This window comes from Cannabis sativa, chromosome 2, assembly GCF_029168945.1.
Source record: "Cannabis sativa cultivar Pink pepper isolate KNU-18-1 chromosome 2, ASM2916894v1, whole genome shotgun sequence".
In the NCBI taxonomy this organism is placed as follows: Eukaryota; Viridiplantae; Streptophyta; class Magnoliopsida; order Rosales; family Cannabaceae; genus Cannabis; species Cannabis sativa.
In genome coordinates, this window is record NC_083602.1 from 6498201 (window position 1) to 6570289 (window position 72089).

Here is a 72089-nt window from a genome sequence, read left to right on the forward strand (position 1 = left end):
AGAAAACCTTACATAGGGTGCAGCAGAATAATATGTCTCCTTCCGCTCAGATCTCTAACCCTTGTATCCTGTTTGTCGTAGAGTATTACCAAGATCTGAGCCCGAATGTCCTTCTCTTCAATTTGGATTTTTCACAATCTTCCCCACTATGATTGAGATACCACTTGTTGTGTGTGGGCACTCACTCTATCACTCAAGGTTCGAAAATTTGAAGAAGAAAAGATAGGGGAATGGTGGTTCGGCTATAGAAGGATAGTAGATGGCTCAATTTTTCTGAAGGAAAAAATTTCATCTCTCTTTAAGTGTGAGTCATCACTATCTATTTATAGGTAATTACTAGGTTTAGGTTAAGAATTATTAGGCATTAAAATAATGAAAATATTAAGTGAAAAAAAACTAATTAAGTGGCCGGCCATAGGTTAATGGGCACCACTTGGCGATTTTACCATTTTGTCATTTTTCCATCTTATTTTCTCAAAAACGCTAATTTTTTAATTCTAACCATTTAAATGCCAAAACTAATTATTTAATAATTAAAATTAATTATCAAATAAAATTGTCATTTAATATATTTATTAATTAGACATACATAATAAAGTCTTCCAATTAATAAATAAAACCTAGAATCTCTTTTCTTCCACAATTTAGCCCTTACTTAGTGAAAATTCACAAACTAGACATAGTCTAATTTTAGAATTATAATTATCTGAGTCTTACAAGCAGTATGGTCTCAATTAGTATGGGGACCATGGGCCTATACAACTAAGCTTCCAATAAGCTGAACTAGAATTTACCAAGTAAATTCCCTAACTTATTAATTCCTTGTTACATCAACTCATAGAACTTGTAGTTGCACTCTCAGTCATATAGAACGCTCTATATGTTTCACCATATAGATACACTATCAACATTTAACCATCGTTTTAATCTCAATAATCAAAGATCCTCTATAGATGATTTACACCGATTAGGAATAAATTTACCGTTTCACTCCTCAATGTATTTTATCCTTAAAACACTTAGTTTCCTGTAAATGATATTTCATTGAATATAATCACTGAAACAAGAGCTCTTCCATTTACCTCTATTAAGCCAAGCTCGAAGGAAATCATCGTTTCACTTCTAAGTACCTATAGAAAATATAGATTCCATATCTATGTTTAGCGCTCCCACTCAATCATGCTACCATGTTCCCAAAATGTACGTATCACCCTGACCAGAAAGTAGGTTTAACTAACAAATTAAAGAACATGAACAACACTCCTGAGATTGAACTTAAGCATATCAAGATTAAGATCTTTTGATCTAAGATTAACTAGTGATATTGACTTAGAAAGATACAACGGTGAGATTATAATATCTTAACCAAGATCAATATCGGTCCAGTCCAATGTATACTCTATACATTCGAAACTAGTATACTTTGCCAATGTTCTGGAAAGAACATAACACTTATGCAAAGTGTAAGTTCACTACATCGCTGATTATCACATCAGTATAAATCCAATGCACTGATGAAACAGGGACTTTGTCTTTCGAAGCATAATCACAATCACATTCCACTGTGTTGATATCACTGTAATTGTAAATGACTATATGTTCTGGACTTAACAGATTTTGTACATACATCAAACCATAAACATGAAAACTACATGTAAACATAAATAACTTCTAATATTTTATTGATAACAAATCAGATTAGATTGAAATGAGTTTTATTTAGGGCATAAAATCCTAACATCATTCCTACTGATTTCCTCTCAAATCGTTTTTTTCAAAAACTAGAAGGAAAGAACAGAGTTAACGAAAAAAAAAAAGTGTTAACGGGGTTAAAATCAATAATTGCCGTCAGCCAAAATTAATATATAAAATATTTACTGTTCCTTCCCCGTACCGTACTGTATTACTATAAAGAGAAGTTTTTATCCTTTTGGGAGCTTCAGTCACATAATATAATCACATATACATACATGTATATAAATATATATTGGTGTAGAGAGGTCATAACTTCATAAGTGGTTCTCATTATCTGGTTTTCTCATCTTTTTTGGGTTGAAAATGGCGAAGTTGTTAGCCTTTGTAGTGATGTTTAGTCTCTGCTTTCTTCCACTCATTCATGGAGGAAGAAAGATTCCAACAAGAACCCAAGATGGGTTTGAGGAATGGGGTTATGTTGAAGTCAGACCCAGTAAGCCATTCTTCCAAAGTTGATCACTTTTTTCAAATTTTCATCATTTTTCTTTTCTGGGTAAGAATAAAGATGGATTTTTTATTTTGAGAAGTGAGTATAGTTTGTTAATTTCTCAGAAGCCCACATGTTCTGGTGGCTTTACAAGAGTCCTTATAGAGTTGAAGATCCCTCTAAGCCTTGGCCTATTGTACTCTGGCTTCAAGGAGGACCTGTAAGTTTAATAACTCTTATAAAGAAAAAGTTAGAATAATTTGTGTGTACGTTTGTGTAGAGTGGTATAATTGTAATAATATTATAATATTATAACTAATTATCATGTAAAAATAAGTATTGTTTAGATAGTTACACTTGTCAAAATTAGGAACATAGTGAGTATGATTGTGTTGTGTTTGTAAGTATTATAATATTCATGGCCCTTTTAGAAAATATATATGTATGTGTGTATGATTGTGTTATGTTTGTATACATGTTTGTGTATTAAATGCTTCATTTATAATATCTTTCTCTAAGCCATATCAGTTACTTTCTCGAGAAAAGAGTTTCATTGGATGCTTTAGTTTTGAATACCCATATTAGAAGTGATATGAATCTGTTTCTTTGTTTTTCTTGAGAAAACAAAAGGGAGCTTCAGGAGTTGGAATTGGGAATTTTGAAGAGGTTGGACCATTAGACACAGGCTTGAAGCCAAGGAATTTAACTTGGTTACAAAAAGCAGATCTCTTGTTTGTTGTAAGTGGGGAATTATTGGTTTTAATCTAATCAATCTACTATGGAAAACTAGTATTAAAATGTGAATTTTGATTCTTATGATTTTTCTTCTGTGTTGTGAAATTTAGGACAATCCAGTTGGAACAGGATACAGTTTTGTGGAGGACACAAAGTTGTTTGTAAAAAGTGATTTAGAAGCAGCAGATGATCTGACCACATTGTTGGAGAAGCTCTTTAATGGAGATGAGAAACTTCAAAAGAGTCCTCTTTTCATTGTTGCTCAGTCTTATGGAGGAAAATTTGCTGTTACTCTTGCTTTATCAGCTCTAAAAGCTATTGAAGCTGGGAAATTGAAACTTAAACTTGGAGGTAAAATTCAATTCACATAACCAATCTTCACCAAGAATTAATATATATATATATATATTTATGTTGGGCTTCAAATTCAATATGCAGGAGTTGCATTAGGAGACACTTGGATATCTCCTGAAGATTTTGTGGTAAAGCTTTTATCTGAATTTTCAATTTCTTTTTTATTCTACAACTATGGAAATATTTTATCAAGTCCTTTCAATGTTGTGATCTGTTAAAAATACAGTTTTCATGGGGTCCTCTTCTCAAAGATGTCTCAAGACTTGATGACAATGGATTGAAGCAATCACAAAGGTTCTTTTTCATTTTGCTTCTTCTGTTTTCTCTTGTACATAAATTTTGAATTTTGGAAAGTTAAATTGTCTGAAATCTAACAAAAACCCCATTTCACAAAACAGTTTGGCTGAGAAGATTAGGCAACAAATTCAGCAGGGTCAGTATGAGGAAGCAACTGATTCATGGGGTGAACTTGAAGAGGTTATATACGCCAACAGCAATGGAGTGGTACTGAAATTTGCTTAGATTTTCTTTCCCATACTATGTTTAAGTAGTTGAATTGAGAATATAAATGTGAATCATTTTGTATGAGCATTATATGACATGGCCTTAATTGTTTTCTTGTGATCATTTTCAGGACTTTTATAACTTCCTATTGGATTCAGAAATGGACTCAGTCTCATCATCAACAACAGTACTTAAATTGCCAAAAGAGAGTGTAACAAAGAGACACTCAAGATATCTTAGTGTATTCAGATCTACACCTACACCTGGTGGTGATGATGATCTTGATGATTTGATGAATGGTGCCATTAAAAAGAAGCTTAAGATTATCCCAGAAAATGTAACGTGAGTATTTTACAATACATTCATATTTTATGATATAGAAGAAGAGTACAAAAAATTTGAGATAAGAAAATTGTGATTGGTTCATAGGTGGGGAGGCCAAGCTAAAGGCGTGTTTTTTGCTATGCAAGGAGATTTTATGAGACCAAGGATTGATGAGGTAATTAAGCAATGAAATCATCTTAAGAATAATAATATATATTTATATATTTATTGGTGGAGAAAAGAAAGATTGATTTTTTTGCTTTTGTTTTTGTTTCTTTCATACAGGTTGATCAACTCCTTGCTAAAGGGGTCAATGTGACTATATACAGTGGGCAAGTAAGTCATTTTCTTACTCATCTATAGAAATTGGGTTAGATCCCATTTGGAATTTTTTGCTTACTTGACAAATTGATGCATGATGATTTGGATGATATGAAATAGTAATGTACTCAATGAGATAAAGTCACTCGATTGGAGCTGGTACAAGTTTAGATGTACTAATATGACATTTTCTTATGAGATAATTTTGGTTGGTGTTTATAGCTTGATCTCATTTGTGCAACCAAGGGAACTGAAGCTTGGGTTAAGAAGCTCAAGTAATTTCTCTTTCTCTCTCTCTCTCTCTCTATATATATATATATATAATTATTATAGTTGGTGTTAGTGGTTTTCTTGCTTAATTAATATATTGAACATATTTTAGGTGGGAAGGACTCCAAACATTTTTGAGCAAGGATAGAACTCCTCTGTATTGTGGGAAAGGAGGCCCAACCAAAGGGTTCACGTCTTCACACCAAAACTTCCACTTCTATTGGATTCTTGGAGCAGGACACGATGTAAGTAAACTTTCCATATCACATTTACATTACCACTCAACTCAATGAACATTTTCTTTGTTTTTTTATTATTTTCCCATCCACTATTTATATTGTATCGAAATTCATTCTAGGAAAAAAAAACATGTTTTAGTTTACTACTCACTCACCTAACGTTTCTCTAAGGTATATATATAAATATATATATATATATATATATTATCATTTTTGTACGGTTGTGAATCCCAAAATAGGTTAGAAGGATAAGTTTTATAGTGAGTGAGTGGCTGAAAACCCTACTCCTCTTTACAATAAATTATTAATAAGATGAATACAACAAAACTTGCCCATGTCGGTACATGTTTTCCACATTTATATTAAGATAAGAGTATTGATATATATATATATATATATATTGTTACATGTAAAATAGTAGATAGTTTAATTGATCACCTGCTATCTTAAAATGTAATTTCCTACAACAAACATATTTTATATAGGACCACTACATAGTACATAACAACTAGGCTCTATAAGCAAGCAAACAAACAAGCAAGTAAACACAGTTAGTAGAACCTTGAGAAAAAAGAAAAAAAAAACACAGTTAGTAGTAACAATAAAGTACTATTTCAGGGTAGAGTTTAAAATTGTGAAAAAAAATTATGTCACCTTTTTCAATTATTGTTCCTCTTCAAGACAATTTTGGCACATATGTTTATGAACAATGGTCATTGACCAAGCATGCTAATGAAGATGATAATATTTATCTGTGTGTAAGAGCCACGCACACTCAATCTTTATAGGAGTGGAGTGGCCTATGGGCTATTGGGTATAGCCCACAACACTCATTCATGGCTATTGCATGCATTGGTATAATAACAAGTATCAGTGACAATTACATGTGAGAGAGAGAGAGATAATGAGGTGATGAGATCTGCCTATCCAAGTTCATATCTCATTGTCAGCCATTAATTATGAAAGTACTCAGTGTCCAAAATTACTTAATGTCAGTATCTTAACCTCTGCAATTCATGTTGTGTCATAAGGATAAATATTGAATATGAATCATGGGCATGGAGATCTTAACTTGTAAAAAATTTCTTCCTTATTGTGAAAAAATTGAGAATGTTATGATGGGGTGTGAGCCTTCATCATCTTGGTTTGAATTCAATTGATTTTGTTTTGTCTTTACAGGTACCTGCTGATCAACCATGTGTAGCTTTAGACATGTTAGGTCATATTACAAACTCTCCAAGGTAGATGCCATGGATAATGTAATCAAAATAAATGGGAGATTTCATCAAAAATAAATATATTAACAATTGGGACATTTGAAAGATAAGAATTTATTATTATTATTATTGTTGTTGTTGTTGTTGTTGTTGTTGTTTTTCCTCATTGATGAAATATAGTTGAAAGAAGGAAGCAAATCATTTTCTATTTTCCACTACTATCAATTTGTTATAACCTATTTTTTATTTTATTTTTTTAAATAAAATATCATAACAAATATGATTAGGCACATGGCAAGATAATAAAATATCAAAGTCAAAAGTTCTAAGGCTTAAGGCAAATAGGTAGCTCACCACCAAATTTTTAGAGCATCCAAAGATAAAACAAAGGTTTGTAAGAGAATGAGCAATAGAGTCATTTGCCTTATTACAATGAAAAATGAAAATAAAAAAAAAATTACACACATGAAAAATATCTTGAACCACGATTCTAAATTCAAATTGTTTATGATTTTTGCTCTGAATGCTTTGACAAACTCTGAGACAATTAGAGTTGATACAGTTCTTAAGAAGCTGAATCGAATACAAAGAAGCATGCCTTGAAGGATAGAAAAACCTTCAGCCAAATGCGGGGCAATGGAGGCCTTTAAAGGCATGGTCGAAGAATATCTTACTAGCCTCGACTGATCATACACGACAGTACCTAATACAAATAAATTCAGATTAGCATCAACAAATAAATTCACCTTATCATTAGCTAGCGAAGTCTCGTTAATAGTAGTACTCGACATAGTGGGGGAACTTCTAATATGGTCACTCTGAGAAGGTTGTTGAGCATCTTGATACCGCCACAGATAGTTCAACGCCCAAAAACTCACCAAGACATCATTAAGGAGTTTATTGGCATGCATAAACTAATTTTGTTTATACCAAATCCTTTAGCAAAGGACCAAAAATTCCTCCACCTCTTTCTTTCAAAGAATATCCATGAACCCAATAGGCACTTCATAGAAAGATGAAGCACCTCCCATCCGATCCAAACCTTTTTAAAGCCACTCATACTGAATTTTCTTAAGTCAACAACACGCTCAAAAATTATTGTTTCATTGTTTTGGCAACAAATAGGACAAACCAAAGGAGAGGAGAGCCCATGTCTTGACAAATTTTAAAAAATTAAGGGTTGCTTTCCAAATAAAATTTTTTACCTTAGAAGGGAGAGAGAAAGCCCACATAAATTTCCACCAAGAAAATTAGCATGAGGAAGAAGAAGCTTGGCCTAAACCCAAATCTTTTACCACACTCTAATAACCACTTTGAACATTGTAATGTCTAGACTTCGTAGAGTGCCAAATAAGACAATCCGGGAGCTCAGAGAAAGAAGAGTGAATAGATAACACCACCCTAGCTTCTGTCGAATCAAACAATTCCTCAATGAGAGGAACATTCCACAACCCCATGTCATTCTTCATATCACTAACCCGATTGTACTCGAAAAGAATAAGCACGACCAACATAATCTTTAGGAATTCTTGCATTCTCTTTAATACTAATAATATCACCACTTCCCACAAGCCATCTTGCTCAAACTTTTTAGAAATCACGATCCTATAACAGACTCTTCCAAAGAAAGGACACTCATTTAGAAAGCTTTACATCCACAACAATACTATTAAAATAATAAAATTCTTTCATAACCTTAGTAGCTAATGAACCAGAAAAATTATCATTACAACTAATCAGTATTTCATAATTATGCATTACTTAAGTGACCCAAAAATATGTTGGACACCACAACACGTGAAAAACGTAATTACTTTATTATTGTAAAAGTAATTACACCAAGATTTGAATACTTTTTACTAGATCACAATACACCAAACACTCACACTCTTTTTTATTTTATCACTAGACACCTTTACTACACACTTGTGTATAACTCACACTTTTGGGACACTTTGTCTTTAAACACTTATTAAGAACTCACACAATTTAGACTCTTTTACTCACACTTTGAACTCTCTTGCTCAAACTTGCATCTTACGCACACACCTCACTTATGTTTATAGGCTACAAAAGATGTATCAAAGGATTTCTAGATTTTTCTAATTTACTAACTAATTAATTACTTCTTACTATTTTCTAAACAACTCTAGAATTATCTAATCTTAGTTCTAGTGATTCTAAGTTTTCTCTAAAACTTTCTAGAGTGTTCTTGATTTCTCTTACAAATTTCTTAGAACATTGTAAAATATTCTAACATATTCTAGATTTGATAATGATTTTTAACACTCCCCCTCATTATCAAATATTTTTCAAGCTTCTTCTCGTTTGATAAGATTTAGTTGATCTCTGAATTTTGAAAATTTAATCGTACTTAAACTTTTAGTGAATATATCAGCAACTTGATCATCTGTGCCGATTTGTCGCATCTCTATTTTTTCTTGAAGTACTTTCTCTCTGAGAAAATGGTAATGCACCTCCACATGCTTTGTTCGAGCATGAAATACTGGATTCTCTGCTAGACGGATAGCAGACTGATTATCACAATAAAGTGGCACTGCAAAATCTGTGAATTGGTGTAAATCCTTCATTAGTTGCATCAACCACGTACTTTCTTGAGCCGCCATTGCTGCTGCTCTATACTCTGCTTCTGTGGTTGACAAAGACACTATTCGTTGCCTTTTGCTACACCAAGACACTACTCCAGATCCAATCTTGAATACATACCCAGTAGTTGATCGTCGGGTATCATGATCTCCAGCATAATCAGCATCGCAGTAGCCGATGATCTTAACCTCATCCCCTTTCTTATAGAAGAGACCATAGTTAATGCTATCTTTGACATACCTCAGTATTCGTCGTACTACTTCCAAATGTGGCTTCTTTGGTTGCTGCATATATCGACTTACTACTCCAACTGCATAAGAAATATCTGGTCGAGTCAATGTAAGGTAGTAACGGTGTAAGAGAATTGTAACATTAGGTATTTTTGCCACCAAAAATAAACATTAAGGATTTAAGTGTATAAAATTGGAAACATTAGGTATTTATGCCGCAATTTACCCTTTTCGTAAATATCTTCAATATTGTCCAGATCAGGACGAGACTTGGTATTGGCCATTTATTTAGGTCTATGAATACAATGACACAATCAGATTTGAGAAACTTTATGATTTGGTGTATGGTGATGACCATATGTCTACAGAGCAAAAATCATATATGTTCTTAGTAGAAGGCTAAGAGCTTAGAATACTCTTTAAGGGGGGAGTACTTGGTGTCAGCTCTCCATCACCCCCTGGCACCTTGGTGCTAAGTGAGCCACTACTTGTAATGCCCTGTTTCACAAGAACGCCACATGTGTGTGTTTTTTACAAAATTAATCTTTTATTAATTATATAAATATACAAAAAAAATTATATAAATATACAAAAAGTGTGTCTAACTAAAAATTTATTGTCAAAACAAACGCACAACTTTTATAAAAGGTATTTGTTAATATTTATGGGGACACCCTGCTACTAAAATATTTACATTCAGAACCAAAAGTATTTTTATAAAATAAGTTTATACTCCAAAAAACATTCAAAATGGGATATCATGTCCGCTGGGCCGTGGCACCGCGGCTGATATGTACACTGCTGGAGAGACCTCAAACTCATGGCTGCTCAACCTCGCCCTTTCTTTCCCTGCACCATTTAGCACCCGTAAGTCACAGAGACTCAGCAAGAAAAGTGATTAAATCCATAAACAGTATAAAATCTAATTAATCACACCATAACAGAATGTACGCAAATATAACACATCACACACTAACATGCTCATACACTTTTATATTGTTAATCACACAATATCGGTGCTTCATAAAGCACCCTTACCACTCGTTATTCACGAGCTACGTATGTCACTATCGTTGCCCGATATAGTGAACGATAAGTAAGAAACCTATCAGCAGTTTCAAGAGTAATTACTCATAACGGTAATGACCATTTCCAATCCTCGATCGTAATCAAGGCACAACAAACACATATCGTGATCTTAATCATAATTGAGACTATAACATTCATACTTGTTTAATCATAAACGGTGCGTAGCACTTTTCTTACCTCAATCCAGATTTCAGGCGTGCGGGCTGTGAGTAGAAACAGAGCTGGACAATCCCAGATCCTATGTCACGATAATAAAATTCGATAAATACCTTAAATTGAAATTCTAAAAACTAACCCTAATTCCCCAACCGAGCAAAACCTAACCTCCAACAAGCCCCAAAATAATCCACACAACAAATAAGAACCTAAATCAGATACTAGATACCATCCCAAGCAAAAATTGAGCCTAAAGAAAAACCCAAGAATTTTTCCTGCAGGAAAACCGATCGACCGGTTCTGCTGCACCAGAACCAACCGGTCGACCGATTCTGGCAGACCAAATATTTAAGGGGTTTCTCCCTAAAACTCGAACCAACACCCTTCTAAACTTGGTACACAACTCCAAAATAGTTTATAAGCGTACAAAAAAGGTATTAAATTCAACAATTTACCATAGTTCACTAATTTCTATCAATTACTATGTTAAAACCTAAATTGAACCCTAAAATGTCAAAATTTCCTACTACAAACCTAGCTACCACTAAAATTGTGACAGTCACTAGTCTCGTGATCCGTAAGGGGAAATACCGGGTAAGCTGTGCAATCCCACACCGCCTGGGGAAGGTCAAGTGGGATGATTCTGAGACTGTGTAGGTATGGGACTACACAGTTGAAGAGGGCTTAAATGGATTGATTGGTACTACCTATATCAACAAGGTGCATCTTGTTTTTTGGTAGCCCATCTCGAAAGAACTCCATAGTTAAGCATGCTTAGCCTGGGGCAATTTTAAGATGGGTGACCTCCTGGGAAGTTTTCCTAGGAAGCGTGCGAGTGAGGACAAAGCACGCTGGAAACACTCGTGTTGGTTTGTAGGGTCAGTCGTCAGTCCATGAAGCAGCCAGAGTGACGTACTCGTGTATAAAAGCCATTCATTCCGTGGGTGTAAGGACCCAATGGAGGCTTGAAGCGGGGACGTTACAAAAATCACCTAATCCCAACACCAACTTACTCTAATTCAGACCTATAAACTTAACCTTAATTCATTTTAATCCTACAGTCACAAAGTCATAAAACCCTAGCCTAAAACCAACCTAACAACTAGAAAAACTTAAGTCCATGAAGCAAGAAACTTACCCTTAAGCTTCTAGGCCGAATTTTGGATGAAGATGTGCTAGAAATCAAAGATAATTTGGTGAAAAATTCTCTAGTTCTTGGCTGGTTCTTAGATGCTTGAAGGAGAAAGGGAGAAGATGAGTGCAAAGTTCTTATCTTTTCTAACCATTTCCAACTTCACTATACTACTATCTATTATTATTTTTTAACTTAATAATGTTAATAAAGATCCACCACTAATACACATAAGACAAAAAAAAAAACAAACATCTAATTTCCTCAAACGACCATTTTACTCCTTAAGTAACCATTAAACCTAAATCACACAAAATAGTAGTTTGGTAATTCTAGCTAATCCCACCAAATCAATAACTTACAATTCTAAACTAGTCTAGAAAATACCCAATTCAATCCATTTGATATTGTCGTGACATCATCGACCACTCCGTCAAGTTCCCACAGTCGCCGAGCCCATAAACATTTTATTCCGAAAATAGTATACACGATACCCACATATTCCAATAAAATCTACGTAATTAATAAATCACGTTTTATTTAATCATTTATTAAACTCACACTAATTAACATAGTAAGATCATAATCTTACTTCATTATTAGAATAATTACATATTTAATAAAATATGCCCAATTAAATACCATATTATTCTCTAGGATATTACACTACTAGACAGTGGGACTAGTAGGGTGGGCATATGAGGACAACGATGGGACTGATATGTCTCCATGAGTTGGAATGCTCATGGACAATATCAGGCCGGCCTGGTAGTACGTCTAAGAATGCTGCCAGAGGTTAGTAGGTATGTTTCCATTGGCTTATCGGTATGCCACTAGTAGAGATTGTGGCCTAAACCTCCAAGAGACGTTGTGGTGTGCCTTAGCCATGAGTCTCGACACGAGATGACACATGTAGTCATTCGTGGGCTAGCTTGCATACGCGCATGGGACAGATGCACCATGTTAGAAAGAGATAGAGGTCAAACGTATATGCTACTAGTTTGGTGGCTTGTCTCGAGGGCCTACCAACATGTGTAGAGGCATGGTGCCTTGAGGATTGGACCATGGACATATGAGAGTCCTTGGGCGATGAGGGATATTATTCAGACAGTATCGAATGGAGCATGATTAGAAGCGTTGGCACGTCAGCTTAGTGTTGGCATCTTACCACACATGCTACCTTGGTCACGAGTGACTAAGTGAGTGTTAGTGCTGAGATTTTCCTTATCATAGTAGGAACATATGGACAGTGCAAGTATCTTGGCTAGAGAGCTTCGATTCATGGATGAAATCATGGATGCTTGTGAGCATGACTCGATAGGAGTTATTTGAGAGATGGAAGTGTGTACAAGGCATACGGTCGCGTGAAAAATGAGCCCATTATTACTCAGATAGTTGGAAGGATGACCTTGGCTTAGAAAAGTCAAGGTGCCACACGGGTGTTCCACTGCCTGAAAATGTAACCCCGTGACAATTGGTATCAGAGCCAAGTTTATCTCATTAGGAGGTGAACCTGGTTGGCCTATTATAGGCCTGTGGAAGGATTGAGATGGTCTGAATGCTGGAATAAGATGTCATTGAGCTAGTTAGTCTTCTAAAATGGATTAGTAGACCGAGATGGAGTTGAGACTGAGTTGCTTTTCTTCATGGGAATACTAGACATCCTAGAGAGGAGACATGGATGCTTGCTTCGAACTAAGTTCAGATATGCTAAAAAGACAACTACCACGTGCAATTATAGAGAGGCGCAACAAAATGCTTGAAACTCATTGGCATAGTACAAGGTTTGATTGGCTTGTCCATACTGTATGCTTGGTACACTAGGCTGAGTTTTCCATAGTGACATCGTAAGCTGCAAGAGGCACTTTTGTTACAAAGGAAGCTTGTTGGCAGGGGTGTGGAAGTATTGCAGGGGCCGTTATATTCTTATAACTCACGATAGTGGTCAAGAGTTGATGATCGAGATGGTTCAAATTGGGATAGGCATTGAATGCTTTAATTTCTACATGTGTGTGTCAAGAGGGAGGCACATGGAGACCAAGGGGCAGATGCTGCAATTGTCAAAGGATGATTGTACTTAGAGGTGTTTGAATGTAACTTTTATTTGATCCATAGGGGAAGCACATAGACAGTTGAGTGAGATGTGTTGGCTTGGAAAAGTGCCAGTGGGCGTAAGCCATACAATGACATTGTTAGAGATGCAGAGTTATGGAAAGAAGGCATCAAAGAAGCCATCAGTGCTAAGAAGACTGAGCACAAACATTACAATGGTGCTAGAGTTTGAGTGGAGGCCAGAGGGTTGTGCCGGTAGACTTAGTAGTCATGTGAGCTTGCAAAGGTCAAGAGAGGTGCTAGAGTTTGCATGAATGCTAGAGGGTTATATCATTAGAACTTAGTACATCGAGGGATCCGGAAGGGCGTGATGCTAGTGCGAATCAGTTGGATGATCGATAAGGCTGCTATATGAGATAGTTGACTCAAGAGTCACATCCTGCGGGATGCACTTGTAGATGGCATGGTGTGCATGAAGAGTTGGGCGGTCAGGCATTTGCGTGTGGGCATGTTGTTGAGGATGCCAACAAATGAAGTGGGGGAAAGACATCACGGTTCACTTAACAGACTAGGTATTCATTATAAGCATCAGGATGAGCATCATAGAGATCGATTATTGTCAAGGATGTAGAGTCAAGAAGACTCAGGACACAGGAAATGTCAGGTATCTAGGGTGAAAGTTAGTAGGACTCAGGTACTAAGATAACACCATGGCAATGTTGGCCTAAGGTGAAAGTCAGTAGGACTAAGGTACTAAGGCAACATAAAAATGTCGAGGGGTGAAGAGTCAGAATGATGGAGGCATTAGTTTAACATCTTCATCAAAGTGACATTTGGAATGGAGGGACCGTATGCGAGTATGAGGTTAGCTTGCGAGCTATACCTTGAGAGGTATTCCTCTAAGAGAGAAGTTCTTCCCTAGTTGAAGAGGGGGAGCCCACTAATTCATATGTTTGAAGAATCAAAGTACTTGTTCAGTTTTGGTGTGTGAATCCAGAGGGAAACACTACAATAGATGGGTTGCTCAGTGTAAAGACTTGCATGGTTGCTGCAAGCTACAAATAAATATTATGCATGGGCGTAGGCTGAGATCAAGACTGAGCTAGTTTGTGGCATGTTATGGGCATGCTTTGTGTTTATGGAAACACAGGTGTTGTATGGGACACTGTAAACCAAATGGTTCAGAGAGCATATACTGATGGGAGATTGCAGATTGGAATGACTTCAAGTCTTAAGAGTAGGACTTTGTGTTATCAAGTTTGTCAAAAATTAGCGAGTCATTAGTGTTGGGTTTTATGCCCTAAATAAAACTCATTTCAATATAATCAGATTTGTTTATTAATATAGATCAGAAATAACATTTAATGTTGCATGGTTCACATGATTTATTTCATGATTATATGTACATAATGTATAAATTCATCTGAAACCCTTTTCACATACTTGATCCTGTTTATTGTGCCGTCAACACATTGGAAAGTAAACATGACTATGTGAATAAAGTTTCCTAGATTTATCAGACACAGGGTTTTACTGATATGATAATCTACAACAAGAGTTTACTTGCATTTGGAGAAGTGCTATGTTCTTTCCAGAGCATTGGTTAAAGTAAAGCTCAGGTTGGATGCATGGAGTATGCATCGGAAGGGACCGATATTGAACTTTGACTTAGATTTATTAAACTTACCGTAATATCTATTCAAGTCAATATCGCCTAGTTGATCCTAGATCAAATGATCTTAATCCAGATATGATTAGGCTCAATCTTGAAAGGCTATTCGTGTTCTTTGATTTGTTAGTTAAGCCTACTTTTAGGTCAGGGTGATACGTACATTTTGGGAACACGGTAGTGCAATTGAGTGGGAGCGCTAGCATAAACATGGAATCTATAGCTTCTATCTGGCAAATAGTAAGCAAAGGGTGATCTCCTTCGAGCTTGACCAAACGAACATAAATGGTGGAGTACTCATTTCACATAAGCTGAAATATCATTTATACGGGGTCAAGTGTTTTAAGGAATAAATACATTGTAGGGTGTAACGGTAATTTAATCCCTTTACAGTGTAGATCATTCATATAGAGGATCATTGATCACATTAGGATTATAACAATGGATAACTAATGATGTGTCTATATGGTGGAACATATAGAGCATTCTATATACTGAGAGTGCAATTCTAAGTTCTATGCGTGGATTCAACGAAGAATTAATAAGTTAGTGAATTTTAGTGCTAAATTCTTGATCTACTTATTGGAAGCTCGGTTATATAGACCCATGGTCCCCCCACTAGTTGAGATAATATTGCTTGTAAGACTCATGTAATTGGTTTTGATTAATCAATTATAATTCTCAAATTAGACTATGTCTATTTGTGAATTTTTCACTAAGTAAGGGCGAAATTGTAAAGAAAGAGTTTATAGGGGCATATTTGTTAATTATGATACTTTGTATGGTTCAATTAATAAATATGATAAATGACAATATTATTTAATAATTATTTATAGTTATTAAATAGTTAGAATTGGCATTTAAATGGTTGAATTAGGAAATTGGCATTTTTGAGAAAATCAGATACAAAAGGTGTTAAAATTGCAAAATTGCAAAAAGCAAGGCCCAATCCACTAAGTTTAGGGCCAGCCACTTTTGTAGGAAATTTAAACTGATTTTTTTCATTATTTTAACGCCATATAATTCAAATCTAACACTAGTAGGAATGCTATAAATAGATAGTGAAGGCTTCAGGAAAATTACACTTTTCTTCTGACTTTTTCTATTCAGAAAAACTGAGCCTTCCCTCTCCCTATCTTTAGCTGACCACTCTCTCTCTCTTCTTCCTTGATAATTTCGAAATCCTTAGTGTATGAGTAGTGCCCACACACATCAAGTGATACCTCAATCATAGTGAGGAAGATCGTGAAGAAAGATCATCACCAAAGGAGTTTCAGCATCAAAGATTCAGAGAAAGAGATCCAGGTTCAGATATTGATAATGCTCTGCTACAGAAAGGAATCAAGGGCTAGATATCTGAACGGAAGGAGTCATATTATTCCGCTGCACCCAATGTAAGGTTTCTTTAACTTTATATGTGTTTAATTTATCGTTTTAGAAAGTTCATATTTAGGATGTTAATAAACATACTTGTGAGTAGATCTAAGATCCTGGTAAAATAAATTCCAACAACTGGCCTCAGAGCCATGGTAATTGATTTACTTACATGTAATTTGGACTTTAAAACGATTGTTTGTATGTTCTTTGGATGGTATCATGTTGTATTGAGTGTTATTTGATGATTGATTGATGATTGTGAAATTTTCGTGAAAAATAATTGTTATTTCGGTTCTGGCATTATTTTTATTGGATAGTATGGAAAAAATTAAGCAAGTTAGCCTTTTACAGAACTCAATTTGGATTTTATTTGAATTAGTTATGATTTTTTGAAGATTTGACAAAATCAGGTCTTGATAGTTTCATGATCGCAGAACTGTCCGTACAGTTTCGAATTTTTTCAATTTTCTTCAATTTTTCATACTTTTTCATGGAATTAACTTCCAATTTTTTGTATGGTTTTGTATATATACTATTTCTATTCCTAATTCAATTCTAATTATCATTTTGAATTAATTTAAATTTTTTTTAATTTAATTCAAGATATTAGTGAAATTTGAATTCGAATAGAATTAGTATTTATCTTTTTGCTTAAAAATCTATCTTATTTTTAAATTTGATTATATTTTTTTTAAATTTAAGGTCAGATTTTTTAGATATTTGTAATATCTTTTAAGATATTTATAATATCTTTTAAGATATTTAAGATATTTTAAAAAATATCTTTTAAGATATTTATAAAATCTTTTAAGATATTTTAAAATATCTTATCTTTTAAGATATTTAAAAATATCTTATCTTTTAAGATTTTTTTTAAATCTTTTTAAGATATTTTGACCTTATTTAAATTTAAAATAGATATTTATAATCATGTAATTTTAAATAGATATAAGATAAAAAGTAGGTTTAATTTTATTTTTTTTTTATTTTCGAAATTTAATTTTAAATTCCGAAATTAATTTTTTTTTTAAATTATTTTTCGAATATTTTTTTTAATTTAATTATTTATTTATTCGAAATTATTTATTTAAAATTAAATAAATCCTACTTCCAACTATCCAGCTAACCCTGTTGCAGGAGTATGTGTTTTAGCTTGTTTGTAAGTTTTCAAAACCTATTATTACTTGATTGCAAATAGCCATGGTTACTTTTTACCAGATCTAATGATCTGATGGCTCCCTTGGTCAAGTTAATAATTTGTAACAGGTAAATTTTACAATCTTCTTTCATCTGTGTATGACCTAGCAACATGATAGGACCCATCCAAAGTGTGCCTGTGTGAGCCTATGTGTTTAATTTGATTATAGATACATATAGGTTGTTGTTGCTAAAATAAATTATCATAGTTCTTGATAGAATTTATTTAGGCCCATTTAGTTATTGGGCTTACTCAATGAATAACAGTTGTTCTTATTAAGGTTAAATTCCTCTCTTTTGGGCCTTGTGTGAGAGTTGGGAGCCATAGAAGTGGGTACGACATACTGAACCCAAGACCCCTCACACAAACCACCCCAATTGTGAAGGCCCATTTGCTCGATTTGAATAATCGTACTAGGTTAATTACACTAGTTTAACCTAATAAAAATTGATTAGCAACATAATTAATTTCATTTATTTTGAAATTAATTTAAGAAAAATATAGTTTAAAGAATTTTTTTTATTCTAAGCTAAACTATATGTATTTTCTTGTATTTAATTAAATATAGGATTATAACCATCTAGATTCTTTCTGGAGCTTAATTTAAATTTTTCATTAAATATTCCTATTTAAGTTGATATTTAGTTATCTACAACTAACCAACTTAAATCTGAATATCTTTTGAATTTCAAATTTCAAAATTAAGTTGAGGAATTTTAGGCATTGGTTATTAAGATTCTTTAGATATTTTTTAAGTTAATATTTTTTCGAATATTAACTTAAAATGGAATATTTTCAAATTAAGTGGTTACAACTTAATTTTTGATATTTAATTAAATTTAAATTTGAAAATATTTAAGTTCTAGATTTTTTCTAATACAACTTAAATTAGATATTTTTTCAAATTTTGTGGAAAAGATACTTAGTCAAATAAGATATTTTCTAGATAGTTATTTCTAGACTACTTATTATTTCTAATATTAAATAGGAAAATATTATAAATTGTGAAATTAATTATTTATATAATTAATTTTGGTACAATTTATTTTAAGTATATTTTTCCTAGTATTAAACTAGAGATTAATAATTAAGCCTTCTCTACACTTAATTATTTATTTCTTGAATTTAATACATTTAATTAATTTGAAAATAAAATATCTAAGTTGATTTAATCATCATACTTAAATATTTCTTTTTCATGACATTTAATTATAAAGAAAATTATTTTTAGTTGAAATTTAATTTTTCAACTAAATTTAAATAATTTTCAAAATATATTTTTTCTTTATTTTATCAATCAATTTTTCGAAATTGCATTTCTTAAATGCTAGAATTTTGAATTTTATCTTGAAAAATAGATTAAGTTGTAAATTAATTATTTATTTTAATTAATTCTTGGATCAACTTAAATCAATGATTTTTTCATTTATTGATTAATTTAAAATAAATTGAATTAAAGTATATTATTAGAAATAGAATTAATTAGTCAAAGGAAAATCTAGATAGGTGATATTTTTGCTTGAAGTATTTTTCTAGTGTATTTAATTAAATAGAAAATTAATATTTAAGTTGATTTTCATCATCATACTTAAATATTTGTAATTTTTCTTATATATTTAATTAAATAGGAAAATTATATTTTTTGTTGTAAATTAATTTTATTAATTAATTTTGGGCCAACATTAAATTAGAATAATTTTTCCATGATTTATTTTTTATTTTAATATGCATTTTTCGAAAATTGTATTCTTATATACTTTAATTTTTTCGAAATGCAATATATATTTATAGAAAATTAAATTTGAGTTGTAAATTAATTTAAATTAATTTTGTAACAACTTAAATATTTTTTTTCTAAATATTTATTGGAAATTATTACTAAGATGGAAATAATTCATGTTATTTTCATATCCATCTAAGTAAAATTTATAAATATTAAATTAAAATTTAAATTTAGAATTTTTCATTCTAAATTGGAAATTTTAATTAAATAAATATATATTTAAAATAAATAGAATAAATAAAGAGAATAAAAGAAAATACAACTCTTTTCAAATAATGAGCTTTATTATAGAGACATTCGATCTCCATTGTGGGTTTTACACCGCGTTTGTTTTAGTGAGTAATCCTCCCTAATGGAGGAACGTTCATTAGCAATTTCGCATCGTTTAACCTCGCATGATAAGTAGTTTGTAAGTGTTTTGTATGGTATGGATCACCCTAATGGTGGCGACCATACTTGACTTGCAAATTATGAAACAATGGTGGAAGCTCATAAGATAGAATTGCCTTGACTCTCGCCTAAACGGGACAACGCTGAATTCCAATCTTGATCGAATAAAAGGTTGCTAGAATGTTTAACATTTTAGACGAGCTGACAACTCTATTCAATGAATGGTAGCTTTGACTCTCGCCTAAACGGGACAACCGATATCGGTTGTTGAAAACCTTGGAAATTATTTAGGATTGTAAGTTTTAGTATTTTCACTTGTCATTCCTACTTGCTATATGTTTATAATTTCTGAATTGTGTATGAATTTATATTGAACCATGTTATTTTCTGTTATTAAGTTGTAGTTTAATTTCGAATCTTCATTGTTGGTCTAACTTGGCTTGTTTATCTAATGAGATAAATCCCTAGTGGATTTTCACCATTAGACATACATAATAGTGTTAGATCTCGAAAGATAAATATTGTATATGCGACATCTAGCTGTTCATCAATTGATGACACCTTAGACTAGTATTTTTACGATATGAAACAAGAAGATTATATAAATAAGATTACTTTGACTTTCGCTAATCGAAGCATCGTTGGATTCTTATTTTAAACGAAATTATCCTAATTCCTCTTAGCTTATTCATTTCGAATTAGCTTTCAAATATATCATTGGATGAATGGTCTATGAATCATTTCATGTCATTATATTTTCTCTTAAGAAATTAAATGACGCATATGATTATAACCCCGAAATTCTATTCCCAATTGATATAAATCCTCAATCTTAGAAATCTCCTACTTGTATGGGCAAATCTGACTTAGAGTTTGTATTAGTAGTGGTGGTCCAAGATAGAATTACTCATTATATTTGGTATAAATTTAAGTCTTTGACTTTAATTTTAGATTCCAAATAGAAATTTTCTTAAATTTCTAATTCCAGAATACAATACAGTTACACTTTCTCAAGTGTTTAATATCCATCTTTTATTAATGGATTAAAACTGTATGGAATGTGAGTTAGGTATTCTGTGACCAGGATCCACTTGAAGTATTCTAAGAACTCTTTGATGTAACTAAACCTATGTCATCATAGACACTACCACATTTTCTTAATCTATGGCATTTGTATCTTGTTCATAGTGGTTTTGACAAGATCAATCTCTGCAAAGAGTTAATATGCCTATAACCACTGAAAGTAGTTCATCTCATTCGCAGATGGATGTACATTCAGGGGTGGATATGAGTTTTTCGTTGTATTCTTAAAACGATAACTCTAGATTATACCTTTTAGCAAGAAATTTGAAATGTTTGAAAATTTCATAAATTTCTAGCAATGGTTAAAACCATTAAGGTAAGTGGTTAAAGATCTTGCGAACTGATAGGGGTGGAGAAATAGTTAGTAGATATGCAGTTCAAAGATCATTAAATTGATTTTTGAATTATATCCAAACTTACCTCCCCAGAAATTTCGAGTTGCATGTTGATGATTAGTTACTAGTCGTTGCCTAAATCCTTCTATGGTAATACAATTTCAGAATGATGTAATGGTTGTATACTTAATGTAAATCATTACTAGATTCATGGATGACCTAATCAAAATCTTAAGAAAGGCTAGAACTGTTAACCATGGTTTGTTAGCTTTTCTAAGTGATTAGGGGTGGACCATCCCATTGTCAATAGATAAGAAAGTGTTTGTTCAAACAAATACTACTTTTCTAAGAAAATGACTAAGTCTGAAAAACAAGTAGCAAATAAAGGAGATATTTATTCTTGATTCCAAAAGTGTTCTATCATCTTATAACATATGATGATCCCACTGCCTCTGTTGTCTTGTCACAACCGAAGAGATCAATACCATTTAGTTTTCTTCGACATAATTCACGGTACCTTGTCGTAGTGGGAGAGTTTCTAGGAACTCACCTTCTTATGACTTGGGAGACACTAGTGATTAAAATCCATTGTGAGTTTAAACAAGTAATGGATTGTCAAGATAAGAAACTAAGAAGAAAGCCAATAGAACTATGGTTTAATCCATTCACATGGAATAACCTAAAGTTTTCTATTACAAGGACATAAAAGGAAATTTTTGTTTATAAGTCCATTCAATAGACTTAACAAACTTCCTGTTCCTAGTATTATATGTTTGAGTTTATCTAAATCTATGGCTTGTGGTATACCTGGTAATTACTTACTCTAATGCAAGCAACTTACTTTAGTAAGATGCTGAAGCATTTTCTTTCTAATGGCAATCTATAGAAGCTTCACAACTTCTTAGGTATAGATTTTATTTATCTAAGGAAAAGTCTTAACTATTCCAGAAAAGATAAAGCCATGAAAGAATTTCTTACATCAACAGTGAGAGGTCTTAGATATGCTTTTGTATGCCTTGGACCAGACACTTTGTTGAGTGGGAGTAATGAGTAGGTATCAGATTAATCCAGGAGAAGAACATTGGAAGACAATCAAGTAAATCCTAAGATAAAGAAGAGGAACTATATGTTAGTCTATAAGGGTGTGTTTAAAACTCTTAGACTACACCGTATCAGATTTCGAAATTTGCCTTTGTGCTAGAAAATCTTTCTGATAAGATGATGATTACTCTGGGGGTGGAATAGTGATTTTGGAGAAGTGTAAAAACCTATCTGAAGTCTCTAGGTCTACCAGAGAGACTGAATGTTAAAGCCGCAGAAAGGTACTTATTCAGTCTAAGGAAAGTTCTATACATCTTTGGCACCATTCCAAATTGCCTTAAACTACTAGTGTTAATTTCCTGATTAACCAAAAGTAGTTGCCAAAGATATAGAATCCAGTATCCCAAGAGAGTAAACATATAGAGAGGAATTTCACATTATCAATGATTTTGTGATTAAGGAAGAGTAATAGTGGAGAAAAGGTTGTGGTTAATTCAACCTTTCAGATCCTATTATGAGGAGTTTACTACTACTACACTTGATTTGCATATCAAGGTGTTGAGATTATTTGAAACGCACTTTTTGTTTTATATTAGTGCAAGTGGGAGTTTGTTGGGTTTTATGCCCTAAATAAAACTCATTTCAATATAATCAGATTTGTTTATTAATATAGATCAGAAATAACATTTAATGTTGCATGGTTCACATGATTTATTTCATGATTATATGTACATAATGTATAAATTCATCTGAAACCCTTTTCACATACTTGATCCTGTTTATTGTGCCGTCAACACATTGGAAAGTAAACATGACTATGTGAATAAAGTTTCCTAGATTTATCAGACACAGGGTTTTACTGATATGATAATCTACAACAAGAGTTTACTTGCATTTGGAGAAGTGCTATGTTCTTTCCAGAGCATTGGTTAAAGTAAAGCTCAGGTTGGATGCATGGAGTATGCATCGGAAGGGACCGATATTGAACTTTGACTTAGATTTATTAAACTTACCGTAATATCTATTCAAGTCAATATCGCCTAGTTGATCCTAGATCAAATGATCTTAATCCAGATATGATTAGGCTCAATCTTGAAAGGCTATTCGTGTTCTTTGATTTGTTAGTTAAGCCTACTTTTAGGTCAGGGTGATACGTACATTTTGGGAACACGGTAGTGCAATTGAGTGGGAGCACTAGCATAAACATGGAATCTATAGCTTCTATCTGGCAAATAGTAAGCAAAGGGTGATCTCCTTCGAGCTTGACCAAACGAACATAAATGGTGGAGTACTCATTTCACATAAGCTGAAATATCATTTATACGGGGTCAAGTGTTTTAAGGAATAAATACATTGTAGGGTGTAACGGTAATTTAATCCCTTTACAGTGTAGATCATTCATATAGAGGATCAGTGATCACATTAGGATTATAACAATGGATAACTAATGATGTGTCTATATGGTGGAACATATAGAGCATTCTATATACCGAGAGTGCAATTCTAAGTTCTATGCGTGGATTCAACGAAGAATTAATAAGTTAGTGAATTTTAGTGCTAAATTCTTGATCTACTTATTGGAAGCTCGGTTATATAGACCCATGGTCCCCCCACTAGTTGAGATAATATTGCTTGTAAGACTCATGTAATTGGTTTTGATTAATCAATTATAATTCTCAAATTAGACTATGTCTATTTGTGAATTTTTCACTAAGTAAGGGCGAAATTGTAAAGAAAGAGTTTATAGGGGCATATTTGTTAATTATGATACTTTGTATGGTTCAATTAATAAATATGATAAATGACAATATTATTTAATAATTATTTATAGTTATTAAATAGTTAGAATTGGCATTTAAATGGTTGAATTAGGAAATTGGCATTTTTGAGAAAATCAGATACAAAAGGTGTTAAAATTGCAAAATTGCAAAAAGCAAGGCCCAATCCACTAAGTTTAGGGCCAGCCACTTTTGTAGGAAATTTAAACTGATTTTTTCATTATTTTAATGCCATATAATTCAAATCTAACCCTAGTAGGAATGCTATAAATAGATAGTGAAGGCTTCAGGAAAATTACACTTTTCTTCTGACTTTTTCTATTCAGAAAAACTGAGCCTTCCCTCTCCCTATCTTTAGCTGACCACTCTCTCTCTCTTCTTCCTTGATAATTTCGAAATCCTTAGTGTATGAGTAGTGCCCACACACATCAAGTGATACCTCAATCATAGTGAGGAAGATCGTGAAGAAAGATCATCAGCAAAGGAGTTTCAGCATCAAAGATTCAGAGAAAGAGATCCAGGTTTAGATATTGATAATGCTCTGCTACAGAAAGGAATCAAGGGCTAGATATCTGAACGGAAGGAGTCATATTATTCCGCTGCACCCAATGTAAGGTTTCTTTAACTTTATATGTGTTTAATTTATCGTTTTAGAAAGTTCATATTTAGGATGTTAATAAACATACTTGTGAGTAGATCTAAGATCCTGGTAAAATAAATTCCAACAATTAGAGGATGCATGGTTAATTTTGGAAGATGCACTTGTGACATAGTGTTAGAGAGCCGACACAAGCAGGAGTTAAAGGGAAAATTCGTGGTTTTGGGTGATTGATAGATCATTGAACACATGAAAGAAGCTCAGAGGAACACTTATGCATTGGGTCAAAAGGGCATTTTGCATGAAGCTGTGGAAGTGTCGTAGGGCCGGAGGGCCAATATTGAGTATGTCGCTAAGAGAATGTGTGAAAGAGTGCACTTGGTGCTGCATTGGGTGCAGTTGGCTTGCGAGCCTCGTCCAAAAGGGACACATCAAATTTTATCATGTGATAAGAGTGTCTTGCTCAATTGCCATCAGGAAGATGGTGCGCCATGGAGTTGGCGTGTGAAGTTTCTAGAGGGACTTGTCCAGAGGGACTTGGCTTTAGTGGAAGCGTGTTAGGTGATGTTGGGTACGGTTACTTTGCGAACCTCACCCCAAGGGGTGCACCATACTTAGTCCTTGCTAAAAGAAGTATGCATTCGACAATCGGCGAGTGAGCTACTATTAGAGGATGTGTTAGCTTTAGCATCAATGTTGTAAGGGCTACTTGGTTAACTGGAGGGGCATTGTATTAGACTCAGACAAGTTCATGTTGGAGGAAGTATTCAAGTGCAGAGGCACTACTCCATGGGTGATTCTAAATAGCGAAAGTGGCATAGGTTCATTGATCATGTCCAAGAGTGGACGAGGCAGATCGTCACCAAGTGGGTGGTTCTACATAGATAGAGGGACAAGTGCAGACTTAGAATTTAGATGAAGCTTGGAGTGAGCTTAAGAGTCAAGATTAGGAAGATTTGCCTATGGTCCATCAATGAGGGCATCAACATGTTGAAGTGGGGGAGAATGTAACATGTGATTAAAGACGACACAATACAAACTAGGTGATGCCCATAAGGTGGCCAAGTGGTGATCAAGTGGTGGCGCATGTTGGTGTGCATGCTGGTGGCATATTGATGCTTAGTTTGTACGACAGTGGTATTTTCATAAATATCTTCAATATTATTTAGATCGGGACAGGATTTGATATTTGCTATTTATTTGGGTCTATGAATACAATGACATAATCGGATTTGAGAAACTCTATGATTTGGTATATGGTGATGACCATATGTCTACAGAGAAAAAATCATATATGTTCCTAGTAGAAGGCTAAAAGCTTAGAATGCTCTTTAAGAGGGGAGTACCTGGTGTCAGCTCTCCACCACCCCCTGCCACCTTGGTGCTAAGTGAGATACTACTAGTCAGTGGGACTAATAAGGAGGGAATATGAGAACCACAAGATGACTCATATGTCTCCATGAGTTGGAATACTCATGGACATTATCAACCGACCCGGTAGTGCATCTAAGAATGCTATTAGAGATTAGCAGGTACGTTTTCATTGGCTTGTTGGTATGCCGCTTGCAAGAGACGTGGCCTAAACCTCTAAGAGACATTATGGTGTGCCTTGGCCATGAGTCTTGACACGAGAAGACACAAGTAGTCATTTGTGGGCTAGTTTGCATACATGCATGGGACGAATGCACCATGCTAGAAAGAGGCAAAGGTCAAATGTATGCTACTAGTTTGGTGTCTTATCTTAAGGGCTTGGCAACATGTGTGGAGGTATGGTGCCTTGAGGATTGGACCATGGACGTATTGGAGTCCTTGGGCAATGAGGGAGACTGTTCGGACAGTATCGAATGGGGCTTGATTAGAAGCATTGGCATATCAGCTTAGTGTTGTCATCTTGCCATACATGCTACCTTGGTCACGAGTGACTAGGTGAGCGTCGGTATTGAGATTTTCCTTATCATAGTGGGAACCTATGGACAGTGCAAGTATCTTAGCTTGAGAGCCTCGATGCATGGATGCACTCATGGATGCTTGCGAGCATGACTCGACAGGAGTTATTCGAGGGACGAAAGTGTGTACGAGGCACACAGTCGCGTGGAAAATGAACCCATTATTACTCGGATAGTTGGAAGGCTGACCTTGGCTTTGAGAAGTCAAGGTGCTGCATGGGTGTTTCGCTGCCTGAAAAAGTGAGCCTGTGACACTTATGAGAGCTCAGGGTGTACCAAATTTAGTAAAAATGTGCTTATGAAGAAAATTAAGCAGAGTCTTACCATCATTGGTTCTTGTAGCAGCAACTTCCACCCATTTGGATACATAATCCACAACTAAAAAGATATACTCATGATTATGAGATGATGGAAAAGGACCCATGAAGTCTATTCCACATACATCGAAAAGTTCCACTTTAAGAATGCCATGCAAAGGCATCTCATTTCTCCGTGAAATATCTCCAGTTCATTAACAATAATCATAAGCTTTGACAAAATCATTAGCATCTTTAAACAATGAAGGCCAATAGAAACCACTTTGCAATACCTTAGTTGTTACTCTAAAAGCTCTAAAGTGCCTACCACATTGTTTAGTGTGATAATGGGTAAGTATTGAATTCATTTCTTCTTCTGGAACACATCACCGAATTACCTGATCAACACAATGCCTATAGAGTATTGGTTCTTCCTAGTTGTAATGTTTTACCTCTGAATAAAACTTTTTCAACTGCCGCTTTGTAGTATCAGGAGGCAAAACTTTTGCTACTAGAAAGTTTACAATGTCAGCAAACCATGGTACTTCATTTGCTGAAAAAAGTAGTTCATCAGGAAAAGAGTCATTTATCTACACTGCTTTCTCATTTTCTATTTCTTCTACTTCAAGTCTTGACAAGTGGCCTGCTACTAAATTCTTAGTTCCTTTCTTGTCGCGAATCTCCATATCAAATTCTTGAAGCAAAAGAACCCATCTAATCAGGCTAGGCTTAACATATTTCTTTGTCATCAGGTACTTGATAGTAGAGTGATCAATATAAACAATCACTTTGTTACCAATTAGATAAGGTCTGAACTTGTCAAATGCAAAGACAATAGCTAGTAACTCTTTTTTTTATTGTGGCATAATATATCTGAGCACCATTAAGAAATCTACTAGCATAATAGATAGTCCTGAAAACCTTATCAACTCTTTGCCCCAAGGCTGGACCTACTGCATAATCACTGGCATCACACATTAGTTTAAAAGGCAAATTCCAATTTGGAGACACTAAAATAGGAGCAGAAATAAGTTTTTCCTTAAACACATTAAAAGCTTTAAGGCATTCATCATTGAAATAAAAAACTACTCCATTCATTAGAAAATTTGAAAGATGTTTGAGATTTTGGAAAAGTCTTTGATGAACCTTCTATTAAATCCAGTGTGGCCAAGAAAACTTCTTACTCCTGTTATTGAGACTGGAGATGGAGGCTTCTCAATAGTAGCAATATTTGCATGATCTACTTCTATACCCCTGCTTGAAATTTTATGGCCAAGAACAATACCTTTTGTGACCATAAAGTGACACTTTTCCCAATTCAGAACAAGATTAGTGTCTTCACAACGCTGCAAAATTGCTTCTAAATTTTTCAGGCAAGTGTCAAAAGAAGACCCAAATACAATAAAAATCATCCATGAAGATTTCGATGGTTTTCTCTGTCATTTCTGAAAAAATAACCACCATGCATCTCTAAAATGTCATAGGAGAATTGCAGAACCCAAATGGCATCCTTCTAAAAGCGAAAGTACCATAAGGACAAGTGAAAGTAGTCTTCTCTTGATCCTCTAGAGCTATGGTAGTTTGATGGTACCCAAAATAACTATCTAGGAAGCAATGATTATTGTGGCTAGCAAGCTTGCAAGCATCTGATCTAGGAATGACAAAGGAAAATGATCCTTCCTTGTTGCCTTATTGAGCTTGCGTAGTCGATACACACCCTCCATCCCGTAACAGTTCGAGTTGGGATGAGTTCATTATTTTCATTCGTCACCACAGTCATACCACCCTTCTTTAGAATAACCTGTGCTGGACTCACCCATGCACTATCTAAAATTGGATAGACTGCGTTGTTGTCAAGCCATTTCAAAGTTTCTTTAATCACCACTTCCTTCATTGTTGGATTCAACCTCCTTTGAGCATCAATATAAGGTTTGCTATCAGTTTCAAGGAGGATTTTATGCATTACAATAGAGGAACTAATCCCCTTAATGTCAGCTAGAGTCCAACCAATGGCAAGCTTGTGGGCTCTTAGTACTCTCAAAAGCTTTTCAAGTTCTACACCAAAAAGATGAGTAGAAACAATAACAAGAAAAGTTTTGTTTTCACCCAAGTAACCATACCTTAAATGGTCTGGCAGAATCTTCAGTTCGAGCTCAGGTGGCATCTCCACAGAAGGCAATGATCTTCTAGGCCCTTGTCCCAACTACTCATATCTTTCTTATAGTAAGGACCTTGAGAGTTTATCCAATTTAAATATTCCATTACTTCACTATCATCAAAGTCCTCGCGAAATTGAGTTAGAGCCATCATCAAAGAATTAGAAAATAATTCCTTTTTAGAAGCAAATTGGTCAACAACATTTATAGCAAAGCAACTCACTCTCCCTTGGATAATTCATAGCTTATAAGACATTGAAAACAACTTCCTCACCTTGAACTCGCAGTTTTAATTCACCTTTCTAAACATCTATAAGTGCTTGTCCTGTGGCTCAGAATGGTCTTCCAAGAATGATAGGCACATCAGCATCCTCCTCCATATCAAGCACGATGAAATTAATAGGAAAGATAAATTTATCCACTTTAACAAGTAGATCTTCAATAACACCCCGTGGATGTTAACTGATCTATCTGCTAAGTGAGGAGTAACTGCTGTTGGCCTTGCTTACCCCAAACTAAGTCTCTTGAATACTGATAAGGGTATTAGATTAATATTTGCACCCAAGTCACATAGTGCTTGCTTATATTGGAACTTCTCAATGGTGCAGGGAATTGTAAAACTGTCTGGATCCCGAAGCTTCTGTGGTAATTTCTTTTTCAAAATAGCACTGTATTCTTTAGTTTGAGCTACCATTTCATAATCCTCTAACTTCCTTTTCTTGGACAAGATCTCCTTCATAAATTTCACATAGCTAGGCATTTTGTCCAAGGCTTCATCTAAGGAATATTAATGTGCAACTTCTTGAATACCTCTAAAAATTTAGAAAACTGTTTATCAAGTGTAGTTTTTCTAAGCCTTAGAGGATATGGAACTCGAACTGGCTACTCAGCTGCTACTAGAGGGATCTTTTTTATGTTATGACAGTCATCTTTTACCTCTTCAATAGTTGTTCCAGAATTCTCATCTTGATTCTCCTTATTTTGTACCACAGGTTGCTCTACTTATTTTCTTGAGGTCTATTATTGAGTAGAGTTGCTAATTGCCCCACTTGTATCTCAAGGCTTCTGATAAATGCTCTGGTCTTAGTCATAAACTAAGTTTGTGTGTTAGTGAGGGTTAGCAAAGCAACCTGTAGTTCATAAGATGGAGCTTGTTGATTACACTGTTGAGGAGTAGAGGATTGGCTTGTTTATGGGTTAGCTTGCTGTTACTAAGGCATATTTTGCTGGGCTTGATTCTAATTATTCTTCCATGAGAAATTTGGATTATTTCTTTACCCAGGATTGTATGTATATGAAAATGGATTATTGAATTGCCTCTAAAAGTTGGCAATAGCTTGCACTTGAGTACGTCATCAAAACATCTTTAGTAGATTCACACTTGTCAAGAGTGTGTGGTCCTCCACAGATTTCACAACCCGTTTGTACAACTTTGACAGCTTCAGTTGTCTTCTACAATTACTTAGTAAGAGTAGCTACCTGAGATGTCAAAGTAGTAATGGCATCCAATTCATGAATACCAACTTTCTTCTTCACAATCGTTGTTTCACCATACCATTGGTGGTTGTTCATTGCCATGTCTTCAAGTAATTCATAAGCTCTAGTTGCACTTTCATGAATGTGCCTCCAAATGCAGCATCAATGATGGTCCTAGTAGTAGGACATAAACCAATATAAAATTTTTAAACCACCATCCACTGCTCCATACCATGATGAGGGCATATTCTCAATAGATCTTTAAACCGCTTCCAAGCTTCATACAAAGATTCACCATCATTTTGGCAAAAGTTATTAATTTCTCCCCTCAATTTAGCAGCTTTAGAAGGAGGGAAGCATTTAGAGAAGAACTTTTGAGCTAGATCTTGCCAAGTGACAATTGAATTTGGTTGTAGATACTTTAGCCATCTTTTCTCTCTTTCCTTTAAAGAGAATGGAAAAAGCCTCAATTCGAAAGCACCATCACTCACTCCATTGTATTTGAAAGTGCCACAAAGCTCCAAAAAATTTGCTAAGTGAGTGTGAGGTTCTTATGGAAATCCACTAAATTGGAGAGTGGATTGCACCGTTTGTAGGATAGCTGGTCTGATCTCAAAGTTGTTGGCCTCTACTACTGGTGGTCTGATACTGTTTTGTACTCCCGTTAAAGTAGGGAGTACATAATCACACAGGCTCCTTTCAACATTAGGGTGAGCCTGACCTCCTTGCAAAACTCTAGGAATTATATCTTCATTGAGCTCCATCTTCTCTGCTTTCTTGGCCTCCATCTTGTTCTTTCTGTTTTGCTTACACGATTTCTCAATCTCAGGATTCAAAGGAACAAGGCTATATGCACCTCTTCTGTTGCACATATAAAAGATTCGCCTGAGATGGAAAAAATTGGCAACTAAATAGGTTAGAAATAAGAGAAAATAAAATCAAATTAGAATAAAAATTAACTAAACTGGTATTGATAAATTTTCAATCCTCAGTAATAGGATCAAAAACTTGTTTGACAAAATTTAATATGCAAGTATACGCAATCAAAATAAGTAATATAATGATAAATAAAGTATTGTTCCCTTGAGCATTGACTATCAATTACCAATTAATTATTTCCTTGGTTCTATTTGATAAATAATAATTGTTGGATAAAAGGTAAATAAAATATACAATAATTAAGAAAAATAACAGTAATAAAAACAAGGATTATTATGATCCCTAACTATCATTTATTTTACTTCATAATGTAATGCCCAATTTCTCTTCTTCTTATTCAATTAATAAGTTGAGTTAAGAAGTTTATAATCTAGTTAAGACTTATAAACCCAATCTATGTGAAAATTTTCTATATTTCTATGGTAAGTTTAATCACAAAAATAGCATTAAGCATAACAACTAATAAAATCATACAAATAACTTAGGTACTTTCGTCCTAAATTAATTTACATCCATATCAATCAGAGCATATTCAAGTCTCACCTTTTAGAATTTTAATTTGAATTCATAGATAACAATTATAGATGACCAGTAAATAATTGTAAAATCAAAATAGATTGTAAGGAAATTGAATAAAGAGAAGAAGAAGAAATTGAATAACTACATTAATTCATAAAATAATTTCAAGTGGTTTACATAATGATCTTTAAAAGAACTTAGCTACTAAAAGAAATTCTGAAATAAAATAAATTTAACTAAAGACATAAAAAATAAAGTTGAAAAGATAGAACACTGTTAGAATCCTCCACTGGTGCATTCTACTCTTCGCTCTCCTTCTACACTCATAATTTCTCTCAATTTTTGAATGGTTCAAAAACCTAGCCATGAACCCCCTTTTTATAGGTGAAAATTTAAGTTGTCTAAAAATACCAAGGCTGCGACCTTGCTTGCAATACTGCTGCCTTACAAGCAGTTCCCAAAATTTCAACCTTTGCTGATTTCTTTGATCCAATTTCCCTTTTTTTTTTCAACGAACACGAGCAAGGCCGCAACCTTGCTTACCAAGCTGCGGCCTAATAGGTTAGTTTCCATTTTTTTTCTTCAATTTTCTATCTTAAACTTAGAAAGTGACCATTGTTGACTCTTAATGATGAAATAACAGCAAAAAATGCCATTTTTTGACCCATTTAAAGAAATAGAAATCACTCCAAGCTAAAAGAAGTTTCATTTCTTCATTATTTTTTTTTTATTTTTGCTCAAAAAGGCTTGTAGAACACCAAAATTACTAATATTGAGGATCTCCAAATATTTTTCCTAAAAAAAAAACTAAGCATAATTCTGCACAATAAAATAATAAAAATACTAAAACACACCCTAAATTAGACTAAAAAAAGACATAAAAAAAAAAACTTAACAAAGATCATTGTTTATAAATATGTATTAGTTTTGTTAAAATTATTTTTATTTCAAAGTTATGCATATTTTTTTTATTTTTTTTATAGACCAAGCTCCCAATAAATAAATCTAAAATTTATCAAGTAAATTTCCTAACTTATTAATTCCTCCTAACTCCACTATAGATTCAGAATTGCATTCCTGATTTCATAAAATGCTCTATATGTTCCAAATAGATATACTATGAATTATCCATTATTTCAATCAAAATAATCAAAGATCCTCTGTAGATAATTTACATCGAGTAGGGACAAATTTACTATTCCACCCCCTCAATGTATTTTACCTTTAAAAAACTTCCTTCTTATAAATGATATTTCTATAAACTAATATAATTATTGAAATAGAGTTCTTCCATTTATGTCTATTAAGTCAAGCTCAAAGGAAATCATCATTTCACTTCTATATGGATATAGAATCTATAGATTCCATATCTATAATTAGCGCTCCCACTCAATTGTACTACCATGTTTCCAAGATGTAAGTATTGAGATGATTTATTTTGTCAACTTTAACGAACAAGTCAAAGAACACGAATAATACAGTTATGCTAGAACCTAACCATCTCAGGATTAAGATCTATTAACCTAAGATCAACTAAGTGATACTGACTTAAAAAGATATAACGGTAAGTTTATGATATCTTTTCTACTGTCAACATCGGTCCACTTCGATGTATACTCCATACATCCAAAACTAGTATGTTTTACTAATGTCCTAAAAGGACATACCACTTATACAAGTATAAGTAAATTTTATTGTTGATTATCACGCCAGTATAAATCCAGTGCACTGATAAATCATAGGACTAAGTACTTTGAAGCATATAATCACAATTACTTTCTACTATGATAACATTAGTGTAATTGTGAATAACTATATGTTCTGGATTTGATAGAAATTGTATATTAAAACCATAATCATAAAAACTACATGTATACTTAAATGACTTATAATCTTCTATTAATAGCAAATAAGATTATATTGAAATAGATTTTATTTAGAGTATAAAATCTCAACAGTTACACTTCAAGAGATAAATATTTATCTTCATCTTTTGATTATAATTTAATATATATATATATACATATGGAGGTCTTGAGTGGGGTATGATGATAATCATTATTATGCTTTCGCTGTACTAATTTAGAGCTACAAAACCAACATTATCAACTCAAACCCTAAAGAAATAGCCTTTCTGCCCATGGAAATTCCATAAATTGCCTCTCTGCCTGGATCTCTCCCTCTCATTTTTTTTTTCATTATGTTAAAGTGTATCATTTTTATTTTTCAGGTGGTTCTCTCCACGTCCAGATCGATCTGAGTTCTTATGGACTCCGTCTCTCCCTTATATTGTTTATTTATTTATTTTTTTCAAAAAAGAAATCAATTATTTTGAATCTATTTTCTAATAGATAAGTGATTTATTGTATTTTTTTTTAGTGCTAATTTATAGTTTGTGGTGGTGAATCTATTTTAATTATTTTTTTCATCAGTATTGAACCAGGGTAATAAGTAAGAACTCATTAAGAAGTGTTCCATATATATATTGGTATTACAAAAAAATTAGCATTTGCATTTGTCAGTTTCAAGAATCGATGTAATTAGATTAAATATCAGTTTAAAAAAATATAATCTAAGCTTTTTGTAGTAGCAAACATGTGAAATCTATTTTAAATAAAGATAAGTTTAGTTTTAATTAATTTAATTTCTTATTAGATAAGTCTATGCCAAATTTATATATAATTTATGTCTGCATATATTATTACTCATTAAAAAAATGTAGCTAGTATAGATTTCAAAGTTTAGGTATTAATTTGTGACTATGATGGGGTTGTATAATTGAATCTAATTTGTTAATGAATGTATATGATGATGAATGTTAGTAGCTAGCTAGGACTCATATTTAAAAAAAGTATCATATAAAATTATAAATGTATTCAAATAATTTTAGGTGAGAAGTTTATTATTTATGATATTTGATAATGTAAGAAAATGCTGGGAATAATTAAAAAAAAGCACAAACTTAATTAGATGAGTTAAGTTTGACAGTTGAACCAATTTTATACTATAATTCTTGCATTAGAAAGAATTATATAGTTAATTGAAAACTTGAAATGGATTGGAATGGATTTATTTCAATACAATAGATCGTTACATTATTTAGGCGTGTTCATAAAATAGTCGATCCAATTCAATCCAATCTAATCCACAAAGAGCAGACATTCGCACTTGGGGGATTGGAAAATTCAAAATCTGCACTTGTGCAGATTAGATGTTGATTGACAAGTAAAAGTAACCGATCCAATTCAATCCACGCATCTTTATAAAAAAATAAAAAATTATATATATATAAGTAATATTTTAATGTAAAGAAAATAACAATTTAAAAATCTAATACAATTATATTTCAAAACTTAATATGTCAAAAGTATATTCGATTCTTATATATAATTTCTTTTCTACATACAACTTAAAATAAAAGTAAATATTTCTTTATACATACAGTTTTTTTTTCTTCTTTTGAATTTGTTATTTCATTTATTTTAATGTGTTGTTGTTGATATAAAATAATTATAATTTGTTTTAATTATTTCATTGTTGAAAGAAATATATATATATTTTTTTTTTATAAATATTAAATAATTTAATATTAAAAAGTAACCAATCCAAAATAACAGATCCAATTTGCACTTTTGCGGATTAGATTGAATCAGATTTGAGCTATTGTGCGGATTGCATTGGATCCAAAAAATGAAATATGTACTTAGTGCGAATCGAATACACTATGAGTAAAATAATGCGAATTAAATTGAATGAACACGCCTAATATCACTGTTTTTGTAAATTGTTATTTTTTTCTTAAGTTGAAAGTAGAATTCAACCTAGCATATTATTATTAATATACTCCATCTAATTCCAGATTATACGTCAATAATTATATCATGTTTGCACGTATATACATAATAAATTAGGTAACATTTAAAACGATGAAATAGCCAACTCTCCTCAAATGACGACTGCATTATATTTTTGGACCAACGAATTAAGTTTGAAACTTTGACTGAAACTCATCTGAGAAACAAACAAACAAACAAATCTATACAGTGCACACAAATTACGTCGGTCAATTGTTTTGATTGGTCAACCCTAAATAAAAAAAGAAGTAAAAATTCATCATGATATATAAATGCATAATAAAACAGCTGTTATGTCTCCATGCGTTGTACTGCATTATTTAGAAAAATGATTCCTTTCTTCTCTCTATCAAATATCCCTTATTGAGTCCATAGTGCCGACTCCAAAAAAACACAAATACATAAAAGTCAGCCCACAACACATTGCCACATATGAATGAGAGTCACTTTTTGAATTCTGAAGCTGGCCCCACTTTCTCTCTCTTGTTAAATCACCCACTGCCTATCTGCCACGTGGCACAGATAACAATTCAAACTCTCCTTGATTTTGTAACGTGGGTTGACCACTGAATCTTATTACTTCCAGAGAAGAATGAATAGTAGAGAAGAAATTATAATTGTATTATTGTTGTCTACCATATCCTACTGTTAATATTATTATTGTTCAAGTAAATATTATTTTGGACATGTATTTTATAAAAATTATCGATTAGACTCTCTATTTTGTTAAATAACAAAATGAACTATATATTTCTTAAAATGGTAAAAATAAGACCCTAAACTTAATTTTTAATAATTTTATTTTTTAACTAACTTTAATTTCTAACATGAACAGATACAGAAAATATAACCAGTTTTATCATAACATCTCTAGATCAGATTATTATTATTAAGTTTTATTTTTACAAAAAAAATCAGTTCAATATTTTATTTGTACAATTTTAAAAAATACATAGTCTATTTTGTCATTTAACAAAATAAAATGTTTAATTAGTAACTTTTGCAAAATACATGATCTAAAATATTATTTACCTTTATTGTTCCAACTCAGGTTAACTTTTAGTAAGTATTACTAACTAATCACAAAATAACTAAAAAATACTAGGCACCACTAATACCCAATAATGCTTATAAATTGTATGTAAGATTGGCAAACCAAGTGAAATAACTAAACCGCTATATACTTATATAATAAACAAATGCCGCTTTCTCTTACCAAAGGCAAACCTAATTGGGTTTCATTTTGTTCTTATCTTATATAATAATACTTACCTCTCTTTCTCTCTCTCTCTCTCTCTTTCCATATATAGCAGTAGAGCCAAAGCTTAAAGCTTTTATCATATTCATTTTTGGATTTTGAGATCAAATGGAAGAAATTGAAGTACCAAAATATTTCATGTGTCCTATATCGCTTCAGATAATGAGAGACCCAGTTACGACAATCACAGGCATAACATACGACAGAGAAAGCATTGAGAAGTGGCTCTCAACGACATTAGTTATTACTTCATCATCATCAAACGACACGATTACGTGTCCAGTTACGAAGCTACCTTTGCCGAGAGATTCTGATCTCACACCCAACCACACCCTTCGACGCCTCATCCAAGCTTGGTGCACCATAAACGCCTGCAACGGAGTGGATCGGATTCCCACCCCGACACCGCTTTTAGACAAGAGGCAAGTTCTTAAGCTTTTGAGAGAATTAGTTGGGGCTAACAATAACAAGTTTATCATAACATTGAAGAAAATAGTAGCTCTTGCCGAGCAGAATGAGAGGAACAGGAGGCTCATGGTGGAAGGTGGTGTAAACAAAGCCATGGCTTTATTTCTTATTAGGTGTTTTAAAGAAGGAAATAATGTGGTTGGAATTGAAGAAGCTCTTCGTATTCTACGTCTCGTTTGGACTCCTAATGATGAAGTTAAGGCCTTTGTGAACGAAAACAGTGATTTTGTTGATTCTTTGGCTTGGATTTTAAGCTGTAGCAGTGAAAAAGATATGAGATTTGAGGTCATTTCTGTGCTTAAAATGGCGATTGAAGTTGCGAATTCGAGTCGAATGGAGCGGTTAAGGCTTGAAATGTTCATGAACATAACGAAAAAAGTGTTGGGTGACAGAAGTGTTTCACATCAAACAATTAAATCAGCTCTCCATGTGCTGATTGAAGCCTGTCCTTGGGGAAGAAACAGGATGAAGATAATTGATTCGGGGGCGGTTTTTGAGTTGATTGAACTCGAGTTAACGAAACCAGAAAGGCACACAACCGAGATGATCATCAACCTTTTGGCGCACTTGTGCTCTTGCGCCGATGGGAGAGCGAAGCTCCTCCAGCACGCCTGCGGCATAGCAATGGTGTCGAAAAAGATTCTTAGGGTTTCGGAGGCAACCGATGACCGAGCGATTCACATTCTTTCTTTGATTGCTAAGTTTTCAGCAACGAATGAAGTGATTATAGAGATGTTAAGGGTTGGGGCTGTGACGAAGCTTTGCATGGTAATGCAAGCAGATTGTGCTCCTTACTTGAAGGAAAAGGCTACAAGTATACTAAGGTTGCACTCTAAAGTGTGGAATGATTCGCCTTGTATTGCTGTGTATTTGCTATCTAGGCATCCTCGGTATTAATATAATTTAACATTAATTTACTATAATTTTTGGACCTGATTGTACAGTTCTTATTGTAAATTTTTCAATTAATGATAGATTATATATATATTCTAGAGGTTCTATAATTTTTTCAAGTAGAAATTAATCAAAGGCTTGTTTAAATTTTGAATGTTATGTTTCAAATTAATGGAGAAAGCATAAGATGTTATGGTTTGAGCATTGCTATTGGGTGGTGCTTAACATTTTTTTAGAGGTAGCGCTTTGTTATTAGCTACTGATATTCTCTCTAAAAATTATTATATTAAATTATATAGGACATACTTAATTACAACAATAACGATATGACAATGAGGATGGTGTTAAGTAGGGGTGTTCATAAAATAGTCGATCCAATCCAATCTGCACGATTCAATCCAATCCAATCCAATCCGCAAAGTGCAGATATCCGCACTTGTGCGGATTGGATTAGATTGGAAAATTCAAAATCCGCACTAATGTGGATTGAATGTTGATTGACATGTAATCTAATCCAATCCACACATATTTATAACAAAATTAAAAAAATTATATATACAAATAACATTTTCATGTAAAGAAAATAGTAATTTAAAAATCTAATACATATAATACAATTATATTGCAAAATTTAATAGATAAAATGTATATTCTATTCTTATATTTTTTTTTTCTACATACAATTTTAAAATAAAATTAAATATTTTTTTATATATACAATTTTTTCTTCCTTTGAATTTGTTATTTTATTTATTTAATGTGTTGTTGGAGACATAAAATAACTATAGTTTGTTTTATTTTGTTGCTAGTTATGTGAAAAAAAATATTTTTTTCATAAATATTAAATAATTTAATATTAAAAAATAACCAATCCAAAGTAACTGATCCAATCCGCACTTTTGTGGATTGTTGGATTGGATTTGAGCTATTGTGCGGATTAGATTGGATCTGAAAAATGAAATCCGCACTTAGTGCGGATTGAATGTTGTTTGACCAAAAAAGTGCGGATTGGATCGGATGAACAGCCCTAGTGTTAAGCACCACGAGTGCCTTTTTAGCATTTCTCTTATGGTTTTTACAAAAGAAAGTATAATTGTATTTTATTTACATACCATTTCAAATAATATAATCGATTAACTAAAATCAATTATCTGAGTCTTACAAGCAGTTTGTCTCAACTAGTATGGGGACCATGGGCCTATACAACCGAGCTTCCGATAAGCAGAACTAGAATTTACCAAGTAAATTCCCTAACTTATTAATTTATTATTGCATCCACCATAGAACTTAGAATTACACTCTCAGTCATATAGAACGCTCTATATGTTCCACGATATAGATACGCTATGAAAATTTTAACCATCGTTCTAATCCCAATAATCAAAAATTCTCTATAGATGATTTACACTAAGTAGGGACAAATTTACTGTTTCACCCCTCAATGTATTTTATCCTTAAAAGACTTATCTTTCTATAAATAATATTTCAGTAAACTAATATAATCACTGAAATAAGAGCTCTTCCATTTATCTCTATTAAGCCAAGCTCAAAGGAAATCATCATTTCACTTCTATGTCCAGATAGAAGTTATAAATTCCATATCTATGACTAGCATTCCCACTCAATTGTACTATCATGTTCCCAAGCTGTACGTGTGACCCGAACCAAATGGTAGGCTTTGACTAACAACTTAAAGAACACAAATAACACTCTTGAGATCATACCTAACCATGTCAGGATTAAGATCTCTTGATCTAAGATCAACCAGTGATATTGACTTAGAAAGATACATAAGATTATAATATATTTACCAAAAGATCAATATCGATCCCAGTCTAATGTATACTCTATACATCCGATACTAACATACTTTGCCAATGTCCTGGAAAGAACATAATACTTATCCAAGGTGTAAGTAAGCTTTATCGCTGACTATCACATCAGTGTAAATCCAGTGCACTGATGAATCATGGGACATTATCTTTTGAAGCATATAATCACAATTACCTTCCATTGTGTTGACATCACTGTAATTATGAATAACTATATGTTCTGGATTTAACAAAAATTGTATATATTAAACCATAAACATGAAAACTACATATAAAACATAAATGACTTCTAATCTTCTATTGATAACAAATCAAATTATATTGAAATGAGTTTTATTTAAGGCATAAAATCCTAACAAGACAGTGTAGGTATCACTACCTATTGTTCGAACAGGACACTTGCAGCGCAATCTTGTCCTAACAGACAAAGTGACTCCATCTTGTCTTGTCCAAAAAAAGATATTTTCCCTTAATTTATTTAATATTAATTATTTATTATAAAATAAGTAATTAATATTTTGCACTTGTAAAATAAATTCTCGTCCCTCTTTTATTTTGTGACATTCATACCCTTGACAGTGTGGTATAGAGGCAACTTGGAGACCGTATACATATAACACTAAGTTCCAATAAATTACTCTACTATAAATATAGAATTACGCTCTTAGTTATTATAAAATTATATTAGTGAGTTTATTAATAATAGTAGATAGATATAATCAATATTAACAATTTGCCCTCCTTATATTTACAAATCCCTAACCAATTCAATCTTTTCTAGATCCACCATAATTCCATCTTTACTAGCAATGTGACCCAGATTAGACACTTGTGATAATAAAAACTCGCATTTTTTGAACTTAGCATAAAGCTTATGCTCCCTTAGTCACTACAAAACCATTCTTAGGTATTGTTCATGCTTTGCTTCTGACTGAGAATATACAAGAATATCATTGATAAAATACTATGATAAAAATATCGATGAAATCCTCGAATACCCGATTTCTGAGATCTATTAAATTTGCCTAAGCATTGGTTAGTCCAAAGGACATAACTAAAAATTCATAGTGATCATATCTAGTGGAAAATGTAGCCTTCAAAATATCTTCCTCTCAGATTCTCAACTGATGATAACCCTAGTGAAGTTCAATCTTAAAAAAGACTGTCTTTCCTTAAAGTTGATCAAATAAATTGTCAATTCTAGGTAGTGGATACTTGTTCTGGATCATCAATTCGTTTAACTCTCGATAGTCAATACACATTCTAAGGGCTCCATCTTTCTTCTTAACAAACAGAGTCGAAGCTCCCCAGGTTGATACACTAGGTCGGATAAACTCAAGATCAACTATCCCTTGGAATTATAACTTTATTTTTTTAAAGTTTTGCTTGAGCTATCCTATAGGGTACCTTAGGGACTGGCTCCGTTCCAGGTGCCAAATTAATAATAAAATCTATTTCCCACTGTGGTGGTAAACCAGTTAATTATTTGGGAAATACAACCAAAAACTCTTTTATGACTCTGATTTCCTCAGGACAACCTATTTTGAATCTACTAATGTAACGTCCTGATCCGTAAGGGTGCCACGTGTGTACTTTTATAAATTAGTTTGTAGTAATAAACTAACGGTTTGTAAAAAGTGTGATTTAATTAAAACTTTTAGTAAAATTTATTTAAATTAAACTTAACTTTTCATTCAAAATAGGGTTACATTTTCAAAATACAACCAAAAGATGGATCCGATCCACTGAGAGCCAAGACTTGGTGGTTGATATGTACATTGTCAGGAGACCTCTAACTCATGGCTGGTCTAATTTTTTCATCCCTTTACCTGCACCACGAAGCACCCGTGAGTCACAAAGACTCAGCAAGAAAAGCAAATAAAATACAAACATCGTATAAAACTCCATATTATAACAATGCATAACATACAAATGCATCATTCATTATAAACATATATTCAATTCATAATCAAGTATCAGATAAGCAATTTTTTGTCTTATAAGACAAACTGACTTTGATACCTCATAAAGCATTCTTACCACTGGTTACCAACGAGCTTTATATGTCACTATCGTTGTCTAATTAAGCGACCGATAAGTAAGAAACCTATGTGAGTAATTACTCATTCTCAATAATGGTAATTACTGTATCTTTACCTCGATCATAATCGAGTGACAAACGATAATAATCATTTCTCACTTGACATGCTAAGTGCAACGTGCAGCTAAGATGGCACGTTACAAGCTAAGTGATGCCTAAAAGTTGACCAAGTGGTGGTCAAGTGGTGGCGCATGTTGTGGTGCATGTTGGTAGCATGATGATGCTTAGTTTGTATGCAGTGACATTTTCGTAAATATCTTCAATATTGTCCGAATTGGGACGGGACTTGGTATTTTCCATTTATTTGGGCCTACAAATATAATGGTGCAATCGGATTGGCGAAACTATGTGATTTGGTTTACGGTTTGGTCGTATGTCTACAGAGCCAAAATCATGTATGTTCCTGGTAGAAGGCTAAAAGCTCAGAATGCTCTTTAAGGGGGTACCCTAGTGTCAGCTCTCCACCACCCCGTGGCACCTTGGTGCTAAGTGAGCTACTACTAGTCAGTGGGGCTAGTAGGACGGGCATATGCGGACCACAAGGGGACTCATATGTCTCCATGAGTTGGAGTACTCATGGACATTATGGGGCCGACCCGGTAGTGTATTTAAGAAGCTGCGAGAGGTTAATGGGTACGTTTCCATTGGCTTGCCGGTATGCCGCTTGCACAGGACGTGGCCCAAACTTTCAAGAGATGTTGCGGTGCGCCTTGGCCACGAGTCTCAACACGAGATGACATGGGTAGTCATTCGTCGGCTAGTTTGCATACGCACATGGGACGAATGTGCCATGTTGGAAAGGGACAGAGGTCTAATGTATGCAACTAGTTTGGCAGCTTGTCTCGAGGGCGTACCAACATGTGTGGAGGCATGGCGCCTTGAGGATTGGTCCATGGACGTATGGGAGTCCTTGGGCGACGAAGGAGACTGTTCGGACAGTATCGAATGGGGCATGATAGAAGCGTTGGCACGTCGGCTTGGTGTTGGCATCTTGCCACACATGCTACCTTGGTCATGAATGACAAGGTGAGCTTCAGTTTTGGGATTTGCCTTATCATAGTGGGAACCTATGGGCAGTACAAGTATCTTGGCTAGAGAGCCTTAATGCATGGATGCACTCATGGATGCTTGCGAGCATGACTCAGCGGGAGTTGTTCGAGAGACGGAAGTGTGCATGAGGCACACGGTCCCGCAAAAAATGAGCCCATTGTTACTCGGATGGTTGTAAGGCTGACCTTAGCTTAGAGAAGTCAAGGTGCTGCACAGGAGTTCTGCTGCCTGAAAAGGTGAGCCCGTGGCACTAAGCTGTGTAATTGGCTTTTCTTACCTCGAATCCAAAATTAGGTGTGCGGGCTGACCTAAGTTGAATAATGCTCGACAATCTCGGGTCCTATGTCACGACAATAAAACTTGGTAAATAACTTAACCAAATCTTAAATTTAATCCTAAACTTGAAACCGAACAAAATTTATTCCCCACTGCCTTAGAAATAGCTTAAACATCAATAAAATACCCTAAACTAGGTTTTGGAAAAATAGCCTGAGAAAAACCAGATTAAAAAAAACTAGGGTTTCCCCTTGCTGGCCAATCGGTTGGCCAGTTCCACAGTACCATGTAGAACCGGTTAACTGATTCTTGTTGCAGAAATGGAAAACCTAGTTTTCTCGAACCGAAACCAAACCAAAACTTCTTCAAACCTATTCAAACTCTCTAGAACAATTCAATAACATAAAAACATCATATTCAAGCAATCAAAACTCAGTAATACCTCAAAATAGCAAATTCACCATAATTAAGTGAAAGTTGAGTTCTTGAACTCAATTCACCCAATTCTAGACCTAACAGCCATGGAATTCATCCAATACACACTTAAACAATCCTAATTTAAACCTAAAATCATACTCTTAACTCAAATAAAACCCACAGTCCTAAAATTAAGCAAAACCCCAAACAAAATTCAACCTAAACTTTAAAAATCATCAAGAACACATGGAGGAAGCTTATCTCAAGATTTTAGACTGAACTTAAGGTTGATTTCTGCAAGAGAAGGTCAAAAAATTGGGGTGAACTCCTAGTTTTCTTCTGGATTTCTCTTGAGCCAAATAAAGGAGAGAGAGAGAAAGTGGATGGGTTTCGTAAATATCTTGATTTCTTTGATTTTATCTTCTAAAACTTAAATTAATAATCAAATCTAATAAAACAAAAAAAACCATTTCAGCCTAAAAGAAATCATATGAGACAAAAATAATATAACCTAATAAAATGACTATTCTACCCTTCCCTCTAACACTAAAGCTAATTAAACCTAAGGGTATTTTGGGTCATTTCTAACTATTCTGACTAAACCAAGAACTCAACATTCTAAACTAGTCTAGTATAATGCCAACATAACATTCTATTACCGTCGTGACATTTCTAACCATTCCATCGAGTTTTTACCGTCGCCGAACCTAAAAAAAAAATTTTATTTCAAAATAGTATATAAAATACCCACATATTCTGATAAATTCTCTGTAATTAATAAATTACGCTTAATTATTCATATAATCACATATTTAATAAAATATATTCAAATTAACACAATCATAATTTTTGGGATATTCCCATGCATCCATCTTGCAAGGGATCTCTAGCTTTCAATACTGAGATAATTGAGATTCAAGAACCCTAAACCAATCCCACAAAGATAAATGGTTCTTCATCCTCTGGCTAAAAAGTATCCATTTTTATTTTACAATCGATACTGACCGCATACTCAGACAAAAATCCATTTTGAGAATTATATTAAAATCTGTTATGGCTAGCTCAATCAGATTATCATTCAACTTTTATCACCCACTCTGACTGACATATTCCTAATCCACTTTTTGGAGATGACTAATTCTCAATCAGGCAAAAGGGTTTCAAACATTAACTCATAACGACCATATAGTCTATTAGGTTTATCAATTATTTTATCACCACTGTTTAGCTAGCCTCTACATTGGCCTAAATAATAACAACTATTTAAACTGGAATGGGTTTCACTGTAACGTCCCCTCTTCAAGCCTCCATTGGGTCCTTACACCCACGGAATAATGGCTCTTATACACGAGTACGTCACTTTGGCTGCTTCATGGACTGATGACTGACCCTACAGACCAACACAAGTGTTTCCAGCGTGCTTTGTCCTCACTCGCACGCTTCCTGGGAAAATTTCCTAGGAGGTCACCCATCCTGAAATTGCCCCAGGTCAAGCACGCTTAACTGTGGAGTTCTTTCGTGATGGGCTACCGAAAAACAAGATACACCTTGTTGATATAAGTAATACCAATCAATCCATTTAAGCCATCTTTAACTGTGTAGTCCCATACCTACACAGTCTCATAATCATCCCACTTGACCTTTCCCAGGCGATGTGGGATTGCACAGCTTACCCGGTGTTTCCCTCTACGGATCACGGGACTACTAACTGTCATAATCACCCCCCCTTACGGGGTTTGACGTCCTCGTCGACCACACTTTCGGCTGCGTCAAGGCTCTGATACCATTTGTAACGTCCCCACTTCAAGCCTCCATTGGGTCCTTACACCCACGGTTATAATGGCTCTTATACACGAGTACGTCATTTTGGCTGCTTCATGGACTGATGACTGACCCTACAGACCAACACGAGTGTTTCCAGTGTGGTTTGTCCTCACTCGCACGCTTCCTGGGAAAACTTCCTAGGAGGTCACCCATCCTGAAATTGCCCCAGGTCAAGCACGCTTAACTATGGAGTTCTTTCGTGATGGGCTACCGAAAAACAAGATCCACCTTGTTGATATAGGTAGTACCAATCAATCCATTTAAGCCCTCTTCAACTGTCTAGTCCCATACCTACACAGTCTCAGAATCATCCCACTTGACCTTCCCCAGACGATGTGGGATTGCACAGCTTACCCGGTGTTTTCCCCTACGGATCACGAGAAAACTGACTATCACATTCAATTCCTTTTTAGGATTTCCTTATTCAACTGGGGATAATCCCTCTTGTAGTGTTCCATAATACCACACTGAAAGCTAAAAACTTGTTGTGAAAATTATATACGCAAGTATACGCAGTAAAACAAGTAATAAAGTGATAAGTAAGATCGTCTCCACAGGGATTGCAAACAAAGTTCGATGTAAAATCAACTAATTACAACTTAAAATAAAAAGAAATAATATGCAAATGGTTGAGTAATGGTTCAAAATTAAAAATGACAAGAATTAAACTTGCTAGAATTAAAACTACTGCTGCTAAGAAAAATTGGTTGCAAGATAAAAGTTGTAATATGGTAAAAATGGCTTGAATAACTAATTCCTTCTAGTCAGGTTTTTTTTCAGTCAGTACAGCATCGGTTCAGCATTGCTCTAGCATTCTGCACAGAGATAACAACAAATTCCTCTAGGCTTGTGAGAATTTTCCAACACTCACAACTTTAATTCTACTATTTAGCTCAACATATTCCTATATCAAACCAGCAAGCAGAACACCATTCAAACATTCATTTGGTAAGTTATGCAAGGTAAATGAAATATTCCTATTCCACTTACAAAGAAAAGCCTAAATCTAGGTTTTCACTTGCTCCATTCAAGTTGAACTACTAGATCTAGCCCTTCCGGTACAAGATCTAGCTTAGCAAATTGTTATTCATGGCCAAGAAACAACAATCAATTAAAATGAAACTCACTTGAATGAACAAAGGCAAACAAATGCTAAAGTAAGCTTAAAATTTAATCATACCCAACTTAGAAGTTCATAGCCATTCAAGCCTCAAAAGTTTAGCTCATATTCAAGTAAGAAGATAAAATCCAAGCTAAAAACAATTCATCCATGGCTGCTGCCCAAATTTACAATCTCAAGAAGTTTTTAATACTAAGTACAAACAGCAATAAAAGATGAAAATAAAGAAGAATATTAAGAAAGGGTAAAGAAAAGTCAAACACTAGGCTTGGTCCCCTCTTATTTCTTCTTTGTTGTACTTCCTGCTGCAATTAAAACTCCTCCATAGAAAAATGGCAGCTGCCCCGTACTGTACATACAAGATGATGAAGATGATAATGGTGTACTTCCCTTTCCTTCTCTTTTTGTTGTTGGGTTTTTAGGGTACAAACTTCATACCCCAAAATAGAAGCCCAAACTTTTCCACTTTGGCCCACTAGGGTTAGACCCCTTTCTTCCACGTCAGCTGGCTGGTGCAATTTGAGTGACTGGACCGAAGTTGCTGAGGTGGATAAGTGAAATTCGTGTTTCCACGTCATCGCCTGTGATGCCGAATTCACTTGACATTGCTTCAAAAGAATCAGCCCAGTTTCAGCTTGTGCTCCTTTTCTTCCTTGCTTCTTTTACTTTTACCTATCAATTTAATTCCTCATTTTTCAACAAAATAAGCACAGTTAATTGGAAAAACACACCCAACAATATCAATATTTACAAAACTTAAAGGTTAGATTACTAAATAGAAAATAACACTAAAACTAATTAAAATTAAGCAAAATAAACACATTTTTCACTACTCTCCTCACAATACTTTAGTTTAAAAGCATAAAAATTAACTCTATAACATAGAGTTATCACACCCCAAACTTAGAGTATTGCTCGTCCTCGAGTAATGAAAAACACAAAGAACTAAATAATAAGAACAGAAAATGACAGCGACACTAACACGCTTGCAGTAGAGAAAATCTTGCTCTTTCACACTTGGTCTAGGGACGAAATTTGCTCTCAGAATTAGACGAAATGGAAATGTAATTGGTAGTAGTGAATATGCCTCGAACTTGTGTGTTTCAACAGAATTTTGCATGCTATTTATGTCCTTAAAACTTATCAAGAGTAATTCGATCAAATAAGTGTGCAAATACTTCCCACCAACAACTTGAATTTCTATAACAACCACCTTTGATCCTCAAGTTTAAAGGTTTGCTTCCATAAGTTGAATTAGTGCAATCCTCTCCACTAATGTAGCTTAGCTTTGCAACTTAGATCAAAAGGACTTGACTAGGCTTGAATGTTAGGCTTGGGTTAGGGTATGGTATAGGATGTATTTAAGCTAGCTCAACACCTAACCACTTCACTTGTCAAAAACCGAGTCTCTTCCATAATTTTTTTTTTCTCTTGACCCTCTTCCCTAATTCAATACTCACAAGTACTTGATATTAAAATTGACTTCTCTTGCTATGTTTATTCTCTTCTTTTGTTTTTTTTTTTTTTTTTTTTCATTGCTGATTTTTTTTTCATATATTAGAAAGACATTTATTACTATATTATACTTATATAATAAATAGCAAGAGAAGGTTAATTGAAAGTTCATACTCATATACTTTGTGAGCTAATTCCCCCACCCCAAACTTACAATCCAACATTGTCCCCAATGTGGCTAAGAGTATAACCTTGAATTAGCTCGCCACAAGTTACACTCACCGCACTCACCCCAAACTTAATGTGAAACTTGGCTCTTGACAAGTGAGCAATTAAGTTAGGATATATGTGGAAATGCAAATTAGGATTGGTGTTAGATGTATGATTGGGTTGCACAACAAGAATAGGCTAAACGGCTCAAACTTGGGCGACTAGAGAAAAATTGATTTTATAGGGAAGGTTAGAAAGGCTCAAACGTCCAAAGATGGCCTAAATCATTTCTAAGTTATAAAGCTCGCCAGGATTTCGCCTCAAGGATTACACTAGCTAATTCTAGATGCTTAAACTCTCTCAAAGTGTTAGCTATTCTAAAAACTCAAGGTATGGTGGAATAACACAAGCACACAATTGTTGAAAGCATTCCTCATAGGCTAGCATTTGGACAAAAATAACACTTAAAATTAGCATTTTCAACACACAAACCAAGGCACTCCACAAATGGAGGGAAATGGATATTTTTCATCATCGAGCGCTACCCTAAACCAAGCTGAAAATACAAGCAGTATTTTTCTCATTTGCAAGCTAAAACAAAACGTAACAAACATGACAAAACAACATGATTAATACACATCTAATCCACATAATATTTATTACTCACACAACTAAAAGAACAATAAAAGTAAACTAAGTAAACAATCAAACACAACCAGCAATAACAATTTAACTAAGGAAAAAAAGAAAACTCCCTCAAGATTTGAACTCTTCCCCACTAGAGTCTCTGCTTCAAAATGCTGAAGCGATGCTGATCCAATGTCAGACTTGGGACCTACCGCTTCAACATACAAATTTGCTCACACCATATTGCGGCAGCCCCTTTTTTCTCGTCATTCCTTTCTTTGCACCAGCAATAAAGATCACCACACTACAGCAAAATCATTAGTAAATGCATGAAATTAAAAGTTATATATATATATGTAATTATATAAGTATGTATATACTAATTTTTTTTTCCTTTTTTTCCTTTTTCTTCTTTTCCTCTTTTTTTTTTCTTTTTCTTTTTTTCTTTTTTTTTCTTTCTTTTTCAAGGGGTGGCACACCCCAAACTTAATTGTAAATACATATATATTTTTTTTAAGGGGTGGCACACCCCAAACTTATTACATAGCATATATATAACTAAATATAATCTTGTTCCTCCACTCTTGGGTTGCCCAAATGTGATTCACTAAAGCCATGACAACCCGAGACCCTTCTTCCTCAAGCCTCTTCCAATGTGATGGAGGTCTTTGCTCGATCAACCTCACCACTCCCAAACTTCACTCCTTGGCCTTTCACCAAAAATTTTCTTCTTGAAAGTGCATCACGTAGTTCTACCACCCCATCGGGGTACACTCTCACCACCAAGAAAGATCCATCACACCTTGAATCTAGTCGTCCATGAGTAGCCTTCGTTAAAGAGTTAGCAAAAATCACTTGTTGCCCAACTTCAAACATTTGAGACCAAAATTTTCTACTAAACTTCTTTTTCTTTCTCTTCCTTTTGGGTGGTTTTTTAGGGTCAAATGATGTTTTGTCTTTGCTTTCTTGCGGCTCGTGATCCTTAACAATTTCTTTAAGGGGAATCTTCTTTCTCACCTTCTTACTATTTTTGAATTTGGACTCCTCAACCATGTTAGGATCCATATCTCCAATTGCTAAGCATTCTCCTATTGCATCCGGAGCACGCATAGGATGAAAGACCTTGAATGTGGCTTGCTCATCTTGAGCTCTCATGGTAAGCTCTCCCTTTTCAACATCTATCAAAGTTCTTCCCGTGGCAAGAAATGGCCTCCCTAAAATGATTGGAATTTCCCTATCTTCCTCATAGTCAAGAATAATGAAATCGGCGGGAAAAATGAACTTATCCACTTGTACCAACACATCTTCAATTTTCCCTTCCGGATGAGCCATGGAACGATCCGCTAATTGCAAAGTGACGGTGGTCGGCCTTGCTTCTCCAATTCCCAACTTCCTAAAAATAGACATAGGCATGAGATTAATACTAGCTCCCAAGTCACAAAGAGCTCTTCCAACATCTCGACCCCCTATAGAAATTGGAATTGTAAAGCTGCCTGGATCTTTCAATTTGGGTGGAATTTTACTTTTCAACATAGCACTACATCCCTCCGTCAAAGCGACCGTTTCAAACTCCCCAAGCCTCCTTTTCTTTGTCAAAATATCCTTCAAAAACTTCACATAGGTTGGCATTTGCTCTAAAGCTTCCACTAATGGTATATTGATGTGGAGCTGCTTTAAAACATCAAGGAATCTCCGGAATTGACCATCATCTTGTTGTTTCTTGAACCGTTGAGGAAATGGTAGAGAAGGCTTTTGCAAAGACTTTTCTGCAGCAGAATGCTGACTGGATGCTGTAACTACTGGGGGAATTTCAGCAGCTGAAGTTGTTGGTTTTTTCTTCATTTCCCCCTCTTTTTGGATTGAAGAGGGCTCTTTACTGCCTGCTGCAGCCACATTTGACTCAATTATTTTTCCACTTCTCAAGGTTACCGCTTTGCAATGTTCTTTGCCATCTCTTCTTGGATTTTCGGTGTCACTAGGCAAGGTGCCTTGTGGTCTATTCTTCAAATCATTGGCCAATTGCCCCAATTGAACTTCAAGATTCCGAAGAGATGCTGCTTGGCTTTGAATTACAGCGTCATTCTTGGCCATATAATCTCTCATTAAGCTCTCCAAAGAACTAGTTTGAGAGCCTTGAGGTTGGTGAGGTTGTTGAGGTCTTGGTTGTTGAGAAAAACCCGGTGGAAATGATTGCTTTCCTTGTGCTTGTTGTGCTCCACTTGAACTTGCCCCTTGACCTCCCCATGAAAAGTTCGGATGATGCTTCCATGCCAGATTGTAGGAGTTTGAGTATGGATTGTTGTTGCGGTTGAAGTTTTGATTACCCACATAGCAAACCGAAGCTGGATTTGAGGGGCAATTTTCAAAAGTGCATCACCACAATACACACAAGAGATTTCTGCCCTTTGAATGGCAGCGGCTGGTTGTACACTTCCTCCCATATTCATATTCTTCAAAATGTTGGTCATTGAGGCCATTTGAGCGGTTAGAGCGGTCAAAGCATCTACTTCAAGAACACCCGCTACTTTTCGGCTTGTAGGAGCTCTATTAGTTGACCATTGATAGTTGTTGCTAGCTATCCTTTCTAAAATCTCAAAAGCTTCATTGTAAGACTTGGAAAGAATGGCTCCATTAGCGGAAGCATCCAACACCATCCTAGAGGCCGCATTGAGACCATTGTAAAATGTCTCAAGTTGAATACAATGAGGAATACCATGGTGTGGGCACATCCTTAACAACTCCTTGAATCTTTCCCATGCATCACTAGTAGTCTCGTCTTCCAATTGTTGAAAAGACATGATCTCGCTTCGAAACTTTGCATTTCTTGTTGGAGGAAAGTACTTTCTCAAGAATTTTTCAGCCAAGTCATTCCAATTAGTCACCGAATCGGGAGGAAGAGTGTTAAGCCATGCTCTAGCCCGATCCCTCAAGGAAAATGGGAACAACTTTAATCTTAAAGCCTCTTCACTTACTCCTTGTAACTTGAAAGAATCACTCACCTCCAAAAATGAGCGAATATGGAGGTGAGGATCTTCCGTTGGCGACCCACCAAATTGACCAACCGTTTGGAGCATTTGAAACATGACAGGCTTGAGCTCAAAGTGAGGTGCTTGGATTTCGGGTCTCACAATACCCGGATTTAGCTCATTGAACATAGGGGCTGCATACTCTCTTATTGCTTGGGCTCTATCATCGGCCAAAGCAATAGGATTGGCTTCATTATGAGCACCTCCAATTTCAAACCCATCGGCCATATTGCAACGTTTTCTAGCCTTTTGTTCCTTCCTCCTTTGTCTGAAAGTGTGTTCAATTTCGGGGTCAATAGGAGCAAGTTCAAGGTCTTCTTCTTGCTCGTTCATACACTAGATTACACCTGAAAAAGAAAAATTCAGCGCACCAAAATAGGATTAAAACTTTAAACCAGAAAATAAATTGCAAAATAGTTGATAATACACAATTTTTAGTTTCAATACCCGGCAACGGCGCCAAAAACTTGTTGTGAAAATTATATACGCAAGTATACGCAGTCAAACAAGTAATAAAGTGATAAGTAAGATCGTCTCCACAGGGATTGCAAACAAAGTTCGATGTAAAATCAACTAATTACAACTTAAAATAAAAAGAAATAATATGCAAATGGTTGAGTAATGGTTCAAAATTAAAAATGACAAGAATTAAACTTGCTAGAATTAAAACTACTGCTGCTAAGAAAAATTGGTTGCAAGATAAAAGTTGTAATATGGTAAAAATGGCTTGAATAACTAATTCCTTCTAGTCAGGTTTTTTTTTCAGTCAGTACAGCATCGGTTCAGCATTGCTCTAGCATTCTGCACAGAGATAACAACAAATTCCTCTAGGCTTGTGAGAATTTTCCAACACTCACAACTTTAATTCTACTATTTAGCTCAACATATTCCTATATCAAACCAGCAAGCAGAACACCATTCAAACATTCATTTGGTAAGTTATGCAAGGTAAATGAAATATTCCTATTCCACTTACAAAGAAAAGCCTAAATCTAGGTTTTCACTTGCTCCATTCAAGTTGAACTACTAGATCTAGCCCTTCCGGTACAAGATCTAGCTTAGCAAATTGTTATTCATGGCCAAGAAACAACAATCAATTAAAATGAAACTCACTTGAATGAACAAAGGCAAACAAATGCTAAAGTAAGCTTAAAATTTAATCATATCCAACTTAGAAGTTCATAGCCATTCAAGCCTCAAAAGTTTAGCTCATATTCAAGTAAGAAGATAAAATCCAAGCTAAAAACAATTCATCCATGGCTGCTGCCCAAATTTACAATCTCAAGAAGTTTTTAATACTAAGTACAAACAACAATAAAAGATGAAAATAAAGAAGAATATTAAGAAAGGGTAAAGAAAAGTCAAACACTAGGCTTGGTCCCCTCTTATTTCTTCTTTGTTGTACTTCCTGCTGCAATTAAAACTCCTCCATAGAAAAATGGCAGCTGCCCCGTACTGTACATACAAGATGATGAAGATGATAATGGTGTACTTCCCTTTCCTTCTCTTTTTGTTGTTGGGTTTTTAGGGTACAAACTTCATACCCCAAAATAGAAGCCCAAACTTTTCCACTTTGGCCCACTAGGGTTAGACCCCTTTCTTCCACGTCAGCTGGCTGGTGCAATTTGAGTGACTGGACCAAAGTTGCTGAGGTGGATAAGTGAAATTCGTGTTTCCACGTCACTGCCAGGATGCTGAATTCACTTCAGCATTGCTTCAGCAATCAGCCCAGTTTCAGCTTGTGCTCCTTTTCTTCCTTGCTTCTTTTACTTTTACCTATCAATTTAATTCCTCATTTTTCAACAAAATAAGCACAGTTAATTGGAAAAACACACCCAACAATATCAATATTTACAAAACTTAAAGGTTAGATTACTAAATAGAAAATAACACTAAAACTAATTAAAATTAAGCAAAATAAACACATTTTCACTACTCTCCTCACAATACTTTAGTTTAAAAGCATAAAAATTAACTCTATAACATAGAGTTATCACAAACCCTACCTTTACACTCACTTAAATGATGCCTTCTGCAACTAGGCATTCTGGGTAAGTATATTGATCTTCAAGACCACCCTGACGACTATCTCGATTCTGGTACCCTAAGAACCTCTTATTTTGTTTTGAGCCACCAGATGCCATTCGAGCTTTCCTTTTCTAACCAAATGATGAATCACATTATCCCTAACAAAACTAAAATTATGGGGAACAATAACTTCCCTAACATTCTAAGTCACTCTAGACTCCTATATGAACTCCACCACACATTCGGCTCAAAAATCCTTCTCCACCACTTGAACATAAGTGATGGCATCATCCGCTGTGATCATCAAGTCATATCTGATCTTGGCATTAAATTCCACCAATTCCTTTTCTCTCTTACCAAAGTCTGTTGGCACAATTCTCGAGGCTAACTTGAAAAATCTATCAGACTTAGTGGTATTCTTTGTCATTGACATTGACTTCTCTTGATTGGACTAAACAAACTCTTTCCATGTTGTTACTGCTACATCTTTGATTGGGATACCCTCTCCCACTGATAAAGTATGTTTTCCTACTATTGGAAGATAATACTGGTCCCCCAATCACTTCCGGTGATTCTCATAGTACTAGAAATTCCACCCATAATGTAATTACTAATTTAATCCTTCATGATATCCACTTTTGATAAAACTATGAGAATTACCAAAACTAATGGAATCTGCCATCTAATTTGATGTACCTCTCAATTTATCCTTGGGGTTTGATTCATATTTTTGCAACCCTATGTTCCCAATTTATTGAAGCATATGGTGGATCTATATTTCCACCCATAACGCTTTTACTATGACCTCAATTACAGCTGTAACTTGAGGGGAATTCTACTCCTTATGACCACTTCTAGCCTTTACTTCTATACAATGATTCTTATCGAGATTCCCAAATCTTATTTCATAACGTAGATTCCACGATCCATAAATCAGGTAAATTAAGTAATGGTCCTAATCACAATTTATATCGTATATCATGAAAATCTTAAACATACACTTATTCATATATCATACTATTAATCACGTTTTCTATCACATTTTTCTAATCATACTTATCTAATTTAATCTACTAAAACATATAAAGGCTTACTGAATCGTGAGTTGAGCTTGTCTCTAATAATGATTGTACATATCTTGACAGTCTTCGAAGAACAAGCTGGTGGCTCTAATACCAAATTGTAATGCCCTACTAGTTTAGGCACACTATGATATTTTCTTAATTACTGTGCTAACATTTGCTAATCAAAAGATTTAGTATAAAGTTGCGTTTAATAAATTTTTTTGCATTAAATAAAACTTTATTAAACATATTTCATAATTACAAAATGTTTAGGAGTCCAGATCCTATAATTTATTTTTCAAAAACAAAACACAAAATATTGAATAACAAAAGTGTCACCTAGCGACAAATAAAACTAAGCATATGATGTCCTGAAAATCATTACTCTACAGGTTTAATTGTCTGGATATGTACAATCCTCACTAAGCTCGCCACTCACTGTCATTCAGCTTTAGCTTTGCCTTTACCTACACATGAAACATGTGAGTCGACCGACTCAGTAAGAAAAACATAAAATATAAACATATATCTGATTTGTAATTAGGTGCACATACACTTAATTACCATGAGTCTACTATCCGCGTCCAGTGCATATAACTGAGTCTCGAACGTTCTTAACTATAGAATAATTGACCATAATATAAGCCTATACTCAGTACTCTAGTTGCACTAATGTGATAACATCAATCCATACTATAAATACAATTAACCATAATACCAAAATGCACTCATTACTATAGGCATACTAGTGTTGGTAGCATTAATTTGTACTTTTTTAAAATTGTTGAACATATATACCATTAATATCCAGTTGCACCTCTATGTATACCAATACCGCTCTTTTTAATATATTATCTAATTGGCAAACATAATACATGTACGCTAAACATGTACATCTGTTATACTATTCTTACCTTAATTCCATAATTAGTGTTTCAATCAACATGAGTGGAAAAAATACTCGACGATTGGAGGTCCTAAGTCATATTAACGTAAAACTAATAAGTTTTTACTCTAAAACACTTCTTAATGCACACATATATAAAATCTAGGATTTTCTACCAAACTACGTGGTGAAAATACCCTAAAATAAAATAGATACTTTAGCTTTAATTTATATACCATACTATAGAGCTTTTCACAAACTTTAAAACGGTATATAGAACGTTCAAAACGGACACTCAAGTGAAAAGTTATGGCCAAAGTACAAAAATTGGCCTTTCTCGATACAATCCAATCGGACTTTAGGTTGGTATAGTCCTGTACAACCCATATGACTGATTCCTGGGCAGTAAGACCTCAAAAACTGAGCCTAAAAAACTTGCTCCAAACTTTACCAAATACTACCAAACTTTCCAGAACACCAAAATATAACATACTAAACATGCTCCACAACTCAAATACCATAATTAAATACCAAATCAAAAAGTTTCATTGAAGAGCAAAGCTTGAGTTCTAAAACTCAAAACCTACTACAACTGCTACTACTCCCCCAACTCAACAATATTTACAATGTAAGGTAGTCAAAAAACAATTCTAAAACCCAAAATAAACTACAGAAACTAACTCCAAAATTTCCATATAAAACCATGCTTTTTCCTTCAAAATTCAAAGAAGAAAGAGGCTAAAAACATACCTTGATCTTAGCTAACAATTTCACCTCAACTTCTAGCTAAAATCCTTGCTAAGGACTGAAGAATTTAGTCATAAATTCTTTGGGTTCCTTGGTTTTCATAGAGCCGAGCAAGAGAGAGAGAGAGAGTGTGTGTGTGTTATGTGGTGTTCAGCTTCTATCTAACTTCTTGATCATTCTAATATTATCTGAAAACTCATCTTTTATGTACTAATAATTATCTTAGCTAAAGAGGTGCCACTGTTAGAGCAGCTCTAGCTACTTTTCCTTGTGAAGAAATGTCCACCATAGCCAGAGGAACTTGGGAAAGAGCAATAATTTTTGAAGCCAAGGCCTAAAAAAGAGCCTCGTATCCCTTGGCTGGAGTTGCTATTTTTAAGTTCTAACAGTTGAAGGCTGCATTGCCTACCCCTTTCCTTTGCCATCTTTGGAAGCCTCTCTTATGTCATTGGACTTTTTGGTGATGGTTCCCAAAAATTTGTCAATTAGACCCATCTGAAAAGTGTGTGGATTTTCCACAAAACAAAACATGTAAGTTTTAATATCACAAAAGCAGTAAACGATAAACAATATGGAAAATAATACACAAATATGGTCCAAACCATTTATTCTAGTATACTGGGGGTTCCCTCTATCAAATTGGAAGATGTCTTCCCTGTCTAAAAAGCTCCCATACTGGAAGAACCCTACATACTTCATCTTAGGGAAGGAGTCTATCCTAACAGTTTGTACTGGAAGAACAAAATGATTCAGGCTCCTAACAACATTGTCCACCCTATCTATGTATCTAATTACCGAATATCTATGATGATCTTAGTCTAAAAAATAAGAGTCAAATCTATCTTGGTCAACATGATCTAAATTTTCCAAGGATATATGGAATTCAAACTAAGTGAATGGTGTCTTACCACTTCAAGATGTACTCACTCCTGGAGTACCCTCATTCTCGATAGCATCCTTAAATCGAATGTGAATTTCTTCCTCCTCATTCAAAGGCTCCAAAAACTTTTGACTCCACTCAGTTAACCACTCTTGGTCAACTTTAACAACATTTAACACCTCCTAAGCTGTAACTTGGGCAATTACTTCTTTCACCCCAGGAGGATCACTGTAATGGAGATCTCTAATTGCGTCCTTCACTGTAAGGGCATCAATGCTCTGATAGGGAGCCAGCAGACCAGCATCTTTGAGATTAGCAGTAGTCACAAGATCTCGTACCTGTAAATCTTTGTCAGTAAGGCTCTGATAGAAGATATACTTTGTCTCCAAAAAATAGAGTCTAAAGTGATCGAGGAAGGGAATCTAAAAGAGTGTAACAAAACTAACTTGGATAAGTTCCTGGAATAATAAAAATAGGAAAAAAAGCCAAGAAAGAGCTGAGTAAATAGTTATACTTACTTGCTATGTCAAAATCAAGAGTGAGAGTTAGAACTTTAATGGGAAGTCAAAAGTGTAGAACCAGTAGTCCCGGATGTCGTAAGAATGCTTCATAGTACTAACTGGACAAACCAGGGACTTGGAATACCTATCCAACCTATAAAAGTTGGTCTTCTATTTATGGTTCCGCATATTTTAGGGCTTGATCTTGTAGAAGTACAAGATCTCCTTTGAGGTTGGAATGCCCACCTTGCTTCCACAAGATATACCACACAACAATCAAATGATAAAATTGTGGGATGAATTGAAATGGTGCCACTTCAACCACAGTGCAGAATTTTGCAAAGTAGCTTCATAATGGAAGATGCGCTTCCATCTCTACATGACCCCAACTCCAAATGTTGAAACCTCCTTCGATACACTTACTAGGCAATCTCTCCATGAACGGGGAGTCTATTCCAGAATAATCCTAGAACACTTTGGAGACCCCTCTTGATCTCATATTTTTGGAGGTTATCATAATTCTGGAACTTGTTCTGGTATTGATCCATCTCCCACGGTGAAGAACTCAGTACAAGTTTTTGTGCAGCGAACTCTTCCACAACAATGTCTTCCTCATTTACTGTCACCTCCTTATGATGATCTTCTTCATACATGACAAGCTCGAAAAGGAAAAAGAAAGAAAATACCAAGCAGTTAATTACCCATACTAAAGAAGATAGCATGGACTAAAAGGATCCTTTCCTTTAACTTCTTGGAAAGGCCCCTTACGAATCTTACATCCGGAATCAAAACTCTAATGGAGTAATCACTCCGAACGATTTGATTGGGAACAATGAGAATCAAATAAAAGGAAGATAGAAACATCATCTTGAACCATGAGGGTTTCAAGCAGAGGAATAAAAATATTGCCAACAATTCTGCTGCAAGGAAAATTTTTCCAAGACAAAGAAAATGAGAAATCTAGTTGTAACTAGATGCAAAACCTATTTAATACAGTATCTAGAATGTCCTACTTTTACCAAAATCTAGTCACAGGCCTCTTTTCTACTCATCAAATGACAAATAAAGCACACGTCATTGCAAAAACATATACTAATTTCAAATATTGATCAAGACTCAAGAAATTAAAGAGAGAAAAATCACATGTCAAAAAGCTGGTGAGGATTTTGGACTTGCAAAGAAGTTCAACTCCAGATAACAAACACTGATGTCAAATGATGGCATCAGATTGAGTTTTTCTATAGATGGACGCTTAATACAATTAAATCTTTCTTTAATAGCACAAGCTTGATCGATTAAAGAATCCATTTCAGAATTAAGATCAAGTGTTAACTGTTTCCCTAGAGACGTGCAAATAACCACTAATGGTGGTGCGTTTGGATGATCTCAAGCCCTAATTTGAAGAAGAAGATGGTTGTAGTATTCAATATCGTGCTCCATAATTGCTTAACTCGAAATTGATATCTCCTCTATAAGCTCTAAAGAAATTTCGGTAAAAGTGGTAAATAGTGGCGTTACAAAGTATTTATACCTAGGAGTTGTATCCACGTGAAGCTCAAATCAATGGTCTATATTTACTCTCCAAAAAACAAATTCGATCCAATGATTCAGAAAGCCATCAGTTAAGCATTAAATGCAATATCTGGGACCAAGATAAATCGCATGATGATATTCTCTTCAAGACTCGCACAAAAATAAATAGCCACCACTTCATTTATTTTGCTTCAAGTGCCTCCTCGACGAACAGGTACTCCATGAACTAATGATGCATCCACACATATGGCCTTTAATTCAAAAAATGGAAAGTTATCTTGCATCTACAGAAAGTATATGAAATTCCTAAAGGTTTTACCTTTAGCCTCCACCTGTCCATCCATGAAGTCCGAAATAAGCCTCCGTAACCCACAACATTCTAGAAGCTTGGGGGTAAATGTTATTCGTGTTTTTAGCAGAGGACATGTGGAATCTAAATAGAAAACCCAATCCAAATATTCAAAGCCCAACAATGGGCCCAACAATGTCACTGGACTGAATCCATAAGTCATCAGTTTTTCTAGATAAATAATTATCAACTCGTCTAGGAAAGTCCCCATCCAGCATGGTCAACATCCGAAAGACATATAATCGCATAGCTGAAAGAAGTCTGCAACGTATATGCGAAAGCCCAGTGTAGTTACCCATTTCTTACCAAATGTATAAGACCAGGAACAATCTTCTCAGAATATTGGACAAAGATCATATCTTATTAAATAAGGAAACCAAATAATTACAAAATCAGGTAATTAATACGCCATTAGTTACCCACAAAGATAGGACACAATTTTGACAATTAATATCGTGATATGGCATTCAAGTCAGCAAACACAAGGTGCCCCATGGGTCAGGCTTCATCAGATAAGCCCAAAGTCAATGTATTATTTGTAAACTCCTCATTAGAAGAAAAAGGGTAACTAGTATGACCTCTATGCACTATAAATACTCAATAAACCCTACATGCAAAGGGTTGGAAAATCCTTTGCATGTAAAATTATTTTATTTCCTTTGAGTTGTATTTCTTTAACTCATACATTTAAATTATCGTTTTTAGAAAATCTCGCTAAGTAAAAATAAAACCATGTCTTTTCCTTTTCATGGTTTTAGAATAAAACCCTATCATGCACCATCATACCCCATCTTACAGGCTCCTTCAATTATGCAAATTTTAATAAAACCAAGTCTTATAAAGATGACCCTATTAGATCACCATCGTACCATATTAGGTATAACATAAAATTTATTAAAAAAAAAACACATTAAAAGCTTTTATAATGGGTTTATACCCCATCAGGCACAGTCGTACCATATCATATGAACATTAAAATTATCTAAAACAGGAAAAGATAGAGTCATATCAAACTCTATCGTACACCATCGAGCTACTTTAAATAAGTTATAGATGGAGTGTTGGAAAAGGAAAAAAACAAAAAAAAATTTCCAATTCTAACACATAACAATTGTAGTAGTTCAACTAGAATATAGACAAAAAATCTTTAATTTCGGTACTTGCAAGACGCTTTGTTGTGCCCTTTACCACCACACTTTCTACAATTACAATATTTCACAATCTTTTCTCCCGCTGAAGAAAATTGATTTTGCCAAATTCTTCTAACTTTTTGCTTCATTGGTCGGCCTATAGCTTTAATTTCAACTGGTACTCCAACTTGGATGTTCTTAATGTCTTTAGGCAATTCCCAATCATTCACGTCACCAACTGCCATAATTGACTCCTCATATGTGTTGTTTCAACACTCTCTAATGTAATATTAAGAGGACAATGTGTACATGCTAATATTTTTATCTTGAGCTGTAGCACAAACATAATGACAGTGGATCTTAATGATTTGGAATAGGTCGTAAATACATGTTTGTTCCTGCAAGTCCACTATACCACCGCTGTCAACTGATCCTCCATGGTGAACATTGAATGTATAAGGTCAAGATGTGTGTCGATGTTTAAAAAACTAGATATCTAAAATTAGAGTGCCAAGTCCCCGTCCATAATTGGTGTGATAGAGTTGTGGTACACTTTTAAGTAAGTTCCTTTCAACTAGCAAACTACGTTTGAATAATGAGCCTGATGAATTCTATAAAAGCAATGATTGGGAAGGCTCTTGCGCCCTAGTCGTGCTATTGAAGCTTTCATTCTAGTTGCTTGTCATTATGTTGTAATGGAAACATCCATTGCTTTTATCTTCTCAAATTCTCTTTAAAATTGTGTTCTTAAATGAGTACACACAAGCATAAATATGATCCTTAAAGTTGTTAGTCTTGAACTTGCCAGCATCATTTATAATAATGTGATGGTAGCATGCACTGTAGGATTCATCAGGGAACACAAGAGCATGAATAATGATTTGATGCCTATCTAATACGAAGGCTAAGTTTTCAACATCAACAATTGGTTCTTTTAACTTGCTCATGAAATAGGTCAAAGAGTCGTGATTCTCACTTTCAACTATCGCGAAAGCAATCAGAAAATATGTGGTTATTTGCATCCAATGCCATTGCATCACAACATTTGCCCACCATACCTAATCTTCGAGAAGGATCCATCATTACATATAATAGGTTGACAAAACCTAAATCCCTGCCTACAAGGACTCAGAAAAAAAAAAAGCAATACTTGAAGCGACCGTCATCTAGAACAAAATTCGTAATAGAACTTGGATTCTTCACTTGTAGCACGTGCAAGTAACCAGGTAACTTTGGATATGAAGCTTCATGCGTACCCCTACTATGTGCAGGGCCTTTTCTCTGCACCTCCAAGCCTTCTCATAACTCATTCGAATCCTGTAATCTTTCTTCATATCTTCCCTTATTTTGGTGGCCACATAATTCGTGCCACAAACTAAGAATTTATCCTTAGTAAGGTGGATACCTATGTGCAGGGCATTTACGCTACATGGATACCTATTGGTAAAACACTAACACTAAGACCCACCTCTACATTTGTTTCTAGAAATATAATTTCTAACCTCACTACGAGTATCATTAACAGTACTTGATGGAGGACTAAGATCCACAATAACATTCTTCTTCACCAAAGTCACAAATAGAGGTACAAATTCATCTGGCTTCTTCAAAGTATTGATAGATATAAACTTACACTCTTATCATTCATTAGAAGTTCGTCCATTTCATATAGTTGTAATTCACTTCTAATTTCAAGTCATATTGTGCTTTGTTGACCTCCAACTTTCAGTATAAAAGCTCAACCAAATGTGAGTATGAGTAAGTTATGTCGTCCAACTTGAATGTTATATTTTCTATTCCATTAAAAACTTAATCTCTACCCTCATGCTTCCAAACACCATTATACATCAAGTAGGCGAACATAGTTGACCCTATAATGTGCAAAGAAAAAATAATTAAAAAAACTATGAAAGGCAAAAATAATTGTTGAATATAAAGAATATATGACCAATATCTGACACTATTGGGCATAATTGAGCAACAACAATCGAGCTAGTATCAGGTAACCATCAGGCAATATCATACTTTTAGGGTGTATAAGTTCAAAGAACAACTATCAAGCATGAATCAAGCACTATCGGGCCATCATCGTTCTTAAGTCAAGGGTTAATTTCATCCATAACTATCGTGCTAGTATCAGGCAACTATCATACACCTATCAAGACTTCATCCTTAACCTTCATACACTAGAACCTATGGAGCCCTTATCGTACTACCATCAAACACTATTATACAATTTTTAAAAGAAATCCAAAAAACGTAGATTTTTACCTAAACTCGATTTTCACCAAAAAAATTTAGCAAAAAATACCAACAACCCTCATATCAAACATCTAAACAACATTTTTAATCATCACAAGAACCAATAACTACAAGAGTCAAAGAAAGTCTCTTACCCATTTATTTTCTTCACCATGGACAAAAATGTGAAAAAACTTAGTGTTTCTCCTCCAATTTTCTACAATGTACCACTGATATAGTATACTTTAACCGAATGTGTATCTTCTTACAAGATTTTACTACAAAAATTTTTCACAATGTATTATGTCATAAGAGAGAATGAGAGAAAATGTATGGTGAAGATAGAAAGAGAAAGAGAATGACGAAGTGAAAAGAGTGGTTTTTTGTAGGGTCGGAAAAATAAGTAAGACACGATAACACGACTTGAAACCCGCACAAAAGTTAGCAGGTTTATGTTTACCTTAAATGGGTCGTGTTCGGATTGACTCGTCTAACCCGTTTAATAAACAGATCGTGTTCGAGTTGACACAAGTAACACGAAACTAACCTATTAATCACCTATCTAAAGTTATTTTAGTAATTTAAAAAGTCATATATGAGTCATAAGTGTGTTGAATATGTCATAAACCCATTAAACATGTCATTAATATATTAATAGGTTGACATGTTTAAACAAAATCTATTTATAAATGAGTTACACGGGTGGTGTCGGGTCAACTTGTTTATAAACGGATCGTGTTTGATTTTTATTTTTTGATACGATTACTAAACGGGTCGTGTTCAGATCAAACATATACTTGTAATACATGAGTCTCGACACGACACGATACGAATACGACCAGGGCCGGCCCTGAGGGTAGGCGGGCTAGGCGTGCGCCTCGAGCCCCCGAACGCTCAGGGCCCCGAAATTGTAAAAACAAAAAAAAATTTAATACATAGATAAACTGTTAAATAAGAAAAAAAAATATAACAAAAATTGTTTGGTGTAGTAGTAAAAGGTCTTACCTTAAAGTAAGAGGTCATGGATCAATTCCCAACCTCTACTTTTTAATTGTAGTTACGAGGGATTGAACCTTTGATCTCTTAAGAGTTTTTTAAAATTTTACCATTACACTAAGCACTAGAATTATCATTTTTATAATAGTTAAACTATATATATAGGGACCCCAAAATATGATTTCGCCTTAGGCCCCATATACCTTAGGACCGGCCCTGAATACGACCCACGACCACGAATTGCTACCTTTAATTTTTTGTTATGAGTATTTTTAGAATGAATGGAAATATGAGCACTAATTTTTAACAAATTTCAACTTTGATTTATTTTTAAATTATTGACCAATTATACAAACATGATTTATCAAATTTCCCTCCAAATACAATTTTTTTTTTAAAAGTGGTTTAAATTAGAACACTAAATTTATATTAAAAAAGGGAATAAAAGTGTATAGAGTGTTAATATAATGCTCGGTAAACAAAATAGGGATTCGGACCGAAGTGGTGATATCGTTATGATGAAAGTGTTTAAGTGAATACTCTCTAGACACTTCGACCGTCCCTGTTCTCTCTCTCTCTTGAGAACCATGCAGATGAACAGAAGCCCAGCAATCTTTTCCTTTTCACACCTATATCCTAACAGTTTCCACATTGTGAAACCCATCCCAAGTCCCAGATCTAGTGATCTTGGTGACTCCGTTCCCATTTTCTCCGTCGAACAACCCAGTTCAGTGAGCTCCAACCGCCCCTGTCGCGTCAAGAAACCGAAGCTCAACCAACCCCGTCGTATCAACATTAACTCTAAAGCCCCTCTTCACTCAGATGCAAGCTCAAGGACACTCTCAACCTTCCTCATTAATGAAACCCATTCAGGTAATCGAGTACCTTTCTCCATTTTTCTTCACTCTGTCAAATCACTTCTGTCAGAAAAGATTATAATTTGTAATTTTGCTTTTAATTACAAGCTTTACCATAAATTTCCTCCTGACCGGTCTTGTAATTGCATTTCACAAGCTAATGTGAAACCTCTTTGTGCCCAGAATTTTCAGAAATGGCTTTATTTATGTAGTATTGTGATTGTACTTGAATTTAATGGCGTTCAGTCTATTTGCTATCTGCCTATTGCCTATAGAAGACAAGATGTATATCTGTTTTCCCAATTAAATGCTACGCCTAAACTAAGGATTTTATACCCATCCCTATATATAAATATAGGAAAGACTTTCAAAGACACAGAATCCTTAGCCATTACCATTTCTATCCATTATGCTATAAAAGGCACTTTGCTTCTTTTTCTCTGTCTGTACGAAGCTCCCCAATTAGGCAAACATTCTTTGTGTCTCACCTGCGTGCGTCTCATTTGTTTCCCCCAGTGCACACACATACACTCACCCATGGATGACTTAACCACCTCTCTCTCCATTGCTCTTAACCTCACAGATACAGAAAGCACTGTCCAAACTCTCTATGAACCCATACCAGCTGATGGAAACGTGGATGAGCAACTCCCTGCTGGCCCTTTCTTTCTTGTAGCCAAACTCTACACTGTCAAAACTTTCAACAGGAAAGTTTTTATGGACAAAATGACAGACAACTGGAATAATATATCCCGTTTTCCCGTCACCATAACTGAACGTTCGAGGGGTCTTTTCCTCATTGAGTTTGGGTGTGAAGGCGATCGGCGTCGAGTTCTACTTCAGCAGCCTTGGACATATCTCAATCAGCCTATCCTTATGGATATCCCGGGCTCGGTGGATACTCTCAATGGAGACAGCCTTCTCAAAATTCCTCTTTGGGTGCAAGTCTTCAATACCCCGTTTCTCAGACGTACCGACCAACTGGCGGCCCTCGTTTCTTCATCTCTCGGACACCTCCTAGAAGTCTACCGTCCTTCTTTTCGAGAAACTTGGGGTCCTTATTTTCGCATTAGAATTATGTTCGATGTGGCACAACCACTTCCAAGAGGTGTTCCCGTTAACTTTACGGGGATAAACAAAGTGGTTTGGCTCGAACTCAAGTACGAAAATCTACCGGACATTTGCTTCTTTTGCGGTCGCATGGGTCACAGTTATAACAAAGGCTGTATTGAATACATGAAGGCCTGCGATGAAGCCCCACTGCCCCCTGAACTCAGGTATGATATCAAAACAATAACGGGCAAAGTTAAGGTTTCTACTAATCCCATGCTTTACTGTCCTGAACAGCTTACTTTCGCTACTCCTGTTGCTGAGTTCATGACCACGAATCCGGCAAGTAATGTGTGCGTTTCCATAAACGAATCCGTGCCGGCTTTTCCTACTTACACACCCCCAGACCAAAATACCACACTCGGCCAATCTCAGTTAGTTGGACTCTATAAATCCGGTCCCTCCGTCCCCTCAAATGACATTGTGCCCGAAGCTCAACTCCCAATAGCTCCCCCTCCCCAAACCGAAACCAACACACCAACTTTTACAGCTCTTTTAAGCGCCACCATGAGTACCACTAGTACCCAAACAGCCCCTCAAGCCTCGGCTTCTAGCCTCTCCTCTAACTCGCAAAGCTCAAGTACCTCCAAAGCCATTAGTACCAAGCATTGCAATGTTCCTCTCCCAATCCACATTCCGCTCCTTGATACTAGTAAGAGACTGGAGGCTATGAACTTGCACTACCATCCTGGGACGGCCACTCCATCCAGTTCCGCGGGCAAACAGAAGAAAAACAAAGTCAAAGTGAAAGAAAGGTTTAAACGACAAGCCGAAATGGTCAATGGAGAGCTTCGCCAAACTGTCAAGCGCTCTCGCTCCGAGAGCTATACCGAGCCTGGAAACTCCCCTGATAGCGCAGGCCTGGCCTTCGAGCAGGCCTGCCTGCAGCCATGAAGCTTCTCAGCTGGAATGCTCGCGGTATTGGGAGTGAACGAGCATTCCGAAACCTCTCCCGTTTAGTTTCTTCTTGTAAACCGGACATTTTGTTTGTTATGGAGTCAAGACTAGTTAAAAATGCTGTTGACAATCTTCGAATTAAATTAAAATTTGACTCTGGTCTGGAAGTCCCTAGAATAGGTAGAGGGGGTGGCCTTCTTTTGTTATGGAACAATGATGTAACTTTAACTTTGCTGTCTCAATCCATCAGTCATTTTGATTGTTATGTCTCGTTTCCTGTTGATAATAAGTTTTTTCATCTTACGTGTTTTTATGGTTCCCCATTCGTAGCCCAAAGGCCTCATACTTGGCGAATTTTAAATAGGATCGGGGATAATAATCCTACTGATCCTTGGCTTATAATTGGGGATTTTAATGCGTTCCTCAGTTTGGATGACAAGCAAGGCGGAAATCCTGACCGAGGTCCTTCCATGGACTTTCGACGCCTTCTTGATTCCTTCAATTTAGCCCCTATTGACCCCAAAGGACCCCTTCTCACATGGAACAATCATGTTGCTGCCCCCAAAAACATCCAACAACGAATAGATTGGTGCGTTGTTAACCCCGTGTGGACTAACCTTTTTCCGGACGCTCTTCTTTCCCATTTAGGTTTCTTTGGTTCCGACCATCGCGCTCTTGAACTTACCACGGAAGGAACATCCAAGCCTCCTCAGGACCACGGTCAGAAACGTTTCCTTTTTGAAAATGTCTGGCTTTCAGAGCCCAAATGGGATGATGTTGCGCTTTTGGCTTGGAAGTGCCCAACTCATAATCTTGAGATCATTCCTCGTTTGGTTGCCACTCAATCAAATTGCGCTGCCCATCTAAACGACTGGAATCACAAGAAAAATTTCCACTTCAAAAATCGCATTTCTAGCCTCGAAAAAGAACTGGAGCAAGCTAAGAATAGCTCGAATTGGGATCTCGATACGGTGAACAAAATTAAAAGTCTCCACTCTCATTTGGATGCTCTTCTTTACAAGGAGGAAACCTATTGGAAACAAAGATCGAGAACCCAGTGGTTAGCCCAGGGGGACAAAAACACAAAATTCTTTCACCGTCATGCATCCCACAGAAGGCGAATAAATAGGATTCTTAAGCTTCATAATTCCAGTGGCACTCTCCTTTCCAAGGAAGAGGACATCAATCACGAAATTGAATCCTTTTTCCAAGCGCTCTTTACATCCACCAATCCTTCTAATTCCGACATGCATCTGGCCCTTGAGGGTATCGACTCGCGCTTGACTGATAATGACAAATCTCTGCTTGATGAAATTTTCACGGTGGATGAAATTGAAAAAGCTTTCTTCCAGCTTCCGGCTGACAAAGCTCCTGGTATTGATGGCTTCAATTCTAATTTCTACAAAGCCAATTGGTCTCTCGTGAAAAATGATGTCATCTCAGCTGCTCTCAGTTTCCTGAATGAGAATGGTGACATCAGCCCTCTCAACACTACCCTCATCACCCTTATTCCGAAAGTGAAGCAGCCTCTTTCGGTGAAGGATTTTAGACCCATAAGCCTTTGTACTATCATTTACAAAATTATCTCCAAGACCATTGCAAATAGGCTTAAGCTAGTCTTAAATAAGCTGATTTCTTCTAATCAGAGTGCTTTCCTTCCTGGTAGGCTCATCTCGGACAATATCATTATTGCCCAGGAAGTAGCTCACACCATCAAACTCAAATCCCAAGGGAGAAAAGGTTGGATGGCTCTTAAGCTTGATATGGCTAAAGCCTTTGACAGGGTCGAATGGGCCTTTCTTAGTGCCATCTTAAAGAAAATGGACTTTCCCCCGCGTTTCTCTAGGCTTATCGTTGATTGCATTACGACCGCCACTTTCAAGATGAATGTTAACGGTAAAGTCTTTGGCCATATCACTCCCACCCGTGGTATTCGACAAGGGGACCCTCTCTCCCCCTATCTTTTCTTGCTCTGTGCTGAGGGTTTATCTTCTATCATTCGGCAATTTGAACGAACTGGGGATTTATCTGGATTTAAAGTTGCCCGCAGAGCTCCTCCAATCTCGCACCTTCTTTTTGCTGATGACAGTTTTCTCTTTTGTCGAGCCTCTATAACATCCTGCAACGCGATTAAGGAGGTCCTAAGCTTGTATGATCGGGCCACGGGACAAAAAGTGAATTTTGATAAATCTTCCTTGTATTTCTCCCCAAATGTTACCCTCACGGACCAGACTTTAATTTCGGATTACATGCATATTCCCGTGAAATCATCTTTTGAGAAATACTTGGGACTCCCACAACACATTGGCCGAACGAAAAAACAAGTCTTTCATTATCTCCACGACAAAGTTTGGGCTCACCTCAACAACTGGAAGCATAAAGTTTTCTCAAAAGGAGGCAAGGAAATCCTTCTTAAGTCTGTAATTCAAGCAATCCCCACCTACACAATGGCCTGCTTTCGCCTTCCTGTCTCCACTTGTCGTTCCCTTGAATCCATCATGGCTAACTTCTGGTGGGGGTTCAATGAGAACAACCGACCCAAAATTCACTGGCAAAGCTGGCCTAAGCTCTGCAAGTCTAAGAAGCATGGTGGGCTCGGCTTTCGCTCCCTCGTTCACTTCAATCAGGCTCTGCTTGCTAAACAAGCCTGGCGCATCCTCAAGCACCCAAACTCAATGGTGGCCCAAATCCTCGCGGCAAGATACCACCCGAACTCCAGTTTTATGACCTGCTCTCTCGGGCACTACCCCTCTTTTGTTTGGCGTAGCATTTTTTGGGGAAAAGAGTTATTACATAAGGGTCTAATTTCCAAAATAGGCAATGGGCAGAACACCTCTACTACTCTTGACAACTGGATTCCTGGGCATAACAGAGTCACCCCTATAGGTCCAATCCCAGATCGAGTGTCCTCCTTTATTTCACCCAATATGACCTGGGACCTTCCTAGTCTTCAGAGCTGTTTTCCATCTTATATTGTCCAAGAAATCCTAACCATTCCTCTACCCTTATCGCCCATGAATGACAACCTGATCTGGAAGCTCACTAAGTCTGGAACCTATTCTGTCAAGTCAGGTTATCATCTTAGTTTTTCCTCGACCTCGCCTCCTGATATCCCCTCCCCTTCCTCCCCATCTCCCTGGTGGAAAAACTTATGGCTTTTGCATGTTCCACCCAAGGTCAAGCATTTTGTCTACCGTGCGTCCACCAATACCCTCCCAACCAAAAAGAATCTAGCTCTTAGAACAATCCTCCCTAATTCCTTGTGTGATCGCTGTGGTCACCAAGAAGAAACTGTTTCCCATGCTCTGTTTTTCTGCAGGAACGTTCGAAGTGTCTGGAAAGGTACAGTCTTTCATAGTTATATTTACTCTTTGCCTTTCACTGTTTCTTTTCATGACATAGCACACTTGATATCTACTAAACTGATCAAAGAGGAAGTAGACTCTTTCCTCTGTATTTCTTGGCTTATTTGGCATAACAGGAATAGAGCTCTCAGGAACCAAGCGCAGGATCAAAATCATGCAATTCCCAGTCTGGCTAGCAGCTTTCTGGCAGAGTACAAAACCTCCTCCCAAGCTTCTCAGTCTCTGGGTCCAGTGACTAGGCCCCCCCCAGTCTCTGTCTGGGAGCCTCCTCCAAACGGTTGCCTCAAATTGAACACTGATGCAGCTATCCCGAAGAATAGCGCAAAAGCAGGTTTCGGAGGAGTAATTCGCAATAGTGAAGGTCAGGTGGTAGCAGCTGTAGCCAATTCTCATCTCGGCGGAGGTGATGTGGCAACCCTTGAAGCAAAAGCTCTCCTCACATCGATTAATTGGTGTATCGAAGAATGCTTTCCTATTCACCAGGTGGAGACAGATTGCAAGACGATTACTGACGCGCTCACAAGTACTAAGGAAGATCTCTCTCTTTTTGGTGACATCATTCGTCAAATTAAGGAAGCTTTATCTCTTTTCCCCAACGCTCGAGTCTCTCACATTAGTCGTTCAGCAAATGCCATGGCTCATCATTTCGCTAAGTGGGCAGTGGGGTTAGATGAAGCAGCAATTTGGATTGGCGATGACCCCTGCAATTTAGTTTCTTTTCTTTCCCTCTAAGGGCATCCCTCTCTTCAAAAAAAAAAAAAAAAAAAAAAAAAAGATATCGTTATCCGTAATGTAAGATTACACGTGTCAAGATCAAAACGGTCGATCTCCACCATTCTGTCGGCTACTGTTCACTGATCCAACAACTTTGGGAGCAAACGACTCTACTATCTCCTCTATCTACCCAGAAAGAAACACAGTTTTAATTTTCCGGACGCAACTCGAGTATTCAATTTCACTTAAGACAGTGCGCGTGAAGTCCGGCCTCAACGCGCCCATTCATATAGCGAGAACCAACACCAACTTCCCCTTACTATAAATACATAATCTCGTCTATTGAATCTTCTTTTTCTAGTTTTCGCGTGCAATTGTTTTCGC

General features: G+C 35.3%; 3 protein-coding genes and 2 non-coding genes across 6 annotated transcripts in view; all 5 read left to right on the plus strand.

The window, feature by feature from the left end:
* Positions 1–1895: 1895 nt before the first annotated feature.
* LOC115721411 (serine carboxypeptidase-like 51) lies at positions 1896–6364 on the plus strand. Its single transcript, XM_030650700.2, has 13 exons — positions 1896–2188; positions 2308–2402; positions 2813–2920; positions 3028–3268; positions 3356–3399; positions 3498–3565; positions 3670–3775; positions 3906–4117; positions 4205–4274; positions 4385–4435; positions 4643–4695; positions 4803–4935; positions 6109–6364. Exons 1-13 carry the CDS (start codon positions 2059–2061, stop codon positions 6172–6174), a joined length of 1377 nt encoding a protein of 458 aa, XP_030506560.2. The 5' UTR covers positions 1896–2058; the 3' UTR covers positions 6175–6364.
* Positions 6365–30766: 24402 nt separating this feature from the next.
* On the plus strand, positions 30767–30873 carry LOC115721620 (small nucleolar RNA R71). The gene has a single exon (XR_004012628.1). It is a non-coding gene; the product is annotated as a small nucleolar RNA R71 (small nucleolar RNA).
* Positions 30874–37049: 6176 nt separating this feature from the next.
* Positions 37050–38656, plus strand: LOC115718793 (E3 ubiquitin-protein ligase PUB24). Its single transcript, XM_030647618.2, has one exon. The coding sequence runs from the start codon at positions 37217–37219 to the stop codon at positions 38471–38473; it is 1257 nt and encodes a 418-aa protein (XP_030503478.2). The 5' UTR covers positions 37050–37216; the 3' UTR covers positions 38474–38656.
* Positions 38657–52091: 13435 nt separating this feature from the next.
* Positions 52092–52198, plus strand: LOC115721513 (small nucleolar RNA R71). The gene has a single exon (XR_004012531.2). It is a non-coding gene; the product is annotated as a small nucleolar RNA R71 (small nucleolar RNA).
* A 19702-nt stretch (positions 52199–71900) lies between these two features.
* Positions 71901–72089, plus strand: part of LOC115720689 (methyl-CpG-binding domain-containing protein 11) — a 3770-nt gene continuing 3581 nt past the window's right edge. Inside the window, exon 1 of one of the 2 annotated variants that reach the window (XM_030649855.2) lies at positions 71901–72089. This exon is cut by the window's right edge and continues 189 nt beyond it. The gene's annotated coding sequence lies outside the window, so the exon portion shown is untranslated. The other variant, XM_061110011.1, reaches the window with a different exon arrangement.

What these genes read in the sequence shown, in the direction of transcription:
- LOC115721411 (XM_030650700.2), top strand. Translation starts at nt 2,059, where the DNA reads ATGGCGAAGTTGTTAGCCTTTGTAGTGATGTTTAGTCTCTGCTTTCTT. An exon ending in TTATGTTGAAGTCAGACCCA is followed by an intron (nt 2,189 to 2,307) that starts GTAAGCCATTCT and finishes TTAATTTCTCAG; the next exon opens with AAGCCCACATGTTCTGGTGG. An exon ending in TCTGGCTTCAAGGAGGACCT is followed by an intron (nt 2,403 to 2,812) that starts GTAAGTTTAATA and finishes AGAAAACAAAAG; the next exon opens with GGAGCTTCAGGAGTTGGAAT.
- LOC115718793 (XM_030647618.2), top strand. Translation starts at nt 37,217, where the DNA reads ATGGAAGAAATTGAAGTACCAAAATATTTCATGTGTCCTATATCGCTT.